Source organism: Thermobia domestica, chromosome 7 (assembly GCF_964235325.1).
Source record: "Thermobia domestica chromosome 7, izTheDome1.hap1.1, whole genome shotgun sequence".
Classification (NCBI taxonomy): Eukaryota; Metazoa; Arthropoda; class Insecta; order Zygentoma; family Lepismatidae; genus Thermobia; species Thermobia domestica.
Window position 1 is genome coordinate 203,693,008 of NC_137460.1, and position 72,089 is coordinate 203,765,096.

General features: G+C 36.7%; 3 protein-coding genes across 3 annotated transcripts; 2 read left to right on the forward strand and 1 right to left on the reverse strand.

Moving 5' to 3' along the window:
* The first annotated feature begins 11,590 nt into the window (after positions 1-11,590).
* LOC145690676 (uncharacterized) lies at positions 11,591-20,856 on the forward strand. Its single transcript, XM_081765815.1, has 3 exons — positions 11,591-11,732; positions 18,156-18,433; positions 19,892-20,856. Exons 2-3 carry the CDS (start codon positions 18,179-18,181, stop codon positions 20,153-20,155), a joined length of 519 nt encoding a protein of 172 aa, XP_081621941.1. The 5' UTR covers positions 11,591-11,732; positions 18,156-18,178; the 3' UTR covers positions 20,156-20,856.
* A 2,874-nt stretch (positions 20,857-23,730) lies between these two features.
* On the forward strand, positions 23,731-45,120 carry LOC145688990 (uncharacterized). The gene is made up of 3 exons (XM_081763141.1): positions 23,731-23,968; positions 28,529-28,818; positions 44,466-45,120. Exons 2-3 carry the CDS (start codon positions 28,552-28,554, stop codon positions 44,622-44,624), a joined length of 426 nt encoding a protein of 141 aa, XP_081619267.1. The 5' UTR covers positions 23,731-23,968; positions 28,529-28,551; the 3' UTR covers positions 44,625-45,120.
* Positions 45,121-47,622: 2,502 nt separating this feature from the next.
* LOC145689470 (uncharacterized) lies at positions 47,623-63,489 on the reverse strand. The gene is made up of 3 exons (XM_081763638.1): positions 63,447-63,489; positions 61,666-61,700; positions 47,623-51,696 (listed from the first exon to the last, which is right to left on the reverse strand). Exons 1-3 carry the CDS (start codon positions 63,487-63,489, stop codon positions 47,623-47,625), a joined length of 4,152 nt encoding a protein of 1,383 aa, XP_081619764.1.
* Between the last annotated feature and the right edge of the window lie 8,600 nt (positions 63,490-72,089).

Below are 72,089 nucleotides of genomic sequence, written 5' to 3' on the forward strand. Positions count from 1 at the left end.
TGAACAGAGGAAGGATGTAAATATTGTAAAATCTTTTTCAGCGCTTTTTTTTATTATTTTACTCCAGATTTCTCATAGTTTGTTATTAAAATACTTGTCAACATATCCTCATTTTATTGTCCTAACAAACCAATATATGTTGATAGTAAAGTAGTTTAGATTGATCCAGCTCCTGGGCATTCAGAATTTCATGTCACGCCCCTCCCCCCGTTACGAAATCCTGGCTGAACGAATCAATACATGTTCCGGAGGGCCGCGGTGGCTCAGTGGTAGAGCGTTCATCTCTGGTGCTTGGGCTCCCGGGTTCGATCCCAGCCCCCGCCAAGTGAACTTTGTGGTGGACAAACACCGTGTGCGTGGGTTTTCTCGGGGTTCTCCCGTTTCCTCCCACTTTCTTCATTCCACCATTTCGTTCATTACTCATCATCACCGTCTCCTTTAGCCTAACCGGCATAATTGTGGGACGTAAAACTCAAAAAATTCATTTCATTTTTTTTGATTATTTCATGTCACGGACCCCCCCTTCACGAAACCCTGGTTACGTGTCTGAAAGAGTGTTATGAAAATTAATAGAAAACTTCCTTGGGCTGGGTTTGAACCCACACCAAAAGTGATATCTCTTACTAGCATGTTACGCTAGCACGCTCGGTCCCGAAGGTCGACAGCAGCAAACGTTTGATTTCTGGTATATGTAAGCTACGTGCCAAGAAACGGATAACGCCAACCAATCAGAACCGTGTATTTAGTTTCTAATACCGGGAGTATTACTTTCCCGAGTGAGTCCTCAAAGTTGTTCAGAAGGCATATATTTTAATCACGCTTGACCCTAGCCATAGGAGCTAAATACATGGTTATGATAGGATGGAGTTATCCATTCCTCGCCACGTAACATATAACACAAATCAAATGTTTGTTGCTGACGGTTTTCGTAGCCGAGCTTGCTAGCGAATGGGCTGGTAATTAAAAGAGCTTTCGGCGTGGGTTCAAACCTGGTCCAAGGGAAGTTTTTCTTTATTCTTTTAAATTTTCATAATTATCACTAAAATAAGATGAAAATAATATTCATTTGTCCTTGTACGTAATATATAATGCATAAATTGTACTTTTTTCCATTATTTACCTAGAGATTTCCGATATAAATAATGACGTTATAAACCAAAAGAAGAATAAGAAGTGGGGCCCTCGTGAAGCGAGGGAATGTAGGGGAAAGTGGGGAGTTAGAAAGGGGGAAGGACTGGTGCTGTGAGCACCAGTAGGATAGGAGGAAAGGTAGACGTACGCTTCTTTGCCTTCCTTGACTTTCAGCGCTGATTGATTTTTTTTTTAAGTGATTTACTTTACGTTACGAAACATAGCTGAGCTAGCGTCATCGAGCGAAGGGGGTTAGAAGCCCCACAGGGCTAGTTTTATTCCATCTTTGCCCCCATGATAATACCACGTGACATTACATCACATTCAGGTGGTGTAACTTTGATGTAAATCTAACCTCATCGCCTCCTTTTGACCAACTTAAAAACAGTTGACTAGGTAGCGCATGAAGATATCTGCGTTCGGGAAGAATATGGATTAACGTTAATATTAATAATATACCCTACACGTTCTTTATTTTTCAATTAAATGACAAGTTGTCCTCCTCTCCAAGGAAAATATTAGTATGAGCTCTTCCTTGAATTCTCCTCTTTGAGCATTGGATTAGCCTAATAGGCTATGTCTTCGGAGTGAAACAACCATGGTTTGATTCCTGGTGGATGCTCATGTAGTTCAGATCCCATATCTCCCAATCCACTCTGCATTCACATCTCATATCGCTTTGGTGCTAAAGAAGAACGTTAAAATTCAAACCAACTAATCAAAATATTAGAATGTCTACTTGTTACTTATACCGGTAATCTTAGCCCTAAATGAAAATCCTAAAATTCACTTTAAAAACTAATTATAACTTGAAGTGACTCATTTGCTACATTGAGTCAATTCAGAATTAGGAAAAATTTCTTCCAACACATTTTAAGATCAATTGAACTACAGCGTAACTTTTGATATATGTTTTCCACAGATTAAAGAAAAAGAAATTTCTATTTAACATATATTGCAATGCTAAGCGAAATATTGGCAAACGAAAAGCATAATTCATGTGTAACTGACACTGGCTAACAAAAGAAAACATTTTGTGTGTCTCAAGCACTTCATCAGGTGAACGTAATATTATTTTCAGGGCTGATTTCAGATCTGTTTTGTTGTTGTTATTATTATTATTATTATTATTATTATTATTATTATTATTATTATTATTATTATTATTATTATTATTATTATTTATTCACAGAGACAGAGGAAAGAAATCTGTACTACAATTCATACAACGTACGCGTACAAGAAGGTGCTGTTGCAATATAAGCGTGTTTAAAACTTCTCTAAAATATTTTGCTATTAGTGATGAGTAAACGCAAAACCATGGTCTTTCACATTCAGTCTTGGTCTTGGTCTTGCACTGGAACCTTTGGTCTTCGTCTTGCACACCCAGACTTGGTATTGGTCTTGGTCTTGCACACCCAGTCTTGGTCTTGGTCTTGCACACCCAGTCTTGGTCTTGGTCTTGGTCTTGCACACCCAGTCTTGGTCTTGGTCTTGGTCTTGCTGCAAGAGTCTTTCAAGTCTTGCTTTTAAGAAATCTTATGCTTTTTAAACGTAAATTTTACTCTGGATAAATTCTACCTAGGTACAATGCGCCAATAGTAACGGAAATACAATGTATGTTTCTAAATAAAATATAGTTTACCTTCGTGTATGATGATAGTATACAACATAGGTGATAACCTTTATTTTTTTTTGAATGGGTCACCACGCTTCACTACTTATAAATTACACCGTTTGGTAATCTTTTTTATATTTTTTAACAGATTCAATATTCCATTGGTTCCCAAATTGGGGAGACGCATGAAAGAAAATCAAGATGGCACAGATTACTGAGATACCATAAATTGCTAAATTATTTTTACACTCTAAAGGCGCCAGATATTTTTTTTATTTTCAACCAAGATTACCTAATGTTTGTATTGAATGAACTTCCAATTAAATATTGAGATTTTATTTTGCTGATTCCAATATGTACTCTATGAAACAGAAACATCGACATTACGCATAAGTGATGAAAAAAATATTGGAGGCTTTCGCTAAAAGGAGAGAATTAGCTGAGTTGAACGGAAAACGAATGAGAAGGTGCTAGAAATAGTAGCAGTAGGCGAGAAGAGAAGAATTTTAGATGTAATTAAAAGGAGGAAAAGGAGCTGGTTGGGACATTGGCTGAGGAGGAGCTGTATTATGAGGGATCTGCTAGAGGATATGGTGGAAAGGGACGGAGGTGGCAAAGGTGACTGTAGTTGAAGTAAGGTATTAAAACAAAAAAAAAATTGCTACGTCAAGACGAAGAGAATAGCCGAGGACCACCGTATATCGAACCTTCTGAGTTGCAACAAGTGACCTGCCAATAATGGCAGAATAACTATGATGATGATATATTAGCAATATTGGCCAAAAAAGAGAGAGAAAAATTAAAATAATAACGATTATAGTCAAAACACTTAATATTTTAGTATAATTTGAGTAAAAAATGAAAACGCCTCAACTGTTCATGTCTTTTGTGTAAACTCAATTTACACAAATACTTTTGACCTATATTAGAAATACAAAAACACGGCATCAAACTCCAAGTTCTTTGAAATATCAGTACAAAATCACTCTCACTTGTGAATATGGATTATTTATTGTTAATGTTATATCGCTCAATCCTCGTGTGCCATATACCTGAGGAGGCTAAAAGTTATATTGATAAACAATTATTCAACGTATAAGCACCCGCCCATGAAAATCAAACTTGCGGTCACATACACAAGTTTTTGTCAATGTCATGAAAATATTATTTCGATATTAATTTTTTGAGCACACATTAAAACTTTCTAACGGATACTTGATCCTTGGAGCTAAGGCCATACCCTTGTACTCGGCACCTATGGTGTACGGAATTATCGATGTTCAATACTAGATTTCTGTTTAGTTTTAGAAGAAGAACACCACTAATATGTTTTGAAATGATGTAGTATCTAGTTTTACCTCTCACGATTATGCACCGAGGCTAAGAGACATGGTGGTGATGAGAAATGAATGAAATGATGGAATGAAGAAAGTAGGAGGAAACGTAAAAATCCCGAGAAATCCTATGCACACGGTCTCTATCCACCGAAAAAGCAGACATGGTGCAAACTGGGATCCAACCAGGGACCCCAATAACCACACATGACTGCTCTACCACAGAGGCGGTGCTTGTGCAAAACTCTTGCGCAAGAGTCTTGGTCTTGGTCTTGGTCTTGCATCGGAATTCTTGGTTTTGGTCTTGGTCTTGCATGCAAGACTTGCAAAAACTGCAAGACCAAGACTCTTGCGCTCATCGCTATTTGCTATATGATTTTTGCCTATTTCGCATCGAGAACATTCCTCTGTAAAATCTAGGTATAATCAGCTAATATGGAGGAGCTACATTTTCCTTGGTAATGTTTCTCCATTTACCCAATAGCCTGATGAAATCTCTTGTTACGCTCGTCATTCACAGCGCCAAGGTTTGGGGAGAAGAAGTCGAAGAGGTTTGGGGACTGCATTTATGTGTAAATCCAATAAATGCATTTAAAGCCTCTTGTAGGTACCCAATGTCTGATATGTCGTTAATAGGTCAGACACAACTTAGCAGAAACAACATATGATTATCCCTAAAATCTCTGCTGATTCTTGAAACATCAGTCTTTTTTTTTTTTTTTTTTTTTTTTTTTTTAAATCTTTGAACTACTCATCATCACGAAACAGTTCGCTGATGTGAGGACTCACAAATATACTGTATATACTCTCTAATTTTAGCATCATTAATATTTCTTACGTATTGAAAACCATGCTGGGTGTCATTTTGGGATGGCGATTCCAAACACGAGTCTGGCGCCTACACAATTTAAGGCTGAAGTATGTAATATGCATATGTATCAAATTTGTCGCCATTGATGACCAAGTATTTTAGTTTGGCGGTGAGTATTTGCGGAAGTATATTTGTAAATGTATTTGTGTATATTAAGATATATATATACAGGGTGACCGCAGTGTCCAACACAGTGCAAAACTCTCGTCCATTGGCAAAGTGTTCCACGTAGTTGCTAATAAAGGTTGTGTTCAACATGCTCCAAAAATTGCATTTTAAATATGTCCCATCAATATGGCCCATACTCTATATATATATATGCAGGGTGACCGCGTGACAATGTTACAAAATTTAAGGGATGATTCCTGACACGGAAACAAGAAAAAAAGTTCAAATAAACTTTTGTCCAACGTACATAATTTCGGAGCTACAAGATGCCGAAAGCGTGGGAAAATGACATTCAAAGCTCTATAGCTCGACTATGGTGAATGATAGAGCTAATGCGGCATGGTCACATCAAAGACACCGAAGCTGCTGTATTCAAAAATGCTTAGGTTGAGATCGTGCAATTCGTGCACAAGGGATTCCCCAAAGGAGCGTAGGGATTCCCGGATAATCTGTCAAGAAAGATGGGTCGAAAAGGATACGGATGAATAGCTGTCCCAACTGCTAGTAATAATGCGTCTGTACTAAGTCGATATCTCGCACAAGCACAAAATAGCGAACAGTTTTATACGTGTCATGTGTGGTTGCATAACGCGCACTAAATAAGAGTGGGAAACATGAAAGGAAAATATGAATAATTTGGTATAAATGGTAAATACATGATATTACGCTGTCCTATCATTGAACAGACGCTTTTAATAAAAGGTAATAGTCAAGAAACGTACTAAAATGTTGTAAAAGGATCACACTATTAAAGTCTTTCTTCCATGTATTGTTGTCATTGAAAACATTGAAAACAAAACTGAGCGAAACAACCATAATGCAAAAGAGGTTGTTTCCTAAAAACAAAAGTCACAAGAATGGGAATAATGTCTTCAATCAACATTTTACAGCAGGATTGAATGCAGCCAAGAACATCATCAATTACCTGTAAACGAGACAAATCTCTTAATTATCCTACAATAGGTGATGGACATGGCGTCCCTCTACTTCAACACAGGCGTTACAGTGTCGCAGTGTTCTGACGCATCCGCTGTAACAGCCCAGGAGCTGTTCTTATAGTATCACAGGCAGCGAGTATTCGTGCTAATAGTTCTTCTGCGTTGTCTATAGGCGTTTCATAGAAAATTGTTTTGACATGACCCCACAAGAAAAAATCAAGTGAAGGCAAATCTGGAGAACGTGCAGGCCAATTACAAGGACCGCCTCTTCCAATCCATCTGTCACGAAACGCTTGATTCAAATACTCTCGAACACTAGCTGAAAAGTGGGCTGGGGCGCCATCATGTTGAAACCACATCCGTTGACGAACACCGAGAGGGACATCCTCTAATAACTCTGGAAGTATGTCTTGCAGGAATCTCGTATACACTGGTGCAGTTAATCGTGATGGTAGTAAATATGGACCTATTATCTGATTACTGATAGTACCCGCCCACATATTTATGGCGAATCGGTCTTGGTGGCCCCTTTCCACAATTGCATAAGGATTTTCGTCTGCCCATACATGACTATTGTGACTATTAAATATCCCGTCTTTCGTAAAATAAGCTTCGTCGGTGAAAAGCACGTAGGAAGCAAACTGCGGATCAATTACAGAGCGTTGGAGAAACCACTCACAAAACCGAACGCGAGGTTGAAAGTCAGTTGGACGTAAGGCCTGAACCCTCTGCGGATGATAGGGGTGTAACTGTTGCTCGTGTACTGCTTTCCAAACAATATCTTGTGCTACTCCCCTTTCACGTGCTACTTTCCGGGTACTTATTGTTGGGTCTTGGGCGAAACGACCAAGCACTTGTTCTTCAAAGTCCGGAGTCCTTGTGGTTCTTCGTCTTCCTTGGTCGTAGTATTGAGGTTGTAAATTCCCCGTGTCTCGTAAGCGTTGAAAAAGTCTGGCAAACAGAATATGGACTGGATGTCTTCTTTGTGGATACTTCAGTCGATATAACCTATCAGCTTCTCGACTGTTGCCATTTGTTTGACCGTATACAAATATCATGTCCACAAGTTCTGCTATCGAATACTCCATTTGATCTCACATTCGAACAAGCAAAGCACAAACTGCACTAAGGAACTCGTACGCTACAAACAAACCACATGAGGAATGACTTTCCACCTTCCACAACGCCTTCTAGTAGGGTTGTCTTATACTTTCCTTACCTTCGATTGTTTTCTACGACAGAAGGAAGAACAAATGCTTGTGATCGAACCTGCAACCTATGGCGTACTTCAGGTGATAACACCGTCTGTGAAAACAAAATATCTTCTAAAGGATAACAATATGACGACATGTTAAGCATTCTAAACAAAATCTCGGAATCAGTCCTGCAAAACATCGGAAGCAGCGACTAAAACAAACGTCCTGATAAATTGTTTTTCCTTGTTCTTTTTCAATGTTCAGGTAACGCACATTACGGCTAATTATAAGAAACGGATATTTTACTGTTGTTCTCTGGCAGTGGTCACATTAACATGGGATGACGGAAAAATCCCCCTCTCGTAAAAAGTATCCTCGGCTCGTATCATCAAATAAAATAAGATTTCTGCCTGGAAGAAAGCATCCATATCCCCCGTTTTTTCCCCTTAGTTTTACTTGCTTTCAATGACAAAACTACATGGAAGAAAACAATGCTAGTGTGATGTTTGTACAACATTTTAGTACGTTTCATGATTATTCCCTTTATTAAACGCGTCTATATGTACAATGAACAGGACAGTACTATCATGTATTTACCATTTGTACCAAATTATTTACATTTTCCTTTCATGTTTCCCACTCTTATTTAGTGCGCGTTATGCAACCACACATGACACGTATAAAACTGTTCGCCATTTTGTGCTTGTGCGAGATATCGACTTAGTACAGACGCATTATTACTAGCAGTTGGGACAGCTATTCATCCGTATCCTTTTCGACCCATCTTTCTTGACAGATTATCCGGGAATCCCTACGCTCCTTTGGGGAATCCCTTGTGCACGAATTGCACGATCTCAACCTAAGCATTTTTGAATACAGCAGCTTCGGTGTCTTTGACGTGACCATGCCGCATTAGCTCTATCATTCACCATAGTCGAGCTATAGAGCTTTGAATGTCATTTTCCCACGCTTTCGGCATCTTGTAGCTCCGAAATTATGTACGTTGGACAAAAGTTTATTTGAACTTTTTTTCTTGTTTCCGTGTCAGGAATCATCCCTTAAATTTTGTAACATTGTCACGCGGTCACCCTGCATATATATATAGAGTATGGACCATATTGATGGGACATATTTAAAATGCAATTTTTGGAGCATGTTGAACACAACCTTTATTAGCAACTACGTGGAACACTTTGCCAATGGACGAGAGTTTTGCACTGTGTTGAACATTTGAAGATTACATCCCTTAGATGGACACCAGCTTGACGAGAGCATTCTTTGGCCCTTTCATGTTCACCATAGTTTGACGCAGGATTTCAGCAGGTATGGCTGCTATCTTCCTTCGGATGCTGTCGTTCAGTTCATTCATGGTTTTTCATTTCCAAAATGAGACTGCTTGGCCTAAGGGGCATTTGTATGCAGCATGATGGTGCCACCAATCATACCGGAGTAATGTCAATGGCAACTTTCGACGACACTTTCCGAGACATCTCATCTTCAGATTCCGCGATATACATTGACCGCCAAGATCTACCGATCTAACTCAACCAGCCTATTTTTTTTGGGGGGGGGTTATCTATAAAGCCTACTATCGAGACAACCCGAGTTCGATCCCAAGTAAGTTTGTAGTGGACAACATCGCCGTTTTCTCGGAGTACTCCCATGTCCTCCCACCTTCTCATTCCACTAATTATTTCATCAATATTCAGTTGTTTTAATCATCCTTAGCCCAAAGGGCATAATCGCGGGACGTTAAACTAGAAGATTTCATTACTTCTTTTCATTTTGTATTGCGTACAATTGACGATTTCCGGTAGTATTTATTTATTTATTTATTTATTTATTTATTTATTTATTTATTTTGTTTCAGATGTACCCCTTATTCTTCAGAATTATCTTTCTTTTCTTTTGGGGCTACCCTTGCGCCGTCCCTGCTTTCAATCCATTAATACAATAATGCAATTTCAGGTACATATCGTAATATAATATTGCCTTTAACCGGACCCTAATCCAACATTTCGTTCTCGAGTTATGGGTATTTTTGTTCTGTTAGGACAATTTTCGGTGGCCGAAAGATACCTAATAAATAAAAAAATCGTAAAAATTGCACTATAATTCGATTAAATTCAGTTTTGGTGCTATGTGTTGCGTTATCTGGCATATCTATGGTATTGAATAACACTCATGCTATGAGCATGAGTGAAATTATGATATTGAAGTTGAGTGAATATAGTTTACTGTTCCTTTTTAGTATCGAGAATGAGGCAAGACCTTTTGCTTAAAATGGATCTGAGTCATTAATCGGTTTGTATCAAATCAGGGACGTCATTTAGGACTTCGCTTGGGGGGGAAATTGCCCCCTCCTGCTCCCCAAATGACGCCCCTGTATCCAATGTTTAATTTTCTGGAGATAAACTTGGTAAATAATAATTACACATTGTCGATTGAACCCACGAACACATGCACAGAAAGTACGATTGTAAGATACTTAGCTACTAACAAGCACTTAGCCTACAATAATTTCAGAGCCAAGAGTAAAGTAAAGAAAAATAAGGAGGAAATTAGTGGAGGAAATAAGGTGTTACTGTTTATACATTTTTAATTTCACATATTGTTTTTGAGACCATCGAGACGAGATTGAGTTTTGACCATCAAGATTAAGATCGAGATAGGCATCTTTTGATCGAGACGAGATATAGACTAAGACGACGATTTTTGACTCGAGATTAGACTGAGACTGAGATCGTTGTTTGTCAACCGAGAGTATATGCAGTAGATCGTGATTTGATAAAGAACAGAATTCTTGGTTGTAAGACTCCAAATGATATTTCCAGGAACATCTGTCAAGAGGATGCAAAGTGGGGATATTATGCTAATATAATCCCATCAGGGGACATCCTTTCAAATTTCTCGCCTGCTTTTCTAAATTGTGACGACTTATTATTACAAAAATTGTGCCTATTGTGTTGCTCTGTGAGCTCCTTCGTGACTAAGCGGTTAGCGTACGCGCCTTTGACGTGGGAGACCTGGGTTCGATTCCCGGCTGGAGCTCATGTGGTTCGGATTCCACGTTAATCCGGTCGGTATCGGATTCGGTCCCGTTCCATATAGCCTCGCTGCTGAAAGGGATGTTAAACTCAAAATTAACCTGTGTTCTCCTGTAGATTTATTATTGTCCCCACAATGTTAATCGTAGCAAGTCAGCTTTAGAGGCTCAGTGGAGTTGAAAAAAAGCAGAATTTTTTACCACAGTCAGAGAAACAGGTGTTCCGTGGTAGAGCACTCACCTTTGGTGTTAAGGGTCTCTAGGTCGATCTGAGACCAAGCTAGTTTGTGATAGATAACATTGTGTCCGTAGGTTTTCTCGGGTTTCTCCCATTTCCTTCCACATTCTCATTTCACCAATTATTTCATTTCATTCACTTACATTAATCATCCATGTCGTTTAGCTAAAAGGGCATAATTTTGGAACATAAAACTAGGAATTTCATTTTCCTAATATGTGCTGACTGTAAGTCTGAATGACAATAAATTTGTCAATTTAAACGTATGTACATACATTAGCTCCCATTTCTTTTATTTTGAAACCTGTATGAATAGAATTCAATATTTCAGTTTAACGTCCCGCGATTATGTTCTTTAGGCTAAGAGAGACGATGATTAAGGTAAACAAATGATGATGGAAGAATTGGTGGAATGAGAAAGTGGGCGAAACGGGAGCACCCAGAGAAAACCCACGGATACGTTGTTGTCTACCACAAACTTACTTGAACGGGGATCGAATTAGGGATCTCATGCACCAGAGATAAGCGCTCTACCACTGAGCCACCCTATCGCCAACATGTATGAATAGTAGCACCTACTTCCTTTTCCTTCGTTTTTTTCCGCTGTAAATTTATTTCTGCAATGTGTGTTAAGTAGTTCCTGTATCAGAGAATTATGACTATTTACTCTTTAAATAGTCGAGGTACGGTAAGTCCCCTTTTCGCAGGATCCGGAAGCATGTACGTACTTACATGTAATTTATTATTTCTAATTTCATGGAACAATCAACATTTGAACTGTAAATCATGTTTTAAAAAAACAACAGCTTCCTATTCAAATGTCCTTGTGTTAACTCACTTATGTCTGCTGCTGTTGAATGCAAATAAACTGCATTGTCACGGTCATTATGTAAACATCACAAATTGAACGCTAGGATATACGTTCAAAGACATTATGACGTCAGAAGAACACAATAAGATTTCGTTTTCCCCGAGGTGGAGCCCCGAAGTCACTTCTAAGAAGTGAATTAACCTTTTGATTTAAAATCATGATCTACCTCAAAATCCCCTGGACTAATCAGTGTAATATCTCTGTATTTTCCTTAGAAAATTCTAATATAAAATGGTGCAGCATCAGGATTGATCACATAAGTAGGACATTAGCTATTAGCTTCTCGAGAGCATTCGAAGGATTCTGCATTATCCAGGGAAGGTAAGAAATGCATACCTACTTTTACCTGCTAGGTTCTAAAAATGTAGTCTTTTGGAATAACTCACACATTTCTTGAATTTTAGTTTTTATTTATTGATTTTCTTTGTCTTTCTTGCTTTGATTTTTCCATTGGTCCAAGTAGCAAGTCATGTGTACACCTCGTGAAGGAGTTTGGTTACTATAGCGATTTTTAAGTAGAGAGATTAGGGTGTCGATGAAATATATTCTTGGAACTGCCTCATTAATTTCAGAAATCCTCTTATTGTAATCTTTCTTACCGGTTTTACTTTATAGTAATCAACGTTAAAACCGGAAATGGTTTATTTCTATCACTCTCGGTTTGAATATCAGCTTCATCGAAGAAACTCGATTCCGAACTTTCGACCCTCTATATCCTGAAGTTCTTGAGATTTTTTGTGTCCCAGATGGAACACATACGGACAAATATAAAGTAGTTTTGATTAGTAAGCCAAACACTTCAAAAGACCAGTCGCAACAACAGTATATAGTACGCGATCTTCGGAATTCATCGAATCTTGACTAAACTTGGCATAAAGATTGACTTTGACCTATGTGTAGTAAGCATGTCAAATATTAATAAATAATAAAACTGTTATACATTAGCTTCAGATTAATCGTTAAGTAAGATTGGTTAAAATCAGTGGAGGAATACGTTAATTTGAGATTAATCGTTAAGTAAGATTGGTTAAAGTCAGTGGAGGAATACGTTAATTTGAGGTTAATCGTTAAGTAAGATTGGTTAAAGTCAGTGGAGAAATACGTTATTTTGAGGTTAATCGTTAAGTAAGATTGGTTAAAGTCAGTGGAGAAATACGTTATTTTGAGGTTAATCGTTAAGTAAGATTGGTTAAAGTCAGTGGAGAAAGTTTGTGCTACATTTATTTTCGTAGTTGAGCATACTCTAATTATGGAACTATCGCTGTGATAGCACTAACAATCCTACATTTAACTGTTTATTTTCACTTTCGTAGAAAGTCTATATTGTAACTGGTGTTCTAATGAGAGAAGAGAAAGAGGAAAAAGATAGTTAAGTACTTAACAATTAAAATAATTATTCTACTATCAACGGCGAGGTCACTTGCTGCAAAATAGAAGTTTCTATAAATTACATTTCACCACTAACCTATTTGTTTCGATTAAATAATCTCTCTAATCAAAATATTGTCTATAATTTTAGTTTTATTGTTTCCTTTTCTCTTTCACCTTCAATCACATGCAATGGCGGTTCGCAAGTGAAGTCAAATCGGTAAAACTTTCAATTTTATCGCTACAAGGTAAGAGAAGAAATCTTACTTAATGTCTTAAATGTTATAAACAATAACTAGGTCATTCGGTAAGTTTTCTTCCCTTACCTTGTAGCGATAAAAGTGTAATACATAAACGATAAGTACATTACTTTTATTCCTCTAACTTGTGAGGATAAAAGTTTAATATATACAATAACTAGCAGCGTTCACCCCGCTTCGCTGCGGTCACCCCGGAACGCAATAAACTTTGTTACTTAGATAATTTTTACTTTTTCGCTTTCAAGTGATATGATAAAAACCATAGAAGATTGCAGTAAATGTTAACATTATATCGCCTGTCATTTATGTTAACCCGCCCCGCTTCGCTGCGGTCACCCCCGAACGCAATAAACTTTGTTACTTAGATAATTTTTACTTTTTCGCTTTCAAGTGATATGATAAAAACCATTATAACGCCTGTCATTTATGTTAACCCGCCGAGTGACACGGTCATGCGGGTTGCATATAAATACGTTTATTTTTATACCTATAATGAACTAACAAAGGATTTGTGGACACCTGAATGGTCAATTATCTCAAGACACTGGTAATTGAAAATTAAAGTGATATGATAAAAACCATCTAGGGTCCAAATCCTAATAACCCCCCAAAAATGAAAGAAATTGGTTCAGCCGTATTAGCGTGATGAGCGGACAAAGGATTTGTACGTTCTCTTTTATATATATAGATTAATACATTAGGTAAATTTTCTTCCCTTAGTTTTCAACGGTAAAAATTTAATAATGCAAAAATGAAAATAGTAGGTAAGTTTTCTTCCCTTAGCTTATAACGATAAAATTTTAATACATACAACAATCCTACATTCGTTAAGTTTTCTTCCCTTAACTTATAACGATAAAATTTTAATACATACAACAATCCTACATTCGTTAAGTTTTCTTCCCTTAGCTTGTAGCATTAAAAGTTTAATACATAAAACTATTAGAATAATAGGTAAACTTTCTTCTCTTAGTTTGTGGCGATAAAATTTTAATACATATAACAATGAGTACATTAGATAATATTCTTCCCTCAATTAGCGCATTAGGTAAGTTTTCTTCCCTTAGCTTTTGTGAAAAAAAAGATAAACAACAATTAGGACATTAGGTGAATTCTTTTCCTTATCTTGTAGAGATAAAATTTTAATACATACAATATTTGGGACTTTAGGTAAGTTTCCTCCCCTGAACTTATAACAAATAAAATTGTATTTTCCCCGATGTAACTTCCCTTACGAGTAGCCACTAATCACATCCCTAACAAGAAAATCCGTTCTCGAATAATCTCTTAAGCAGTTTCTCTTCCTCCTTTTCAGCATTTTTTACATACTTTCTTTAACTTCCACAACCCATCATTTTTTCCATTCTTCTCGAGAGCCACATTTCGATTGCTTTCAGTCAATTTTGATTTTTCCTTCCGTTCGGTTCACGTTTCTTCCGTGTACAGCAAGTACTCCACACGAAACACTTTATGGCTTTATAAGTTCTACTTTTGAAAAAAAAAAAAAAGTAACGTGAAAATGCAAAAAGCAACCACCAAGGGAAAGAGCTCACTTGCTGCATATTAGTAGGCATACATATGAGCATGTTCTCTTGCGGACGGGATAGTGTTGTGAAGAATGATCTGTTGTGTGCGAGATAATCTTACGTGCGAGATAATCGTACTAATTCTATTAACATTCTTCAAATATTTCTTGAGCTCCCTCGTTGCTAAGCGGTTAGCGTACGCGCCTTTGGCGTGGGAGACCCGCGTTCGATTCCCGGCGGGAGCACATGTGGTTCGGATTCCACGTTAATCACTAGGTCCACGTCTCATATAGCCTCGCTGCTGAAAGGGACGCTGAACTAAAATCAACTCTACTCAAATATTTCCTATTCAAATAATTATCTTCCGCTAACCTCCTCCTCCTCACGTATGATTTTTCTGTTTTGATATCGTCCATTAATTGTAGTATCCCTCGCCCCTCCCCCTCTTTCCTGCCGCCATACACTCTAGCACGTCCTTAATGATACCGTTCCTTCTGAGCCAATGTCCCAATCAGTTTCTCTTCCCCTTCTTAATAATATCTAAAATTGTTCTCTCTTCCCCCACCATTTCTAACACTCTCTTATTTGTTCTTCGCTCGATCCAGCTAATTCACTTCATTCTCCACACCCACATTTTGAAAGCTTCCAGTCATTTTTGCGTAATGTCCATGTTTCTGACCATGTACTCCATACGAAGCATTTTATGAATCTTTTTCTCAAATCTTTATTCAAGGTTCCTCAAAATAGTATTTTCTTTCTCCTTAAAGCTTCTTTCGCCATTCTTATCCTTGCTTTTATTTCACATTCACACTTCATATCATTACTAATAATACTACCAAGGTATTGAAAGCTACTCACCCGTTCTATTTTCTCCCCTTCTACTTCTCCATTTGACATCGACCCCTTCGTTCCAATCACTATGACTTTTCTCTTTCTAACATTTATTTTCATCCCATATTCTTCTAATAATTATTTATTATTTGAAAAAGAATGGGCGGCGATTAGGGGGGCAAAGGGGGCAGTTGCCCCCACTTTTTTTAAGTTGCCCATTAAGAACCGTCAAATGGGGTGAATAGAAACATGGGGGTGAATAGAAACAAAACTCCCAGATTAGTTTTGGATTTATCTGGACGATAAATTAATCAAGAAAACTGAAATTTCTTAACATAGTCTTATACGGCTAAAGTGTCCAGGGCAGAGACAAAATGTTTTACTGAGTTGGGAACACTGAGGTAGACGGCAGTAGCATTAATGTGTTACTGAAATCTTACACGGTATTTTAGCGCTCCTTAAACTTTCTTGGTAAGTATGACATTTTCATATTTGTTGTATTTGAACATATGCCTATTTTGTAGTTTGTTGTTTCATTTACTGACGTTCATAGTAAAAGTTTTCCTTTTGTAAATTATTTTTAATCAAAATTTAACTTTACTGGGTTATTGTTATGATTTTTAATTAGTGGGGTGAATAGAAACACTTCTTGGGAAATTCTTGAAATTCCTCAAGGAGTGGAAAATTCTTGAGGAGCAGAAAAAAGGACCTGATAGGAATGTATCAACCATCTCTAAGAACAAATTTCCAAGTCTTCTGAAAAAAAAAAAAAGTGTGAAACTGAAGGAGGAAAATATCAGGGCTGGATTTGAAAAGTGTGGAATTTTTCCCCTTTGTCGAGACCAAATACTGAGGATACATTTTCATCAAATCACAACGAAACTCAACCTACCTTTGTATTGTCGGAAGAGGAGAAAGACAACACTCCAGAAGACAACATTCCAGACGATCACGAACTAGATGATGGTTTTCTAAAGCTGGTGATTTTGCTGTGGTAAAATGAGAAGCTAAAACTCGATGAGACTATTCAGCACCCAAGTGCGAAAATGGGAACATGATGCATATGTGGGAGTGTTTTATAAGAGAGCACATAAACAATGAAATTTTCAGAACGAAACTGTTGGGTTTTATTAGGAGTTTGTCAGCATGCTTTAAGTATATGATAACCTTCGGGCCCCTTCGTGGCTAAGCGGTTAGCATACGCGCCTTTGGCGTGGGAGACCCGGGTTCGATTCCCGGCGGGAGCTCATGTAGTTCTGATTCTACGTTAATCAGTAGGTCCACGTCTCATATAGCCTCGCTGCTGAACGGGACGTAAACCTCAAAATCAACTCAACTCATGATAAGTTTCCCTGATGATTTCAGTGGTTTAAATCTTATTCAAATATCATCAAAACTATATGGTCGTTTATACCTATATTGTGCATTGTATTGTTTTATAAGTTTGTAACTTATGTAATACTGGTCTTATTGAACTAATATCTTGCAGGTATCAAATAAATAGTTCGTTTCAACAAATACGCTGTTTCTTTTTTATCTTTCCAATAGTATAAAAGAAACAACAATGAAAATAAAGTAATTGTTTCTATTCATCCCATGGGTAGGGGTGAATAGAAACATTAAGAAAAATCAAGGTGAAGAAAAGTGGAGTTGATAAATTAATATGACGTTTACTGAAATTCATTAGCATATTAAGACCTTTCTTTTGGAATAATCTGATACGCGAAATCTTTAACATTACCAGACTTATATTCTCATATAGCCAAAAATGTGTTTCTATTCACCCCATTTGACGGTATATAGTTTCCTTTGGAAATGTAAAGTTTCTGTATGTATTATTGGTTCATAGAGAAAAATGGTGCCATATAATATTTGCCGTTGCGTGAGTATGTATTGGTTGTCTTCCCGTGGGGTTAATAAAAGCTACAGGAATTGCATTTTAATTGTCTCGAAAGATAGTCCAAAAATTAACCTGTTGGAGCACAACAATTCCAGCGTCCTTTCATTTCTTCTTACAAGGGCTCGATATATTAGTCAGCCACTTTGAAATTAATTGAGAGAACATTTCGCCGAAAGAGAAGTTATTCACAAGTTATTCTTCAATTACACAAAAATTGACAGTTCCTAAAAAATGTCTTTTCTTCTTTCTAATAGTAAGGAATATTGATTAAAAATAGAGTATAATAAGAAACAACTTCTACCTTTTCCATTGTTTTGCAATGTAATATACGAGTGACGTGATGTGTTTAGGGGTGTATGAGTGTACATACAATTAAATTTAGTGAACTCAACATAATTCTAGGTTTTAGGATTATTTTCTATAACTGGAATGTGAACTGATTCTAAGTATTGTTGTGTTTTGATGTGTTCCAAGAAAGTGAAAACTGCACCTAATAGAAATGACCATATTTCGGGAAGCTGCAAAAGTATTTCTTTAAATGTCGTAGCATATGCTTGTGGTATTTATAAGATTAATAAAATATGAAATACGATATACGGAATTTTAACTGAAAAAGATAATGTCCTATAAATTATACAACCTTTCGTCAAACAAAGTGTTAGAAACAACCAGAGAAACTTACATTGATATACAAATTTCATGTCTTGCCCCCCCCCCCCTTACTTTTAATGTCCAATCGCTGCCACTGCGAAAAAGTATACGAATTAATTATTATTCGGGATTATTCGAATCAGTCAAAATCATAAAAGATAAAATCCATCTTTGTGTGAATCATTAATTTACCTTCAATTTCTTGCAGGTTTTCCAAATAACAAGTGAGCAATGTTCACCTTACCCGTCAGCATCATTGTTGCAGTTTATTGCTGTACTACCATAGTATTAAGTCTACCATATCCTGAAGGATCATCTATTTATTCCGTTGATGGGAAGCCCATTGCAATTCCAGCCGTGATTCTTGTAGATCCTCTAGGCTCCGTCGACGGATTTGACCCTCAACAAGAAGAGTCCAGAGAACAGATAGATGATCAATTTGATGGAAACTTAGAAGAAAACATATATAAAGACGATGACGAAAAGGTAAGCAAAATAGATTTTAGACAGACATTTTTTTTAATTTTCTTTATTTTATTTGCTAGTGATGATAGGGGGGATAATGGTAATAGTGGAAAAAATCGAATACAAAATTCACGTTTGATGAACATCATATGTCGAGAAAGTGATTTTGGAATTACTGTCCGTTCTGATATCTACTATATACATATATTCATCTAAAACTCACAACACTCAACGTACAATTTTAAATTTAAGTTTTTACCAGATTTTCCCAAAATTTTATTTCTAATTTTCTTCCTACCTCCAAAAATAATAGTTGTTTATTGGAGGGTGAAAATAATAATAATAAATGCGAATTTCTCGAAAACGGTTCTAACAATTTTTGTTTATTTTTCGTTAACGGTGTAATATGAAACAAATAATTTTTCTTGGATAATCCAGAGAGGATAGTTCTTTTCTGGTAATTCTCTCAAAAATAGTTCGAGTGATATTGCTCATATTTCCTTAATAAATATACCATATTCTTTTTTTTTTTTTTTAAGTACCTACTTTCATAACTAATCCGAATGGGCGTAATTTTGATCCGAAACGTCCCTACTAAGAATCAAAGCTAGCACCATGTTTAAAGTTGAGTATGACTGTTATTCAATTTGGCGGGAGGGGGTTACTTAGAGCACAGGGGCGCAAAATATATAAATACGGGTTTGCTTTTAATACAGCCAGTAAACGAATTATGGGATTTTTTAAAATATAAAAGTATAACTTGCCCTCAAAGGAAATTATCACACAAGCCTTATATATTGAAATACACACCCATACAGCCACGTCCCCCAGCGATCTTTTGTTTCTTTACAGACAGGGATTTTCCATTGTACCCCCCAGTAATTCGAATACTAGGGTACAGTAGTTCGATATTAGTCTATATTTTGTCTACATTTATAAGTACTATACTTACTGTATGCTGCATTCAATTACCACATGAGCTGTAAGTAACGGAACTTTTGTGTAACGAACACCTTTCTCATTTGTGGATAATTATTCATGTCCCATTGTTGACCATTGTTAAGAGGTTTCACTGTAGTTGCTACAGAAATTTGTGGACCTCGGTGCAGTAGTGGTACAATCAATATCCACATTTCTAAGTCCACAACATAAATAATAATAATAATAATAATAATAATAATAATAATAATAATAATAATAATAATAATAATAATAATAATAATAATAATAATAATAATAATAATAATAATAATAAAACATTGCAGAATAAATCTGCAGTATACCATACAAGTTGAGAGTTTCGTTTTACTAGCTATCAAGTACAAACTCTGAAAATAATTTTGTGAATGGAAAAGGTAAAACCTGTGTTCCTCATTTATTGTTGATTAGACCACGGTTGGAAACAGGGCCACATTTATTTATCTTGAGTAGTCTAAAATAACTTTTCTAACTGTATCATTTTCTATGTCATTACTTTAGGACTCTGCAAATGAACAAAAGCGAAGAGTTGCACGAAGTCCAGCTGACGATCCTAAAACAACAATCAGAGTGGATGCTGTGAGATCAAAACCTTTTGGGACTGACGTAAGCGCCACAGCTGTTAGGAATTTGTGGAGCAGCAAGGATGGAAATACCAAAATTAACGCCTATGGACGCTGGAATCGAGTTTATGATCGGCCCTACGGGTTAGGAAATAGTAGACCAAATTGGGGTGCAGGCATTGGAATCAGCCATAGATGGTAGATAAACACTTGATACATAAACACGGACGAATTAGCAAGATTTATAAAAAGAGACTGGTAGTCTATTCTGTAAGAAACTGTTCTTGGTGTTCATGCACGTTGGTTTGTACCAATTAAGCACCTTGTTCCAGACTGAAATACTAAACAAATTATGAAGTATCATCATATTGAAATTATCATTGTTACATCGTAATTATCTGTATATTTGTATTTTTGAATGTCACTAGCAAAAAGTAATCAACTAAAAACACTCGATGTAATGATTATTCAATCTACAGCTAAATTACGTCATATTGTTTATAATAATACCAACAAGATTAGGTTTCCAATACCTTCCCAATGAGGGTATAACCCCTGAAAGGATTAGCGTTTTTGGAAGTCTTCCTGATGGCTTCTTCAGCTGCTATGATGTTTGCTTGGCGTAATTTCTTCAAAATATTCTAGTCTTTCCTACAATGCTTATGAAATATGATATAACATCGAAAATAAAAAGGTGTTTTCAGAAAAGACAGAAATGTGTGAATGAAACACCAAGAATTACGAATCATCCAAAGATTTTTTTAGAAAGCATATCTATTGTATTGTAATATACCTATACTTTTTTATATTTCAAGTTTTTAATTACAGTACTTCTATTATGTACATTTTGCATACAAATCTATTGTTTGTAATGATAAAATGGAATTAAATAAAAGATTAATTAAATTCCGAACAAATATATTTTATTTTTTTCTGAGAGTTACTAGTCAGTAATTAAAAATCTCATAGTAACATGTTATTGTTCGTGAAGAAGAAAAGATGATAACCTGATGGGACGAAGTCTGAGGAGTAGGGTGAACATGGTAAACGGTTTACCAAAAAGAACGCCTCAGAACTTCGAAATCGTGTTCTGGCAACACTGACTATAGCGGAGAGATTAAACTGTGACACCTATTATCATGGCTTGATACACAATTCAACAACATATTGAAATTATTCAAATTTATCATCAAAATACAGTAAGTATTCAGTTCGACAGATGTTTCTTGCATTGCGAAGAATGTATTATGTTCCTTCTATAACAGAAAGTCACTGTGTGGTGTGATTTTTGGGTCGATGGTGTGATGGACACATAGCAATCACATTACTGTCAACGGGAAGCGATATAGGAATATGGTAATGCATTTTTTTGGGCCTCAATTGTCAATCATAATATAAACAGTATCTCTTCCAACAAGGCGATCCAATTTGCCAGATTCTTGACTTACTGCACTGAAATTTCCTCGGGCCCCTATGTCCAGAAATGATGACGTGAACTGCCCACCTAGACAGCACTGTAATTTACAGTTGTTTTTTTTTTTCTGGGAGCGCAAGTATTAATTTCTGATATACCACTATCCCCAGAAAAATATGAATTTGGACCCCTAGAAAAGTATGAAATATGAAATTTGGGTCTCCCTAATTTAAAATCTTATTAAACATGTTTATTACTTCTAGGGGCCACAGTTGGCGTTTTATTGAAGTAGGGCCCAGACTACATTTATAATTCATCTTAGGGAAATTATTCTGTTCAGACAATGGGCAAGCAACAGTACTTTAAATTCTTTTCAGTTGTTTTGGAAATGGTCTAGTGGAGTATATTGTGTAATGTCTTGCGTATCTTTGTAAAAGTTGATACACCATGTCCATTAGGTTCGTACCATTACTTTATCATTTTTTAGTTTTTATATTATGAATATGTAACACTTAAACAGTGAACTAGTGACTTACGTTAACTAGTGCTGCCCACAAGATTCTAGGCACTTCTCATCTCGTCTCGAATTTGAAAATATATTTCTCGTCTTAGAGACGAAGCAAGAAATCTCTCGTCTAAATTACTAGTTGACAGACATATGGGTATAGCCGTTTCTATAAGACTTTCATTGCTTATGATTATCATATTTTGGAATTCTAGAACTAAAATTTTCTCCCTTGAATTTCTTATTTTCCCCTAAAGCTATCTGTTGGCTGAGAGTTTGATTTCAATGAATTTTCCACATTCTAACTGCGAACACACACTTGATCACCTCTCTCTTGATCTTGAAACATTTCGACAACTTGGAAGCTTTATTGTTTCATGTTTTCAGAAGTTTACGTTCGGAAAGCAGCTCCACGAATCGTGCAAAATTCTTCCGATTAGCAAAGCAGTTCTATGATCTATGATTGGTGTTGAGCCCAAGCTTCACGAGTCGTCGCGATCACTGTAGTGATAGGCAGCCAACTGATATTTCCAAAAACTATAAAACGCGCTTGTGCATTGTTAAGCGCTGACTGACAGTTTAGATTTTTTTAAATCTAAATTTCAAATATGTCACCTTTCTTACTCCATCGTGTATTTTGTGTTTGCACGGTATTTAATTTAACGCCTCGTTGTTACAACTTTGCTAATGTTTGTACTTGTCAGTGGCGGATCCAGGGGGCGATAGGGCAATTGCCCCCCCCCCCCTCAGTAGAGGAAACTTTCTTATTTTATTTATAAATAAAACAGAGTTTGGAGCTCTTAAAAGTAGCTCTAAGTAGCAGTATTACAACCCACTGCCCCCCCAGAAGTCCATCCTGGATCCGCCCCTGCTACTTGTAAGTTAAATAATCCTCAGAAACAGTGCAATTATGTAGCTATGTAAGTTAAATAATCCTAAGAAACAGCGTAATTATGTAGCTATATACAGGGGTAAAAGTGGATCCGAAAAGGTAGGGGGACGGTAGGTAGCGGCATGTTGTCACGCTATCCCCCTGCCTATATTTGACCATTGTAACTTTTTTAGGATCTGAGGACACCGTACATATTTCTTGGAGGTGGGGGACGGCGTTCCACCTCACTTTTACCCCTGGCTATATATTTTTAAATCTTTCTAAATCAGTTATAAATGGTTTAAATGTCACTTTCAAATACTTTAATTTCACTACTTCCAATACTATTTCAATTCTTCCAAGAACCCTTCCACATTTTTTAAAAGTCGAGACATTGTTAACGAAAAGCTTAAAACGAAGAGTTATGAGTAATGTAAAAAGAGAGCAATATTTATTATTTTGTAGTCAAAAATGAAGCATTTGAGAAGTTTGCTAGAGCTTAATCGTAAATGCTGATTTATTTATAATTTCATACTTTATTTCTGGCATTAGCTTTTGTTTCACCCTTGCTCGCTATTTACGTCCCCAATGTTGGGAACCATTGATATAAACGAATAGAACTGTTTTCGTTCCAGGAATGAAACGTCGGATTACCAGCATTACATGTACTAATTTTTGAAAACTATGCTAAATATGTTAAATATTTCCCGTGTGGTTAAGTCACAGACTTATCAATGTTTACTATTGAAAGAGTTGAGATTACTCCACTTTTGGCAGGCTATATTACATTTGTTATTGCTAATTTTCTAGAATAATAAACACTTAAACTGGGAGGAACTGTACATCTTAATGATAATAACTTCCTGTTTTCAGATGGCCTTGTGTTGACTCACTGACATCTGCTGCTGTTGAATGCAAATAAACCGCATGCCGCGGTCAGGATGTAAACATCACAACACAACACTAAAACATGCGTTAAAAGACAGATTACGTGAAAGAAATACTATAAGATTTTGATTTCTTCGAGGTGGAATCTCGACTCTAGCCATTTAAGAAGCATTTTGTTTTAAAATCATGATCTACTAAACGTACCATTGATTTACCAGTGAAATATCTTTGTATTTTTTTTCTTAGGAAACCCTATTATTATAAATAGTGCAGCATCAGGATGACAAACTATCAATTTCTTCACTACGTACGAAATATTTTGCATTAACCAGACAAGGTAAGAACTCCATATCAAGATTTTTTTTCTGTAAAGGTCTGTCCACACTAGGTGATAAGTCGAGCGAACTGTGTCTAGTGACAAATTCGAGCGAGAAGTCGGAAAACAAATCTAGGAAAGAGATAAAAATGAAGTAGTCCAACTTAGGTTGAAAAACTTGTGGTTTGTCCCACAACAAGAGCTAGTGTAGATGTGTTGCTAGAAAACAAAAGGTCACTGTCAACTGTTGAAGTAGGGATGTTTTTTCTAAATTTGGTTGCTCCTTCATAATTTTTCCTCAAACCACCTGCGACAATTCTTCAAAATCGGTTAGAGCGAGACGGATAAAATCCTCGATCCCCATATTGCCATTAATTTTTAGTGTTAGGAGAAGACTGTTTCCAAAGCGGGGACCGGTAGCTGAAGTTACCGTGTCCACCAACTGTTGCGAATACGCTTCTTTATTATTATTATTATTATTATTATTATTATTATTATTATTATTATTATTATTATTATTATTATTATTATTATTATTATTATTATTATTTCCATTGAAAATAATTATGGCACAAGCCACGATCCTACATGTTGCTAAATCACTTGCTGTATATCTATGTTTGCCATTTGTGCTGGAAAATCCGGGACCGTCACGGAATTGAGATCTGCGTCCCGGCGTTCTGAAAATATTTCTCGGGACGCTTAAATGTCCCGGATTTCAGCAAAGAAGAAAGGAAGAGAATATTATAGTTTGGGTTTTACACAGGATTAGTTATATAATTATCCTCTTCAACTTCTGAATAATGCAATTCAAAAGTAAAAAAAAAAAGAAAGAAAGAAAGAAAGAAAAAGAAAAAACTTTAATACATATAACACAGATTTAATTAACTTCACGATTTAAATACTTTGACACTGCATCTTGCTTATGAAATATTTTAATCAATAATCCCCCACCAATATTTTTTGTAATTTTCCGCTGATCATACAAGATATATATATATATATATATATATATATATATATATATATATATATATATATATATATATATATATATATATCTAAGAGACTTTGAAAGCTACAAAACAACAGATTCTGAGAAATTTAAAAAAAAAATGTTTACCGGGACGGAGGGGGTAAATCATCTGCTTACGTTTGCTTAACTAGGGAGGAGCAGGTCTCCTAAATTGATTAAAAATGTGATTACGTAATACTTGAATAACTCTATCTAATGGAAGAAAGTAAATTAATATATAACACTTCTTTTCATTTTAAGCATTTCAAAGATTCTCATAATTCAGTAGCGTCCCGGATTTTCAAATTTTTGAAATATTGCAACGCTATGTACAGGATGACCCGAAAGTAGGTATACAGTACCGTACTGATCAGCTCATTGCATTTTTATCATTTCTTATTGTTATCCATCAGGTAGACTTAGTTTCTTTATTATTTGTTCTTAATGTGTTTTTACTTATATCTTAAGCTCGAAATAGCCGAAGCAAATAGATCCATAAACTAGAATGTTATACTTGATCAATGCAGGGCTATATACCTATTTTTGGGCCACCCTGTATATTCTAAGATTGAACTCTAGTATGGATGCACGAGTTAACCAGTGGTTTTTTTTTTCTCGACTAATAACACAATATTTTGCTCGACTTTCTAAAATTCTAGCGAGTTTATCCTCTACTGTGGAGAGACCACTAGACACTATTTCAGCCTTGAACAGCTTGCAATGTATTGGAATAGTGTTCGTATAAATACTTGGGTGATGATCATTTTGTTTGCTATTATTAAAATTTTTCGTTGAGTTGGAGAGCTACATCATTAAGCCCGCATAGGGTTAACTTTGAAAAGGACATATTTAGGTTTCACATTAGAAAAAAAAAAGGACATTTTCAGATTTCACACACACACACACACAAAAAAAAAACATGTACATTGTCTTAGCAGGAAAACATAATCTATACAACCAAACTTAGAACATTACAGACATTGCACATAGTATCTTTCTTTACAGCTGGGTGTGTTATATTTCTTAGTAGGGGGCAGTGTGGCTCAGTGGCAAAGCGCTATCTCTGGTGTGTGGGTTTCCTGGTTCGATCACGGCCAAGTAAACTGGAGGTGGACAACTTTATGTCCAAGGGTTTTCTCCCACTTTCTCATTCCAATTCTTCCTTCATCAATCAGTGCTTTAATCATCGTCTTCCTTAACCAAAAGGGCATAGCTGTGGTGCGTTAACCTGAAAGATGTACTTCTTGAAAATTGAATATTGTAATTTGTTACGAATTTTAAAGTTGAAGCGTACACCTGAAAAAGAAGGTGCTCACGTCCCCTTATAATCCCTATCAATTAATCAATTTCACCTTTGTTCGTTTAACAAATTCCTATACAACCCTACGAGCGGAATTTACACTTAAATCGTTAACAATCTACAGTAAGAACAGCAACGGAAAAGGAATTGGAACTAACTTGGACAACTTTAAGAGCACCATGCAGGACAGAGCTAAGGAAATCATGGTAACTTTAGGTTAAACGGCTACCGGATTCGAATCGAGGATATTCCAATTGCGAAGCAAGAAATCTAACCACTTGTTAGGTAATCTTTGCTAAGAAGGCAAGGCGTTCTCGCATGCCAAATTCGTACAAGATCGGAGGAGTCTGAAAAGTGGTAACGAGTTATATTGTTTCTGTAATTCTTTTTTTCTGGTGAATAGACCAATTAAAGGTCAAAAAAGTTAAATACTCATAATTACTACTATTAATGTTTCCCCATTTCGAAAAAAATAATATTAGTTCTTTCATTGGCTTTAGCAAATCTTTATGGTAACAAGTACACACTGCATTTATTTATGTCTAACAGATTACTGTTTGAATTCAAATTAAGGTTTGATTCATATACTTTCCTCTACTTCTCCTTCTCCTCAACTTCGATGGCCAATAACTCTTAAACTATCAAAACTCTGGGCGGAAAAATATTTCTCATGCGTACTAAGCAACAGCGTAGCCAGGTCGGAAAAGCAAAATATCTGAAAATCTACCTTAAAATACTTGTAGAAATTCATAAATTCATATTTTTATTAATATATATATATATATATATATATATATATATATATATATATATATATATATATATATATATATATATATATATATATGTGTGTGTGTGTGTGTGTGTAATAATTTTACACTTATTTCACATGTCGTCCAATTCTTCAACAAAGTAGAACTATTTAATAGATAATATCGAAACGGAACAAATGAAAAAAAAAATCGTTTGTACCATTCGGAGGTATCACGCAGTGACGTAACTAGGGGGAAGACAGGGTTTGTGCCACGGGCGTCGGACTGGGAGGGCGCAAATTTGGGCAAATATATGGGGGAGCGCTAAGGTTTAATTGGTCGGGGGGAAGGGCACTAAGGGGAGTTCTTGCCCGGGCGCCAACTAGCGTAATTACGTCGCTAATATTACGCGTAAAAATCGGTGTACTTTTTCTATAAGACAGAAAATTCAAGGATAGGATGACCCTAAACTTTAGAAAGTCTTGAAGGTGACCAGTTACTGACAAAGCAGAAGAGACAGAAAGAGCGAAAGAGGATTGGAAACAGAAAGGCAGAGTGGAAGATTCGATAGCTTGGTGTTAAAGAAACGTACTATCTACAAACAATTGTTTTTCTGAGATACTAACATTTCTGACATTATCAAAGCTCGAACGTTTCTTTTTGTGAAATGATTATAAGTCAAACTTCCTTGTAAAAATAGTTGATCAAATAAAAAGCATTTTGGATTATCAAAAACTAAACTCAAATGCGAAAAAACAATTCTGGAGAACTAACTTTTTGTAGATACGTTCCTATGACACTAAGCCGTCGAATCGTTCTGTAACGTATCTCTAGCTCAACGTATCGTCTTTTTTAGCAACAACCAACTGTTCAAACAACAGGTTTTGAAATGAGAAAGTATTTTTAAAAAAGCTTGTTTCTTATTTTAGCAATGGGTATATTGGAACTTTAAAATGTGTATTGAAGGAAGAATTTTTCAATAGAAAAAAAATGAAATGAAATCTTTAAGTTTCACGTCCCACGATTATGCCGGTTAAGCTAAAGGAGACGGTGATGATGAGAGATGAGTGAAATGGTGGAATGAAGAAAGCGGGAGGAAACGGGAGAACCCCGAGAAAACCCACGAGCGCGGTGTTTGTGCACCACAAAGTTCACTTGGCGGGGGCTGGGATCGAACCCGGGATCCCAAGCACCAGAGGTGAACGCTCTACCACTGAGCCACCGCGCCCCCAATTTTTCAATAGAGAACGTTGTACATCATACTAAAATTTCTTGTTTTGAATATTGCTATGAATAATCTTATAGATTTCCAGATAAATCTAGACCTTGCAACGCTTCTAAGCAAGTCAATATCTACGTCTACGCCAAATTTCATCTGTAGATCGATTGCAATACATCCTCCTCTTCTAACGATTTTTTTTTAAAGCAGAAAATTCTCATCTGTTTTATGTAAGGTCACAAACAAAAATTATCTGTGAAATGATTATTACTAATTTGTATTTAATTTCTTACAGGTACTTCGAATAAAAATTAAATAATGTTTACACTACCAATCAACATCATTATTACAGTTTGTTGCAGTGTTACCATAGTACTAAGTTCTCCACATTCTGGAAGATCATTGATTTATTGCCTTGATGAGAAGTCCATTGCAATCCCAGCTGTAATTCATGCAGATACTCTAGAGTTTGTCGACGTAATTGATCCACAAGCAGCAAAAGATGTCATCACAGAACAGACGGACGAACAAGTTAATAATGAAACAACAAAAGAAAATATAGGCCTACATACTGATGACGGAAAGGTAAATAGAATGGGCCTTATGCAGAGTTGTTCTGACGCGTGATTAGTGCCATACTAAAGAGTTCGACTAATATATATTTCCTGCATGCAGTAGTCAGGCCTTTAGTATGACGCCAATCATACATCAAAACGACTCTGCATAAGGCCTAAGATGTTTATAAAATTTAGCATGGAATTCTTTCGAAATTTCCTCCAAGCTTCAAAAATAAAGGTTGATTAATAGAGAATGAAAAAATGAAATGAAATATTTGAGTTTTACGTCCCATGGTTATGCCGGTTAGGCTAAAGGAAACGGTGATGATGAGTAATGAATGAAATGGTGGAATGAAGAAAGTGGGAGGAAACGGGAGACCCCCGAGGAAATCCACGCACACGGTGTTTTAATAGAGAATGAAAATCAGTAATTGCAAATTTGTTGAAAACGATTTGATTCTACAATATTTATTATATTTCAGAAATCAATATATTACTAACAACCAGGAGGCACACCTACTGAGTCTACCGGTCCAGATCTTCCTACACTTCCTAACTCAACATACATTTTGTACACTTTCTCAATAAAACTCTACGGGCCTTATGCAGAGTTGTTTTGACGTCTGATTAAAGCCATACTACGGTGTTGACTAACGGACGGTTATCAAAATTTTATTCAGAGACTCTGATTAGGACGTAATATTTGAAGAAGTTAATCACATGTGACTAATTAATCTAAAGCAGAGGCTAATCTTTTACCCACGGTTTAGCGTGCGACACAACATTTCGTATTTCATGTGTTTTCATTTTTAGAGACTACGCATGTGCTAATCTACTTTTCCGTAGATGCCACATTTATTTTTCTCACACGATGCATTGGGGTTATATAAGTTAATCATGCCCAAATTAACTTTTTAGTTGTACTCAAAGTAGACTCTGAATACCAAAAAGTGCACCTTCCTTAGTTAAAAGTTAGTATGCTACTAACTAGGCTGTGACTAGCACTCGATTAACGAATTCTCTCATACCGCCCTACTTGTTTAACAGGTAAATGATTGATATATCATGGAAATTTGATCTTTCACTTCATTTGTACTTTTTCCCATATATATATATATATATATATATATATATATATATATATATATATATATATATATATATATATATATATATATATATATATATATAAACAATCTAATTCTATAATGCTTTTTCTGAAAATATAGGAGGAAGTATTTTACAATTACTTATTCACTTTTCGGGTGCAGAATAATACTCGTTGAACACTACAAAGTTGTAGGGCTTGTAGTGTTGGACCCCTCCCAACAAAAATTTCTGAGTGAGCGCCTAACAACTATATATGTAATATCATTTTTCTGGAAAAAAAGTACGGAAGAAGTACTTTACTCTTAGAGGTTAAGTTCTTTTCAGCTAATTGTCTCAAAACGACTGAAATAGTTTTGGTTATATTTCATAAATAAACGTTTCATTATCAACTCTACAATATTTCGTAAGCATTTCTTCTGAAAAGTCCACACAATATAGTTTACCCTTGTAGATAAACTTTTATTTATTTATTTATTTATGTTCTCTAAAACGACCGAAGCGATTGTTTATACAGAGTGTTTCACAAAACAACACGAACAACTTTTGGGAGGTGGTTCCAGACACCAAGATAAAACAAAAAGTATAGACCAACCTGGGTGCACAAATGATTCCTTTCGGAGTTATATATAGGCTACCGAAAACATGAAAAAATGAACTTTAAAGGTCCATAGCTCCAAAACTATAGGACCTTTCGTAGTCGGGTCAAGACTTCACTTAGGGACTAATGTGTGCTATCCAAATACATGTTTCATAATCCTGCGGTACTAACGCAAAATTTTTATAGAGGGAGTTTGGCTACAGGAACATAATTTGAAGTACTCACCAACTACCTCTATAAAAATTGTTGCGGAAGTACCACAGGATTCTGAAACATGGATATTTGGATAGGAAACGTACTAATTTGTAAGTGAAGTCTTTACCCGACTACGGTTGGTCCTACAGTATTGGAGCTATGAACCATTAAATTTTATGTTTTTCGGCAACCTATAACTCCGAAAGGAAGCATTTGTGTACCCAGTTTGGCCTATACTTTTTGTCTTACCTTGGTGTCAGGAATCACCTCCCAAACGTTGTCGGTGTTGTTTTGAAACACCTTGTATATCATAAATTCTAGGATATGATTAGCGTCTAACGGAGAAACTTTGTGCAAACATGAGACAGACATACAGTATTTCAATCAATAGAGCGTAGGCTACTAAAGAAAATAAGAAGATAAATTCTCATGTATGATTTTTGATACATTCGGGAAAAATGGATTTTTATGACACTAAAAAGTATATATTCCCAATACAATATACTGGAGCATATTATTTATTAGGCGTTCCGAGTAGTAAGGGTGATCTCAAAATGTTGATTGATGTTGAGTTCGTCTTCTAATATAGTGACTAGGAACAGACGTACAGTTTAAGTAATGTATGTTCAGATTGGAAACGGATTAGACAAGAATAAAACAAAAATACTACCATATACGTAATAAATATATTTATGCGTATATTTAAAGAAATTTTATACATGGATACACATACCCGTAAAGTATGAATGTACTCAAGGAAATATCTGAGAAAAGCTAAGAATACATGTTTCACAATATAAACTACTTAGCACAACGAGTGCAAGAGATTTTATTACATTATTCTGTTGAATGAAATCATGTCATTACATTCTTCAATAACATGTTCAAAATTTATATTCATAGAAATAGAATTTACAACAGAAAGCAACATAGCCAAACACAGAAAAAATAGATATTCACAAACTGAATTAATTGTTGTTGAAGACCGGTGTTTAATGTTGGTACACCTGCATCCATTGCATCCATTGTAAGACCGCCTATGATAGTGACACATGTAGTTTTAACAGTGAGACACATACTAATTATAAATATTATAGCTCAGCAATAGCATGGCAAGATTTAATTTAAGAAACAGGAGCGAGAAACTTTAGTGAAATGGCCCATACCTTTATTTATTTATTTAGTAGCGGCTCCCAAAAGTAAAAGATGGCTTTATCTTCGTTATCTTGCTCATTGTGGTATTTTTATCATCTTTTTTCTAATACTCTGTATTCTAACTAGAGATGCAAGGGCTCGGAAAAAAACCGGCTTTTTTGAAAAAAACTCGGTTTTTTCTGCTTCGCTTTTTTTGCTTGGGAAATTTTGGGCTTTTTTGAAAATTTTGCTTTAAACTGATAATGCAGACTTTGTTTCGCTTCTCTACAACAACAAAGCTCATTTAATTAGTGGTTGATGCATATAATAATATGAAACCTCGAAAATAAACCATGAATTTCAAAAATATTTTTTTAAAATTCTTAACACATTTACATTATGAATTCCAAAGGATTAACCAATATATGTAATAATATTTTAACCTCTTATAGGCTATACAATAAGTACTTTAAAAGTGATGCACAAATAACTAGCAAAATTGTATGTAGTATTTTTACTTCAAAATATCACACACCCTCTTTTTGAAGCAAAATAAAGAAAAAACATGAGAGAAATCTGGACATCAAGAACTTCGTTTCGGAAGGTTCTGTACATTCTTGAAATTTTTCAGTTAAGTTTTAACTTTCATATACATTGTATGAATATTTCGAACAAATTTTTCACTGATTGATCACATACGTAATAGTCTGTTACCACCTATCAGGTGCTTCGGATCTGCAAAATCGGTAAAGCTCCAAATTCTGTAATGCACTGACTGTTTCTTAAGCTTGCTCAGAATCGGGAAAGTATCGAATTTTCTGTTCATGGATCATATACGTAATAGACGGTTCATCTGAGCGTATGGTTTCCTAGGCTGTAGAATATATAACCACCATCACGGTTTACCCAGTCCTGAAGGTTTCTGAATTTTTAACAAGAAAATTCAACATATCGTTTTGGAATACATTTTAAAAGAGTGGAAGAATCAATTACTGTTCCAATTCACAAGAAAGACGACAAAATTGATTGTAATAATTATCGAGGCATTTCTCTTAACATTCCATTAATAAGATTGACCCCATACGCAGATGAAATTATTGGAGATTATCAGTGTGGATTTAGTCTAAATAGACCAGATATTTACAATTCGATAAATACTCGAAAAGAAATGGGAATATATTACCCAGTACATCAACTGTTTATTGATTTTAGAAAGGCTTACAACTCGGTTAGGAGGGAAACATTGTACAACATTCTTAGAGAATTTGGAATACCGAAAAAGCTAGATTTATTAAGTGTTTAAATGAATCCCAGAGTAAAGTCCAAGTAGAAAAATCGAGCTTCCACGTCTAGATTCTGAAAAGGAGATTCTGTGTGAAACAAGGATATACGTTATGGCCGTTATTATTCAGCTTTGTTCCGGAGTACGCTATAAGAAAAATCAAAGATAGGAACCAGGACCTAGAGTTGAATGGTATTCACCAGGTTATGGTATATGCTGATGATGTAAATCTAATAGGAGAATAATCAAAAGAAATACAGAGGCCTTATTAAACGCTTGCAGGGACAGAGTAAATGCAGAGAAATCTAAATACAAGGAAATTCACAAGGATCGTAATACGACAAATTATGAATGCGTTAAAATATCAATTAATACTTTCGACACAGTGGATACTTTCAAATATCTTGAATCAGTATTACCAGACCAAAACCATACCCACAAAGATATTTAATGTCGACTAAAATCAGGAAATTCTTGTTATCCTTCAGTTCAAAATATTTTGTCATCGCGAATTCTGTCAAGGAATTTAAAGCTTAAAATATATAAAATGATAATCATGCCTGTTATGCTTTATGGTTGTGAAATATGGTTGCTTACGGTGAGGGAAGAACGTAGACTGAAATTATTTGAGAATAAAATTCTGAGACGAATATTTGGACCCAAGAGGAACGGGAATGGGGAATGGTGGAAACTTCATAAGGAGGAACTACATAATGTATATGGTTTACCAAACATCGTTAGAGTCATCAAGTCTAGGAGGCTCAGGTGGGTAGGTCATGTAGCCAGAATGGGAGAAAGTAGGAACGCTTTCAAAGTTTTAACTGGAAATCCAATCGCGAAACGTCCATTAGGAAAACTTAGGCCCAGATGGGAGAACAGTATTAAGATGGATATAGCAGAAATAGGAATGCAGAGTAGAAACTGGATTGAATTGGATAAGGACAGAAGTCAATGGAGAGCTTTTGTGGCCATAGAGAAAAAAAAAGAGAGCGAGAGAGAGAGAGAGAATATATTTAAGTTAAGCACAATAAACATGAGTGAGTGGTTAGCTTTCACGCTTCTATCGTGAAGTTCGGGATTCAACCTCGCATTCGACTATTTTCACAAAAGTTTTCTTAATTCCATCTGTGAATATAGAGATAGTGCGTGTACTGTGTGTCCTGGCCGACTTCCTTTCTAATCGTTTTTAAATCTTTGTTATTACTAATTACCAGCAGTGATGGATTTGCGAAGAGGGTTAGGGTGGGGATGTCTTTTGGATTGAAGCCTCTATCCCGAAATACGGAATTTCTAAAACAAACTAAATATTAGTTTTGCCTTTACTCATAAACTTCAAGCTGTCCTCAAATAAAGAAATTAGGAATTTTTAGAAAACTAAGCATTAATAAGAAAAGCCCCTCCCAAAATACTTTTCTAAATCCGCCACTGATTATCAGTATACGTAAAATGGTCTTCAAGGTTGTATCTGGAGATTATAGCTGAATATACAAACGAAACGAAATATTTGTTATGCCTGTAATCATAAACTTAGACTTCTCTTAAATAAAAGTTAGGAATTTTTAGAAAAAAAAAACAAACATTATTCATAAAAAACCCTCCCAAATATTTTTCTAAATCCGATACTGATTATTTCTATCAGATGGTATTCAAGATTGTGTCCGGAAGATTATTGTTAAATCATTGCACAGATACAGTATAACGGAAATGTAGAAGTACGCTCTGATGGATATATTGAAAAACATAAGTTTAATTATGTGCTAGAAGCTAGAGTACTAAGCTATAAGAAATGAAACACGGATGACTAAAAAGAAATGGACTAGAGAAGAAAAAAATGTCGATAATTCAGAAGTTAAAATAAAGTTAAATAGCTATTAAAATTGCCCTCAAATACTACGTACTTTATGTTTACTTTAATTCATAAACCATGTGCTCCATCCATCATGATGGTGAATTCCAGAGCGAAATATGGCATTTAGGTCATGAAACCTTATTTAACTTTAGAGTATACTATAAGAAAGCTATTTAAACAGTAAAATCATGAAAATGAAAAAAGCCAAAATTTCCAAAATTCTCGTTTTTTTTCCAAAAAAGCCGGCTTTTTATGTGCAAAAAACCATCGATTCAAAAAAGCCGGCTTTTTTGCATCTCTAATTCTAACACGGGAGGGTCCCACAAGTTATCTCCAAAATCTGATTGCTGCATAGCACATCTTATAGAGCATCATGAGAAATGAACATGAACAAAATTTAAGGTGTTATGGACCAGAAGGATAGGAGCTACGGGGCTTCAAAATTTGAATATCCAAAAAATTATATTATGAAATTATGTACGTTTAAAGTAAATATCTTGAAAACCGTTAAAGCAATCAAAACAAGAGTTGCACAATATAATAAGAACAAAATGCTCTATCGAAAACCATGAACAGTGTTACCAGAGGTGAAGCAGTGTTGCCACCTCAGCATAAAATATTTTGTTTGAAATAGCATCACATACAAGTGTGCACAGATTTAAAATGCACTATTATCACTAAACATAACAGTAAAGTGTAGTGATACAGTGTTGCACACTGTATCATGCATACAATAACATATCGTCGTCGGCAATTCAAAACCTGCTATGTGCATTTTTATAATTTTTTCAGGAGAAACGAAAAACAGTATCCTGGTTAGATTTTTCGCTTTATAAAAGTGATGTTATAAGTAATATTTGATGCTGAACGTATCTTGATACCTTCTCAAGTAATAATAAATTAGAGAGTCTAAAAGAATCTAAAAGCTGCACCAGATAGTACTATTATTTCGAAATATCCGAAAATGTCACATAGGAGGTTTTGAATTGCCGACGACGAATGTAAATGACTAGGCATTTAATTCATGCATATAATTATTTTGCTTAATTTGCGTATGAGATGTTTGTATTGCATATGAATATTTTAGTATAGATTTAGGTAGTTAGGTAAAGGATTAGTTGTGGAAGCAATAATGTAGATTTAAGTTCATTTTACGTGTATTATTATTAGTGTTTTGTATCATCTTTATTTTAGTGAAGGATGTAAATAAGGTAGAATTTTATTAATATTGATTTCAATTAATATATAATTTCACTGCAAAGCGTTAGAAATATTCTATATAGAAAACATGAAATTGTAGAACTCAGCTCATTTGAAGCGCAGCACAGAGACAAAAAGTTTAAAGACAAGAGTCTTTGTCTACATGAAGAGAACACACTTAAGGTGAAGCATATGGTGCATCGTTGCTAACCCAATTAATCAGAGTATAGGTGTACATGGCTGTACTTCATGTATCTAAAGTCATACAAAAGGCATAATCGACAATTTTATTGCAGTTGGAGACATCGTACACAGGAGACACGATGTCGAGAACAGCCATTCTTAAAAACACTTACTGGAGTTGAGAGGTACATGTGAAAATCAGGAATACAAAGAGGTGTAAGAAAATGCGAAGTTGTCCGTTTCTCACACCTATTTCCCAGAAAGCTTGGTTCGCAACGAACTTTTCCGCCAGCTCAGAGCCTATCTAGAATTTTGAACTTCTCCGGCGCTTGGAGGAGAAAAACCAAAGAGCGAGCATTCCTTGTAGAAACCTTCACCCCTGTTTGTAATTATGCTTTCGCAAATAATTCTTTATTGATATAAAAATGTTCTTGAAGTTTTCGATATCGTAGTATGTAGGATAAGTTAGTCGTATTCTTGTATGGTTTAGAGATTGATAAAAGAAAGGCTTTTTTTTGGTTCAGGATAGCAAGTGCAACAGTTTAAACCTGGGGAGGAGATATGATAGATGGAATATCGACAAAATTCTTGTCGAAGCAGATGACGTCCTGGGAGAAAATTATCATCAACGTCAAACAAAATCATGTTATACTAAGTAATGATGAAATGACAGCATGTCATATGTTTACAGTATGTGTATTTATACGTATGGTTACTTATTTTAATGTGTTGTGTATTAATAAATAGTGAATTCACAGAAAAACATTGAAAATCGGGTGGATAACTCAGTTGCGACAACCCCTCATACAGGTGAAATGCCTACGAGAAATCCCGACAGGTAGCAGCACGACCTAAACAGAATGTGAAGATGAGAAGAACTCAAATTCAAAGTATGTACATAGTGTTTATAGCTAATTTGTGTGTTTATTGTTGTTATTTCCATTAAGCGTTGCATATCAAAAGAAAGCCTGATCCTTGCAGACTTCAGTGCAAGTGGCAGAATTTAAATATTGGTTACCAGTTTTATGTAATCACAGTGAGAAGTAGGTAAAGTGTACTAATGAGATCAGGAAGGACAACGACCTGTGGTGGAAACCCCCTCTCGCCGAAACACCCCCGTCATAATAAGAATTGCGGTAGGTGGGAAGCGAGCCCAAACATTTGCAACCACAGATGGATTGTTAAAAGAGAATAGCAGAGGAGAGACTAGGTACTTCGTGTCTTGACTTCGTAGAAGGAGTATTGCTCTTCGCGCTCTTCTTGTATAGGAGATTCGTGACTTGTACATCGAGAATGAAAGTGCTGTCGGCGCTTTGCTCGTAATAGTGCTTGGTGTTATAAGCAAAGAAACTGATGTTTAGACATTTTAAGAGCATAGGAGTCTTGGTCATGCTCTAGACTATTCGACGCTTAAAAGTTAAAAGTTCCTCGTATCCAGATATGTACATTGTTACCAGGCCGGTAGCCAGCCCAAAAATGTAGGGGAGCCCGGCTGAAGTTTGGGGAGGCCGAACCAATAATATTATAATTCATCATTATACTATAGTTCATTTGCAAGCCTACCGTGAAAATTTTAGGGGGGCCAGAAAAACTTTAGTTGGGCCGGCCCCCCTAGAACCCCCTGGATACGGGCCTGATTGTTACAGAACAATAATAGTTTTTTTTAAACGTAAAACCTTTACAATGAGTTTTGAAGCAAAACTTTGAAAACGGAAACTACGAACAATCGTTGTATCAAGTGATCCAAAGTCAGTGTCATCTTCCCTTTAGTATTAGGGTGATGAAAGTTAGCTAGTCGCTCAATAGCCATTTAACGGGCTGAATCGCGCTAGTTAGGCGAAACGAGCATTTATCACGCAAGCAAACTACTACGTGCACCGTGAGAATGGGAAACGTCAATTTATTCCCTAAAAGACTAGCTTCTTACTGCAAGAAGGACTAGTCATAGCAGTAAGAACGCTACAGTCCTTTCTAGAGCGGTCAACGATGCGAAACATCAGTGTTGTAGAAAGCCTCGTTTAATGAGAAGAGAAACGGGGCCTACGGTGGACATACGTCTCACTAAAACGGAAGATAGTGAGGCCAACGCGGGAACCAAAGGACATGGAATCCACAGGAACTGCCAGGAACCAGGATCAAGAAGTGTGATGTAACGTGCACGAACTCTTATCACATTCAAAGAAAGGCCTATATCAATATAAAAAAAAAACTTTTCTGTGAAACTAACCTCGAAATTCACAATCGAAAGTATTTTTTTCTCGTTTTTGTAAATTAGTGTACAGTGTTTTAACGTGTGCCTACAGCGTATTAAAATCGTTAATTACCATGAAATCGCAGTGCATCATTTCTTCAGCAGGAGGTGTATTAAGGTATGTAGAATTGTGTCAATATCTTTTGTCTTTTTCAGCTGACCTGGAGTTGTTCTAGTCCAGCACCACATCGTTGAGCAGCACACTTATGTTGTTGTGTGAGTGGGAGATAGTATTGTCTCGTTACACCTGAAGTAAAACCACGTTTATAGCCCTGTAAATTAGAATATCATTTTTTCTCAAAATTTTAAAGTAATAATAATTCATTTTGTTCACGTAATATATTTATCAGTTTCAATATCATTACCTGTCTGCTAACGGTGCTAACAGGGATCTATTCTTTTATTAACTTCGACTCGAAGAGATCAACTATTCGTACTTTTATTTAAAAAGATCGATAATCTATTATTATTATTATTATTATTATTATTATTATTATTATTATTATTATTATTATTATTATTATTATTATTATTATTATTATTATTATTATTGAAAATAAATTGTTTATCTGTTATGGAGCGTTTACACTTGGTCGATTTAGTCGCACGGCTAAATCGACTCGCTGCATTTGCGACTAAATCGAAGCAACTAGGCCGAATCAGATCGATGGATGTGTTCAATTGTTTCAACCGAAATTGAATGCTGCTTGTCGACTCGCTCTCCTCTGGTCGATTCGAAATCGACTGGCAATTTTAAAGATGTCCAAGCAAAAAGTAATTGGTACAATTTGCGATGTTATAGCAGAAGAAAATAGAATCGACCACAGAAAATAGAACGTCTTTCAATTCAGTTGCTAGTCGATTAGTCGCTTTCGATCAACAAGCGATTAAGTTGAAGTCCTGTTTACACGGTCGATTAAGTTGAAAGTGACGTCAATTCAACTGAATCAAACGCAAATCGACTAAGTATAAACGCCCCATTAGGAAATTTGTTAAATTTTGACTTTTATGTAATATGTGTGCGGATGAGATAGCAAACACTGACATTGCAGATTTATGTTACGAAAATTGTTTCTTTACATACACATGTATATGTAGACAGTCTGATTTCTATATTGCAAGATTTCACTCTGAAAGTACAATGTTTGTTTTGATGCAAGCTAAACACTTAGGGTCTTATGCAGAATCGTTTTGACGCGGTATTAGTGTCATACTAAAGAGTTCGACTAACATGTTTCGTGCAGTAGTCAGACTTTTAGTCTGACGCTAATCATACGTCAAAACGACTCTGCGTAAGGCGGTTAGTATTTACTATATTTATTCGCGTAATTCAAGCGCCTGAATTTTTAAAATGAGATTTTAAGAAAATAAAATTTAACTAGATTTTTCAAGGTCTGGAGAAAGAATTTTCAGTATCGTAATGTGCTAAGTTGAACTCTGTCTTAACACATCTGAGAAGGACTGAGATGAAAACAGATCTGGCAGTTTCCCTGGCGGTCTTACATCAATGTTCGACGTTGAAATGTTTCCGCAAAGAAGTTATTAAATACAACATGAGATAGTTGTGTGCAAGTGGATAACTGAAAGTGGGGACAGTTTGACACCAACTGGACAAATAAAGGGACCGTTCCACACCAGGTTTCGCAAAAAATTGCGGAGATTAACGCAACGTAACATATGCAAAATTTAAATACTATCCTGATAATCGTAAACTAAAACACAAAATTTGCGTTGTGTTGATGCAAATTGCAACGAAATATGGCCGTAGGATATCCGTCGATCGAACATATGATCCTGAATATGACGGATTGAGACATGTAGGATAAACGTGTATTTGTTATTCTCTTTTTTCACGACTGGAATACAGCGCTGGACGTAAATAAGGAGGATGCTTTGGGGCAGCAGACAGAAGAAAATATGCGTAAATCAGAAGAGAACTATAATTCTAAGGAAGGGAACAATCATGGAAAATGGACCACTGTAAGTTTCACTCATATGAATAAACAATCATTTTCTCATTAATTATCATATTTTAGTTTCATTTTAAACCTATGTTAAATCGTTGTTTTGCATAAACCTCGCACCTAGTTTCAGATTTTAAAATGTTGATCAAAAAAGTTCGTGAATTACGCGAGTAAATAATACGTTTTCATATAAAACCCTCTGGTCAGAAACCCAAACAATTAGATCTAATGAGTTCTGAGAAGTCATGTCTCTACGAATATCAGGAGTTAGAAGGGCCATAGGTCGAGCCCCGACATACGTCTGAAGAGCACATACTATTATTCATTTTCTACAAAGTATATCTAACAGTTAATAGTGGACCTGTAGCAGGCTTGAAAGCTATGTGATAATAATTAGAAAAAAATGAAGAAAAACAAACTGACCAATAATGTCAGCAAGCAAGTTGATGACAGCTTGTCAAACCATAAGAATGACATTCTCAGCAAAAGGAACGTGTACACAGTTCAGTGTTATTCTTCGTCTAACATGCCATATTGCCTACAACTCATACACACAGAGATACAATATGCTACTCTACGGTAAATATCATTAGTAAACATATCAAAATTGGAGCTTGTTTCCTAAATAACTTTCTTTTTACGTGTATAACTAGTCAGAATATTACCGAGGGCCAACCTGTAATTGTGGACTCCGTTAGTAGTACAACGTTTCACATTTGAGTATGTTTCATTCATAAAGAAATATGTAAAATATCGCGTAACTATTAAAGAACTCTGAATATACATTGCTATTGTGAGCTATTTTAATGAATGACTACCTACAGACAACAAAATATGCAGAGGTCTTATTAAACACTTGCAAGCACATGGGTTTAGAAGTAAATGGAGAGAAAACTAAATACATGGAAGTGCGTCTGAACCGTAATACGGCAAATTATGAATGCGTTAAAATATCAAATAATATTTTTGATAAAGTGGATACTTTCAAATATCCAGAATCAATATTAACAGACGAAAACCATATTCACGAAGAAATTAAATGTCGACGAACAGCAGGGAATTCGTGTTATTATTCAGTTCAAAATCTTGTCATCGCGAACTCTGTCGAGGAATGTGAAGCTTAAAATACATAAAACAATAATAATGCATGTTGTAGCGTATAGTTGCGAAACATGATTGCTTGCTCTGAGGGAAGAACATAGACTGAAAGTATTTGAAAACAAGATCCTGAGACGAATATTTGGACCCAAGAGGATAGTGAATGAGGAATGACGGAAACTTCATAACTAGGAACTACATAATTTATACCGATTACCAAACATTGTTAGTCATCAAGTCTACGAAGCTCAGATGGGTAGGTCATGTATCCAGAATGAAAGAAAGTACAACGCTTTCAAATTTTTAACTGGAAGACCAACCAAAAACGATCATTAAGAAGACCTAGGTGCAGATGGGAGTACAATATTAAGATGGATCTCGCAGAAATAGGAGTACAAAGTAGAAACTGGATCCAGTTGGCTAAAGAAAGAATTCAGTGAAGAGCTTTTCAGAAAGCGGCATTGAACCTTAGGTAGGGATGGGCACAAGCGAGTTCTCGCGAGTTTTCATGGAAACTCGACCCGACTTGAAACAGACATCTTTTAGCTCGACTCGAGAACTTGGCTCGAAAAATTTCCTCCAACTCGACTCGAATTTGATTCGAGTTTCGAGTCGAGTCGAGCCAAATACTGTGTGTAGTTTCAAGTACTTTCTTCAAGTATCCTATATAGACAATATAATTATTATCAATGATACTTACTACTACTACAACTTATTATTATTATTATTATTATTATTATTATTATTATTATTATTATTATTATTATTATTATTATTATAACAACAACAGCGTGTATAAACATGAAAGATAGGCGGTTTGTATCTGAATATTAAAAACTAGTTGACTGCTGACCTAGTCGTGAAGTCTAGGAGGGAAGGAAATCGTTCACGAGGTTACGGGTTTGAGTTCCGGAGAAGCAGGTATCTGGGCTCGAACAAAAAATTGTTAAAAGTTAAAGGACGCCCGTCAAACATGTTCAAAACTACTCTGTCCGGGTTTAAGGTTCTCAAGACTCGAACGGCTTGGCTCACAGCTCATTCAATATCGAGCCAAACCAACAGCTCACCCAACGGAGCCAATGGCTCACCTGAGCCGAGTCGGTGCCTCATCTCAACCGAGCCGGCTCAAGCTGTTCGCTTAGTTGAACCGAGTTGAGCCGATTAACATCACTACCCGGGTTGGACTTCTGCTCGGGCTCAAAACTTCAACCGTGCAGGTCTCAGCCTTGGTGCCTATGGCTAAAAAGAACTATAGTAGGGTCTATATACTTATATTGGTGGTCATGACATTTGAGGCTGTCTCGTTATAAAAATCCATTGTCGTCTTGTTACTCGAGATGAGACGAGATAAGAGCAGTCTCCCATCTCGTGAGCAACACTAAAATTTTTCCACATTTCTGTTTACATTTCTCATAGCTTTTGCTTTCCAGTCTAATCAGGCCATGATTTCAAAACAAGTTAAAACGAGCTGAACGAGCAAGCCATTTATCAAACTCGACTCGACTCGAAAATCGACCTCAACACAGTGACTCGGCTCGGAACCCGACTTGAGAAAATTACCTTTTACTCGACTCGAATTAGCTTTGAGTTTCGAGTCGAGTCAAGTTTTAGCTCAGCTCGTGTCCATCCTTAACCTCCGGGTTCCATAGGCCATAGAGTTAGTTAGTTAATGAGTACATAAAAGATTCGTCTGTTAGCTAAATAGGGCTCTTTTCTAGCGAGTTACGAACAGTCGGGTCCAAATATTTTTTAACGATGGGAAGTCAAAATCGAAATGTGATGGTGTACTGGGACAGTGTTTACTAAAAGGCATGCCCTGCGCAAAAGTGACATGAAATCGCAATTTACGTTTTTCTTTGCTTCGTTGGCGAGGAGTGGTTGATTACTCCTGGTGTGTTGTATCCCTAGTTTGATCCTAGCTCACACCAACTAGGTTTTGTTTTGAACTAACACCGCCTGTGTAGTTTATCGGGGTTCTCCCGCTTCGTCCCACTTTCTTCATTCCACAAATTCATTCGTTGCCATAACAGTCTCTTTTAGACTCGGAGCATAAACATGAGACGTTAAACTTGAAGAAAAGTTTTATTCATATTTTATTCCACTGCTAAAAAAATCTTATGATCATTGAAGATAGCAAATTTGTTTTCGAAACTCGATTTTCCATCTCTGTCATTGAGAAATGTTTACTTTTTTAAATTTAAATTTTCTTGTCACAACATATCAGTGCATAATGTGTACTCTTGCAGTGCCGTGCAGCCGAGAACCGAGCGGTTCGACGGCTCCTGCCGCAAACGCAAGGGGGCGCAAAATTCGGGAGGAAAAAGGACAGAGAAAGAGAAAGGAAAAACGTTACTCACTTTAGAAAAATGCATGTGCATATACGTATATAAAATGGAAGGATAAAGTAATAGAAAGTGCTCAAAATCAAGGAAAAACGGGGTTTATTTTTAAAAATTATCTTACGCTTCGTGCCAACCATGAGGCACTTCGCGGCTTGTTTGTCGATCTCACTCATTACGGACGCGCCGTCGTATACTCTCGTCCCGGGAACTGTTTTTCTACGGCATGGCACTGTAGGCCTACTCTTGTTATGTTGGTTTACATACGATGATTTGGAAGATCTTGGCAATATTTTAGATGTTAACCCTTGTCATTTAAATTTTGTGAAGTTTCTACATTCTTCTATTAACAATTGGATTTTCATATTTACGTAGTAAATTGTATATGTTTTCTTAACATTGTATTGACTGTAACATTTCTTCGTATCTGTATCTGATCTAAATTTCTTATCTTTTTTTGTCATCATTTTAGGAGTTTGCTAATGAATTAAAGAAACGAGTTACACGAAGGGCAGGAGTTCGTCCTAAAACAACCACCAGAACATGGCGTATACTCTTCTTATGTTTGGTTATATACTACACTGCGAAGAGAAAACGTTCTGAGTCTGACATTAAGCGCCATAACTGTTAGGAGGCTATGGACCAGCAAGGATAGGCAAATCAAAATTAACATTTAAGGACGTTGAAATGGAGTTTATGGTTGGTCTTACGATTTGGAAAATAGTAAACCATATTTCGGAAACTCAGGCATTGTATATAGCCATAGAAGGTAGATTAATGTTTAGTATGTAAACACAGAAGAACAAGGTATATATAAAAATAAATATTCTTTGTATGTAGTTCTTCTTGGCGTTTGTACATGCTGTTTTATACCAATTAGCTTGTTGTAGTGCTGAAATACTACACAAACTACAAACTATAGTCACATTGAAATTATCAGTGTTATATTGTGAATATCTATAGATTTACTGTATGTTTTTAAATTACAATAGCGAAAGGTCATCGATTACAAGCATGCGATGTAATGATAAAAATATTCTATCTATAGTTAAATTACTTAATAGTGTTTATAATAACAACAATAAAAGATGGAGTTTCCAATACTTTTCCAATAAAGAGATCTCACAATTGAATAGATTACCGTGTTTGGAAGCCTTCCTGGTGAAATCTTCAGCTGTAATGTCTGCCTGATGTAATTTCTTCAAAATATTGATCTTTCATAAACTATCTATGAAATATGAAACATAGATGAAAATAATAACTATTTTCAGAAAGATAGGGGAACGTGAAAGAAGCAATGAAGTTTATATATATCATGCAAAGATTGGTCATTGTTTATTATTATTATTATTATTATTATTATTATTATTATTATTATTATTATTATTATTATTATTATTATTATTATTATTATTTCTGAGATATGTGAAACCTTTATTTATAACTATATGAAGTCGGAAGTAATAAAACTTAAAAGCTTTAGCATAAGAATATACATGCCAAATAAATAGCTTCTATAGCTTAGTCTCAACTCAACTGTGAAAAGGCACGGCGCCAGGATCGCATATGGATGCCATATATTTTAATCACACTGGACCCTAGCCATAGGAGCTAAATACACGGGTCTGATTTGTTGGAGTTATCCGTTTTTCGCCACATAGCATACATTAGGCACAAATCAAACACAAGACGCTGTCGATTCTCGAAGCTGAGCATGTTAGCGAGCGGGCTAGTAATGAAAATCGCTTTTGGCTTGGGTTCAAACCCGGCCCAAAGGATATTTTTGATATATTTTTAAAATTTTATAACAGTTTTTTATTAAAATGAGATGAAAATAATACTCATTTACCCTTGTACGTAATATATAATTTATAAATTGTGCTTTTTCCATCATTTACCTAGAGATTTCTGATAGCTCTTATAAATAAGGACGTTATAAACCAACAGAACAGTAAGAAGTGGGGCCCTCGTGAAGCGAGGGGTTGTAGGAGAAAGTGGGGGAGATAGAGGGGGATGTGCCGGAGGTACCAGGAGGGAGAAGGACTTTGCACACAAAAAATGTATTCATAAAAAAAGTGATTTACTTACGTTACGAAACATAGCTGAGCAAGCGTCAACGAGCGAAAGAGGTTAGAAGCTCCGCAGGGCTAGTTTTATTCCATCTTTGCCCCCATGATAATACCACGTGGCATTACATCACATTCAGGTGGTGCAACTTCGATGTAAATCTAACCTCACTCGCTTCCTTGTGACCAACAGTTGATTAGAGTAGCGCGTGAAAAAATTTATGCTTCTGAATGGGAGGGCAATGAAAATGAGAACTGGATTGCGTAGACATTTTTGGCCAATAATACAGTTATGTAGTAAATTCAGGAGAGACAAAGAGGGCTTCTTTAAATGGCTACCTCTTCTCCTTCCAGAGTCCTTCTTTCATTGCAGGTGTACGGTACATATGAATATCTAATATAAATAAAATGAAGAGTTTATTTGTCTGTGTGTCTGTCTGTCTGTGTGCGGCCTGGGGACCAGACGAGTGGACCGAGAGTTACCAGATTTTGGGTCACGGGTTCCTTGGTTCAGGCCCCAGACCAAGACGAAGAGTTTTTTTTTTAATTTCGAACCAGGGGCACTCATAGGAGACGTTTACCGGGACATGGAAAAGAAGTAGAAAATGACTGACATTACTGTCGAACTCATAGTTTTCGCGGTCACCGAGATCAATAGTGAAGCTCTGATCGCATTAACTTCAAAAGTCACAGATTGGCTACGGGCCGGGGTGAACCGGGGGAATACGGAGACGTAGAAATAATGCAAAATGACCGATATTTGTGTCAATGCCATAGTCTTCGCAGTCACTGAGATGAATGGTAATACTCCAACAGGCGTTGACTTCCAAATACAGTCCCATGCGAAGAATGGGTATTTCAGCTAGTATAGAAATAAAAGAAGGTTCAAACATTACAGCCTGATAGATGATAGTCTAACTTTCGTTAGTAAATTAAACTACAAAATAAGAGTAAATTAAAATTACAGTACAAAAATAGGCTATTGCAAACACTTTTATCATTGAGCTATTTTATTACAAAAAAAAGTTGTACAATATGAATGTATATATTTGTAACTTCACTCAAGTACAATGACAATGCTAAAAACAATGTTCATAGTAGTGGACTGTAAGGCTTGATTCGTACACCACATGAATGCAACCAAATATAAATTCACTGTATTTAATGATTACAACTTCAATTTGCACACAATAATAATACACAAGAATAAACATGTTCACAAGGTCCTTAGTTGTAAATGATTTTGATAGGATGGCTTATTGTTTATGTTATGTTATATGATTTTCGACCATGATATATGGTCCACCAAAACTTCATGTTCTTGCTGCCTCCACACTCACACACACCAAACAATCGAAAAGCGTTAAGCAACTTGAACACTGTTGCCAGCTAAAGGCACACACACTGTTAAATACACAAATAATCCCAAACATACTCCCCCCTGTTGGTCAGCTAAGGTCTGACCAAATAAAACAAAATTATACATATAAAAAACGAAACGAACACAAAACCTGAAGCAATATTACAACTGTACTTATTTTTTTTATTACACAAATCTCAATTCTAATCCTTGTTACATGGTAATGCAACTAGTTTCTTGATGGAACGTTTATATGTTCCAGTTGTAGTACGAACTGTCACTACACGAACTAAGAAATCCTTTCCTGGGAACACCCTTTCAATGATGCCCAATTTCCACTGCAATGCAGGAATGTTGTCTTCAATCAGCAAAACTACATCTCCGACCTTGAGATTGTGTTGCGGTGAAGTTGTCTTAGAGCGTTGTTGAAGACCATGTAAATAATCTCGGGACCATCTCTTCCAAATGTGTTGTTTTAGTTGTTGTATCTTCTGCCAACGAGATAAGCGGTTGTGTGGTAGATCGGTGAGGTTAGGCTCTGGTAAAGCTGTAAGTGCTTCTCCAATTAAAAAATGTCCAGGGGTGAGAACACTGATGTCGTTAGGTTCACTTGATAGCACTGTAAGTGGTCGAGAGTTGAGACAGGCCTCAATCTGTGTCAGTAATGTTGCAAACTCTTCATATGTTAACACTGCACCCTTTGTAATACGAACTAGATGGTATTTCATTGATTTTATACCGGCTTCCCATAGTCCTCCAAAATGCGGCGAATTTGGTGGTATGAAGCGCCACTGAATTCCTTCGGTCGATGTAAAATCATGAACTTGAGAACTAAAAGGATCTGATGAAAACAGCTGATACAATTCTTTCAATTCGTTGTTGGCTCCAACGAAATTTGTGCCATTGTCGCTGTATAGATTGAGACATCTTCCTCGTCTGGCTATGAATCTGCGTAAAGCTGCTATGAATGACTGCGCACTAAGATCTGTTACCAATTCCAGATGTATTGCCTTGGTGGATAAACAAACAAATAATGCAACATATGCCTTACGTACAGATCTATTTCTAACTGCTCCTGATTTTATGTAAAACGCTCCCGCGTAGTCCACGCCTACGTTTAGGAATGGTCTGGCTTGCTGCACACGAGCTGCTGGCAACTGTCCCATAAGTTGTTTTGAACCACTGGCCTTTAACTTGAAACACGTGAAGCAATGATGGATCACTTGTTTTACTACCTGTTTGCACCTGATGATCCAATATTTCTGGCGTAGTGATGATATTAATAATTGGGGCCCAGCATGAAGTAATCTTAAGTGTTCTGCTTCAACTATAAGTTTTGTCAAGTGTTGGTTTGAAGGCAGAACTATTTGATGTTTGGCGTCAAATGGAAGCTGACTATTCTCCAATCTTCCTCCAACTCGGATCATGCCTTCACTATCTAAAAATGGATGTAAATTGTTCAACTTACTTCTTGACGGAACAATGTTTCCATTACGAAGATGCTGCAATTCGCTGTGAAACCCAATTTCTTGTGTCCATTTGATGCAAACATGGAGCGCTGTGTGGAGTTCTTGTACTGAAAGACCTTCTGTTAGTTTGTTTTGCTTGTGACTGATGTTATGAACAAAACGTCTACAATATGCTATTGTCCTAACTAACCTTGACAATTTTGAGAATCTTGTTATGGTTTTATTGCACCAATTGTCTAAAGTGACTGTCAATGTTATGGTTCCCTTACTCTCTGGAACTTGATCTGGTAGCAATGAATCCTTACTTGTGACTGACCAATTAGATTCTAAACTAGAAAGCCATTGTGGACCGTGCCACCATAATGAATTGTCCTTTATGGAAACTGCATCTATTCCTCTTGAAATCAAATCTCCAGGGTTGTCTGAAGAAGTTACATGTTTCCAACAGCTAACGTCAGTTAAGTCTTGAATTTGAGCTACTCTGTTGGCCACGAAAGGTTTCCATTTGTTGCACGGAGAAGCTAGCCATGCCAACACGATTTGGGAGTCAGTCCATAGATGGACGCTTCTTATGTTCAATTTTAAAATTGGTAAAATCTTGTGAACTAACTTTGCCAAAACAACTGCTGCGCATAACTTCAGACGTGGGAGAGTGATTTTCTTGACTGGGGCCACACGTGATTTAGCACATAATAACTTAACTGATATTTCTCCTTGTTGATTGATCGATCGCATATAAATGCAGGCTCCATATGCTCTTTGAGAAGCATCTGAAAAACCATGGATCTGAATCTCCGCTATGTTTCCTTCAACGAGTACATATCTGTCGAATTTAATCTGATTGATTAGTGGAAGTTGCTTGTACAATTTAGTCCATTTCTTTGCTAATTCCATCGGTACACTGTCGTCCCATTGAACCATTTGCCGCCACAATTCTTGCAAAAATATTTTGTATGAAATGACAACTGGTGAAATTATTCCTAATGGATCGAATATAGTGGCAATGATGGAAGCAATCTGGCGTTTAGTAATGCACTCTTGAACCTTCATTGTTGACGTCTTGCTTTCAACGAGAAATATATCCTTGTCTGGATGCCATGACAATCCTAATGCCTTGACGCCTTGGCCCTCATGGAACTGGATTGGACGCTGCACTTCTCGAAGCTCTGGCGAGATGGATTCCAATAACCTTGGATCATTCGAACTCCATTTCCTAAGTGTAAAACCTCCCTTTCCCAGTAACTCTATCAATTGCTTCTGGACCTCTAGAGCTTGCTGTATGTTGCTCATGCCACTACAAACATCGTCAATATAGAAATCTCGACGTAATATTTCTGCTGCTACAGGGTAATTATGCTCTTCTTCGTCTGCTAATTGCTGTAGGCATCTTGTGGCCACAAATGAAGCACATACCGTACCATACGTTAGTGTTTTCAACTCAAAAACTTGAATCGGTTCATTTCTAGATCTTCTCCACAATATACGTTGTAATGGCGTGTCTTCTGGATGAACATTGACCATGCGATACATCTTAGCGATATCTGCAGTGAATACTATCGAATGAGTTCTAAAGCGCAAAATGATAGAAAACAAATCTTGCTGTATTGTAGGACCAACTAAGAGAATGTCGTTGAGGCCTTTTCCGCTGTCAGATTTTGCTGAAGCATCAAACACCACACGGAGCTTCGTTGTAGAGCTTGTAGGCTTAAAAACTGCATGATGTGGCAAATAGTATGTAACGCTGACGTCCTCCTTTTTACGCTCATCTATCCTTACCATGTGACCAAGATCTTCAAAGTCTTGCATGAATTCTGTATATTTAGCTTCAAAATCCGGGTGTTGATCGAATCTTCTTTCCAATTGCTTTAATCTAATCAATGCCTGCTGATAAGAATCGCCTAAAACTGTACGGTCTTCAAGCAAAGGCAATCGTACAATGAAACGCCCTGTATGATCTCTTGTTGTATTCTGAACGAAATGTCGCTCACATGCAAGCTCTTCGCTTGATCTAGGTGTAACAGTAATTTCTTCTAGTTCCCAGAATTTTTGAAGTTGTTGCTGTAGATCTATATTTGTCTTCACAAAACATGTTGTTAATGGAATATAGGGGTCACGTTCTTGAGGAATGCGTCCTGCCACGATCCATCCCAATTCTGTCTCCTGAAGCACTGGAAAATCACCTGGCCGTGTTTTGTGCCCTGACTTCATAATTATGTAGAATACTTCCGCACCTAACAGAATATCTATGTCTCCAGGCGTATTAAAAGTAGGATCTGCTAGAACAGTGTCCTTGGGAATGTTCCAATCGACACAATTAATTCTTTCTTCCGGTAGTTTACTTGTAATGTGAGGGAGAACTGAACAACTTATATTCAATGAAAATGTGTTAACACATGAATGGACACAAATATCTACAGAGTACTTTGTATTAGATATCGCTTGATTTATACCTTGAATTGGAGTATACTGTCTATACCGTTTGATGTTCAATTGTTGCACCAAATTCTCTGTTACGAAATTGGTCTGACTAGCACTGTCTAGAAGCGCGCGACAAGGAACCAAATTTCCCTTATTATCCCTTACTTTTACTATTGCAGTAGATAACAACACTCTTGCGTTGGGCCTAGCCTTTAATGCACAATATGACACTTGCCCTAAATTTTCACTGGAATCTGAGTTGTTGCTACGCTCTTGCACCGCAGCACTGTTTACACTTGGAAACCGCACTGATTTGTCCTTTGTTACGTCTACATGCAATAATGTATTGTGCTTTTTGGAGCACTTTTTACAACCTCTCGATTTACAATTCTTCAAAAAATGATTACTTTTCAAACAATTCATGCATAATTTATTTTTACGAATGCACTCTAATTTTTGGCTGTGTGCCGCATTCACAAAAGACGAACAAGAATATAAGGGATGCTGGCTATTACAAAATTCGCATGCATTTGAAAATGTTGATAAATAAGTCTTTGATGACTGAATACTTTTTACTTGCTTGTTTTGTACGCTACTACCCTGCTTCACACCATCAATACTAGTTCTCATGTTTTCAAGCACCTGACAACGTTTCTCGAGAAACGAAAAGAATTCTGATAAAGCAGGAAAATTAGAATTCGTATTTTGAAGCTCCCATGACTTTCTAGTAGTTGCGTCTAATTTTGATACAAAGTGTTGGGTCAAAATTACGTCTGTGAGGTTTATGTTTGGCTCAAGTGCTTGTAGCGCATTTATATTGCTAGTAGCTGTATTTATAAAAGCGCGAAGTTCACTTACATTTTCTTTATACACTGGCTTGATTTGTAGTATTTCGTGAATGTAAGAAGAAGCAATTAGCTTTTTATTTGAATACCTGTCAACGAGTAATTGCCATGCTACTGAATAATTTGTTTCGGTAATTGGTAAATTTTCAATTAGGTTTAACGCTTCGCCCTTAAGAGAAGTTCGGAGGTACTGAAACTTCTGTACTGTGGAAATGTCTTTATTCTCGTGAATAAGAGATGTAAAGGTGTCCTTATATGATAACCAATGTTTACAATTCCCGTCAAATGCAGGCAACTGTATGACCGGTAATTTAACTTGTGCGCTACTGCTAGTGCTATTATTAACAGCTGATTCTTTATTTCGATGCTTTAAAACAAGTGCTTGCATTTGAGCCTCTAAAGAAAAATACACATTTTCAATTTCTGCACGAACGTTTAATGCTTCCGCTTCGGGTTCGATTTGATCAATTTCAATAGTATCTTGCACCTCCTGCAACTTTGACCAGACGTTATTTAGATGTTTTAAGCGTGCATGTATTTCTTCTATATTGCCTTCATTTGGATCAAAGGCCTGAACAAAAGTGTTTATTCTTGTTAACTGGCCTCTGTATGCAGATCTTTGCCTTAAAAGACGCTGGTGTGATTCACTCATGATTAAATGCTACGCAGAAATATGAAGAATAAAAAACTACTGACCTGATGATGATGTTTTTTGTTTTCTTTTACCTATGAAATATACTCCAGAAGCGTGGTCCTGGTACAACAGCTGTCCGCCTACACAGAAAACGTGCTGATTGTCCAACGTACGTGATAGCACCACATACAGGCCGACACAAACACATTTCTCTTCATAACAGCACAGAACAATTCTCACAATTGTCAAAGCTTTGCACTCATCCGGCCCGGAGGACCAATTGTACAATATGAATGTATATATTTGTAACTTCACTCAAGTACAATGACAATGCTAAAAACAATGTTCATAGTAGTGGACTGTAAGGCTTGATTCGTACACCACATGAATGCAACCAAATATAAATTCACTGTATTTAATGATTACAACTTCAATTTGCACACAATAATAATACACAAGAATAAACATGTTCACAAGGTCCTTAGTTGTAAATGATTTTGATAGGATGGCTTATTGTTTGTTATGTTATATGATTTTCGACCATGATATATGGTCCACCAAAACTTCATGTTCTTGCTGCCTCCACACTCACACACACCAAACAATCGAAAAGCGTTAAGCAACTTGAACACTGTTGCCAGCTAAAGGCACACACACTGTTAAATACACAAATAATCCCAAACAAAAGTAAACCTTATTTTTATATTTTTCATGCACAATAAAAAGTGTCTGTGTTAGTTCAACACAATGCCTCTGTGTTACCCAAGTTGTGTTAAATTTTGACACAAAGCTGGTGTTACTTCATCGTATTTTGGAGTAGAATATTAAAGTGGAAGTCGTTAAATCAACTACCTGACACGATAAAAAATCATTTTAGTAACACACCATTGGTGTTGTTTTATATGCAAAACAACTTCTTTTACAAAAATACATTTTCTAATTAAATGGACATGAATCTTATGAGAAATAATAGTGTGACATAAATTAGTTATAAGTGGTTACAAGAAAAGAAATATAGTCGGCGATTAAGAGAAACATTGTGAATATCGGAACGGTAGGTAGCAGTTCTTTTATTCATCTAAATGTTGTCAGAAATTTCATACGCTTTCAAAAATATTTTCAACAGAGAATATAATACTTGTTCTTTACTTAGTATAAATGACAAGTACACCGAGTAAATCTTTGCTCACAGCAAAAAGTATAAACTAATACGAATTCTTAATTTTAATTACTAGATATTTATGATATGCTCGGAAGGCAACGTATATGCTTAAAAATACAGTAGGTGTATCTAACTAATACACAGGAGTTGAGGCACCAATGATACCTAGTTATTGTTCTTATCAAATGACAGGTTTCGCTAATCACTGACGAATAATTCATTTATTAAGAAGTGGTGTATATGTAAAGATTACATTTTCTCTCTCCTTCGTTCATTACTGTATCATCGCTTTAGCGTAATTTTCACTCCGCTTAACACCGTGTCTGTGAAAATGAAATGAAATCTTTGAATTTTACGTCTCACGGTCATGCCGGTTAGGCTAAAGGAGACGGTGATGATGAGAAATGAGTGAAATGGTGGAATGAAGAAAGTCGGAGGAAACGAAAAAAACGAGGAAACCCACGCACACGGTGTTTGTCCACCATACAGTTCACTTGGCGCGAGCTGGGATCGAACCAGGGATCCCAAGCACCAGAGGTGAACGCTGTACCACTGAGCCACCGCGGCCCGCCGTCTCTGTGTATAACACCAGAACTGTGTTAACTGCAACACATTATATTCGGTTTTGAAATAACACGCTAAAGAGACAATCATGCTGGAACCACTGACCTCTGGAGTAGTTTTTACATCATCATATATTGCTGCATATTCTTGATTTGATTCATTGGATTTTTCGAAATAATCTTCATGTTTGAAAGGAAATTTTGACAATATGGAGTGAAAGCATTAAGATCTTAAAAGTATACATAGAAATATTTGAAACTATGAAAACAACTATAAACCGGTTTGGTTTTTGAGTTAAACGTCCTGTTCAACAGCGAGGCTGTATGAGACGTGGACCTATTGATTAACGTGGAATCCGAACCACATGAGCTCCCGCCAGGAATCGAACCCGGGTCTCCCACGCGCCAGGCGCGTATGCTAACCGCTTAGCCACCAAGGAGCTTTCATTGGATAGAAAAGTATCAGCAATAAGGAAATTACATAACTGGTACATACAGAACCACAACATACGTATTTTAGAATATTAAGTTTTGATCACATGTGAAATAAGACGAATAAACTTACAATCAACTTTTACAACTGCGGTTTAATGAAGACCAATACATCGATTTTTGGACCCGGTATCGAATGCGTTTACCACATCCACTAAGGAAATATTAATTACAATTTTTCTTTCTACTGAAAGGAAACGAAGATCGCTTAGGTGACTGCTATTAGATTTCTTAGATATGTTTTAACTTTTAAGTCATGAGAAAGAAGGCTAAAAGGGAACTAGAATATATTCATTTTTTAAACACTCTATCAATTACAGAAACAAACATTATTTTAAATGGGATATTCAAATATTGAGATTTTAAATCTTTCTCAATAGATATTTGCTCCGTCATAATATACTAATTTAATTGATGGAGCAGTAATCATGCTCTTGACATTGTACACCGTAGAGATCCATTATTTTCTGCAATAGTCAAGGACTCGTCCGAAACAGTCTGGAACTTTTCAGTTGTGTTTCGAACAGAACTCAATCCAATACACCTTTCGAAGTTAAAATAGCACCAGCTAATGTGTTTCGCTTGCTTTATAAGTAATTTGAGAATCTTTTCAACTTTTCAAGAAAAAGTTCGAGAAAATTGACTTGGTACACTGACTGAATTTAACTTTACTCAACACCAGTGCCTGATCTACAAACCGCAAGACCCCGCGGTGCGGGGGTGCCTGAACCCTAAGGGACCTAAGGGCTTTTAAAGATTTCCCTGCACCTTGCCTGTAAATACTAATTTTTAAAACACTTTAAAAAGAATGATATTTTCACAATAGTTTAATTTCTTGAATCAAGTAATGAGCTACCAGAACTGGCAACGACGCACGAGATATCTGTTACTTTCGAAGGGTTTTAAAATAAGCTTATCCGCACATTGTACCTCTTACATTCTGATATTAGCAATAGATTATAATTCACGTTTTAAAATCGATTTTTCATGAAGCTCAAACGGTGACAATGACTTTGGAAAGTGAAAATTTTGATCCAACAAAGTTGTTGCAAGATCTGATTAATCTCATAGCTCTGGTGACCAGAAGGGTGATGATTCCAGCAACTAAAATGAATTCTTTAAAAGATGATTTTGATTCACATCTTGACTCAACAGCCGTATTTAGAATACGAACTTGAAGATATGTTGAGTTAATCAAACCTGAATATCGAGTGTGAGAATAACTTGCCTTTGTATTTCATTGTGAAATTATCTAAAGAACTGTTTACATTGTAATCTGGACATCCCACTAAAATGTCAATGTATTTTGTAAATGAATGTATTAGGCTTGTTTTAGACGGAAGCATTTATCGTAGCAAAAATCGTATCATCGGTATCCTACCCTGTAAAGTACCAAATGCTATAGCATTTCCTATGGCATTTCTTGTCGATAGAACCTGCTCTATTTCGTAGCATTTTCTCCAGCATTTCTTGTCCGATTGCAGCGCCATGGCACAACAAATTGTAACAACAAAAATACAATTATCGATGAGAAAGCAAGCTGCAGTGCTAGTACTGATACAGAAACGAAGAGGTTTGTTTTAGATGACGACTGACTGGTAAAAGCTACTTAGTATTGCTTATGATGGTATAAGCCGGCGATTAGCTAAAGTTCCTGTGAGAAGACGACAATTTAGGACGGTATAGAGCATAGATGTTCATTTTACTTCGACCTCACTCACCCTCGCCCTCGCGAATGGAATTGTCCATCGCCCTCGCGCGCCCTCACCCTCGCTGTCGAAACTTGTCCTCGCCCTCGCGCACCCTCGCCCTCGCCGTCAAAGCTTGTCCTCGCCCTCGCGCACCCTCGCCCTCGCGGCCAAAACTTGTCCTCGCCCTCGCGCACCCTCACCCTCGCCATCGAAACTTGTCCTCGCCCTCGCGCACCCTCGCCCTCGCGGCCAAAACTTGTCCTCGCCCTCGCCCTCGAAGCTTGTCTTCGCCCTCGCGTACCCTCATTCTCGCCATCGAAGCTTGTCCTCGCCCTCGCGCACCCTCGCCCTCGCGATAGGAGTTGTCCATTATCCTCGCTCGCCCTCGCCTTCGTGCTCAAAACTTTTCCTTGCCCTCGCGCACCCTCGCCCTCATATCATTGAGGGCGAGGGTAATTGAGGGTGAGGAGGCCTCGAGAGGGCCTCCTTCGTGAGGATCTGAGCATCAATTATTCAACCTATTTGTTGAATTATTTCCTTATCGTCAGTGGCGGATCCAGGGGGGCGATCGGGGCGATCGCTCCCCCCCAGAAGAGGAAACTTCTTTATTTTATATATACAAATAAAACGCATCCCAGAGTTTGGAGCTCTTAAAAGTAGCTCTAAGTAGCAGTATTACAACCCAGCACCCCACCAGAAATCCGTCCTGGATCCGCCCTTGCTTAACATACGTCCTAAAGAAAGGAAACTAAACATATAATCGTATAACTTACTGCGGAACTCCTAAAATGGAACAACTGTTACAATGGAGATCTCGGTCGATAGTGACGTTTGCATTTATCAACAGTATCCAATGCCTTTACTTCAAAATGTTCCTTGAACTACGATGCAAGCATAAGTATTCAGCCACACAAGGGCGGCTCTCATGAGGGTGAGGGTGAAATCAAGGTTTGATGAGTGGCGGTAGAGTGACTGCCGCGGACTATCTGTCAGAATTTGACAGTCAACACGTTGGCCATCCCTGATGTATGTAGCGTAACTGAGGAATTTGAACAAATTCAAAGGAAAAGATCTAAAGAGCTTAATTTTGAAACTCCGTCAGCAAACAAATAAAATACTTCAGAACACTATTGTTGAATTATCACTCGGAAATATATACCCACTCTAACCTATAACATGAATGACTTCATTGATTTGAATGTGAATCTAAGCTAATTGGTATTTTAAAATATAAACTGAAATGTGTCAATGTGCTTGTAAGGTTAATTTCGATGCTCAAATATTGTTAATATTCACCACTAATAGAGATACATTTGTCCTACCTTAACAATGTTAAAATTTTTAATTTTTTTCAATAATTGCCATAAATATGAAACTTTGTCTTAAGAAACTACCCTAGGGGCCAATTTGTGCACTTTATCATTTTGGTCTTGGTTCATTTTTGGCAGCTATCATTGTTGGAAAGTTTATTTTCAGTAATTCCCACAATTATGAAATGATATCTTTCAAACGTTGTCTCAAGGATTCCTTACACTACAAACACTTAAAGGCAAATGAGGCAATGAAATCTTTAGTTTAAGATCCCACGATTATGCAAGCTAAATGCTAAAGGAGACAGAAGTGAATGATTGATGAAAGAAATAGTTGAATGAGAATGTGGTAGGAAACTGGAGAATCCCCAGAAAACCCACGAACACGATGTCCTCCACCACGAACTTACTTGGACGGGAATCGAACATGCGACCCTTCAAACAAAGGTAATTTCTCTATCGCTGAGCCACCGTTCCTCCCTAAATGGCACGCTCAGAGCTTAGCGCCTCCAGGGGCCTTGGAAAGATTATCGAGTCTAAAAGATTTAGCACTGACTTTTATAAATCCACCAATTCAACAATTAATAATGTCGTGCAAACTTTAATACGTGCAAACTTTAAGATTGTAGTAATGAAAGAAAAGATGAAATCTTTACTTTAGCGCCCCAGAGTTATGTAACTGCTAAAGGAGATGGATGAAATTGCAAGTGAATGATGATGAAAGAAATGGTGGAACGGGAAAGTAAGAGAACAAACCTTTATTTTCTTTAGCACAAATAATTAAATGTGTAGATTAATTGATTTCCAGAAATTTTATTATAATTAGCAATTAAAAACTGAAAGGGCGATCACAAACTTTTCTTGCCCAGGACCTCGCAACAATTTGTTACACGCTGCCATACATCATTAAAACAGGAGTAGAGTGACTGAATTATTTTGCTCTGTGGTTGAAAAGTAATAATGCAAAACAGACAATTATTGACTTGAAGAGATAGGATAGTTTAAAAATTCTGACTGGGGAATAAAATCTTCATTTTTACGTCCTACGATTATCGCAGTCTTGTAGCCAACCTGGAACGAAAGAGATTCAGCCCACTGAAGATTCTTTGCGAATATTCTTTCAATGTGAATTTCGAACAAAGATCTAAGCTTACTTTCATGCTTACGTTACGTCAAACAACTAACATATAAGATGGAAATTATTCAACTTTTTTCATGAGATGTAATCCAGCTGACTAATTAAAATTTTATAAGCTTTATATGTTATATGTTGATTGATTAAATGTTGCACCTGATAATATGTAGTCGTTACTGCTTGTTACATAGTATTAGCGTGTGTAATGGTTGTATGGGGGAGAGAAGTATTTAAACGCTAATATTCTAAAGTGAAATATTTACATAAAAATTAGGATAATTAAACATTTTCAATAACTCCCTCTTAGACTTAGACTCTGGTTATAGGTCGATTACCGGTGATTACTGAAAGTTAATGATATTGAAATATACAAAGGAAGTTAGTATAGTGTCTAGCAAGCATGTCTGCTTTGCAGCAAGTCTCAGGTTCGATACCCTTGAGTGAAGTTTGAACGCATTATGGTGGTTCGGATCCTACCATAAACTATAGATTCACGTACCATTTAGCATCGGCATCGGTGATGAATTATAAAGGGACATTAACTGTAATACGTCAGAATACAGACAGATCGACTGATTCCCAGATATTCATAAGTAAAACTTATATTTTCCAAAACAGCAAATTACGTTAGTAGAGTGCTATTTTTTTCTAAATATAGATCATGAACGGTTTGAAATTATGTTTATTCTGTTGTGTGAGAACGTTTCTCTATAGTTAGAATTGAGGACATCTTCGAAAGTTCCCCTTCGGGAGGATGAACACTAAGAATCATGAAATTATAGGTGTAAATCTGAATGCAGTTTTACCCACTTATCTCAATAGTAATCTATGTAAATGTAAGGTCACTTGACAGGTCCAAATGTAAGGTCACTTGACCAAAGGCTTAGATAATGTCCCCACAACCTCCACGATGCGGGGCCACCAACTCCAGGGATATAAAATATATAGAAAATGTTTAGAAAGTAGAGGCGAATAACTAGGGGCTGCAGCGGGCAGGGGCTGTGTTGCAATAATAGACTATCAAAAACTTTCTGCTCAAGTCCTAAAATTTCACACGGCGTACACCATAGTCTTAAAATTTTCACAGAGTATACGCTAGTCTTAAAAATTTCACAGGTTATATATGCCAGTTTTGAATATAGTACTACACGCCTTGAAGCAGAAAGTATGCGCAAATGACTAAGATTGAGCAATACACCTTCGTATACTCTCGACTACACCCCTGAATATATGCTTTTATTTTCTTAGTTTGCTTACATACGTGTGACGAAAATCTGTGAGGAACGCGATCACCCAAGCCCCTCGTTACGACGCCCATGATTAGATGAACCATAGCCGAATACTTCAGATAGTTTTGCTTCTTTATTTCTAAGTTTTCCTATGCTTTGCTGACTAAATATCAGTTGTCAGGGAGCTTTAAAACTTGCGATATAGAACCAAATCATTCTATTTTAATATCCTATTTAGCGAAAAAATAATAATAATAAAAACGTCGATAATGAAGGGTAACAGATCACAGAAAGAAGCCTACTGGACGCCCAAAATAGTCTCCCTTTTCAAGACTGTGCGCTGCATATTCTTACACTATATTAAAAACGCTTTCAAAGATACCAATCTTTAAAAAAATAAATAAATAAAATAAAGTAAAATAAATAAATCTTTAGTTTAACATCCAACGGTTATGCCATCGATGGCTGATGGAATTGCAAGTGAATGATGATGAAAGAATAGGTGGAATGAGAAAACGGGAGGAAACGGGAAAATCCCGAGTCCCTCGCTCCCGCAGTAACACTTGGCTCTCACCCTCGTTCACCCTCGCCCTCTTTGTCGAAGCTTTTCCTCGCCCTCACGCACCCTCACCCCCGCCATCGAAGCTTGTCCTCGCCCTCGCCATCGAAGCTTGTTCTCGCCCTCGCGCACCATTGCCCTCGCTGCCGAAACTTGTCCTCGCCCTCGCGCACCCTCACCCTCTTCGTCGAAGCTTTTCCTCGCCCTCGCGCACCCTCACCCTCTCCATCGAAGCTTGTCCTCGCCCTCGCGCACCCTCGCCCTCGCTGCCGAAACTTGTCCTCGCCCTCGCGCACCCTCACCCTCTTCGTCGAAGCTTTTCCTCGCCCTCACACACCCTCACCCTCGCCATCGAAGCTTGTCCTCGCCTTCGCGCACCCTCGCCCTCGCGGCCAAAACTTGTCCTCGCCCTCGCGCTCCCTCGCCCTCGGGTCACTGTGGGCGAGGGAACTTGAGGGTGAGGATGCCCTCGTGAGGACCACCCTCGCGAGGGTGAACATCTCTGGTATAGAGTTCGCTTCTTATATGTAGTCTATCTGTGAAGGAATAGTCAATTTAAGATGGTATAGAGTTAATCACTGTGGGCCTTATGCAGAGACGTTCTGATGCGTCATTACTGCCATATGAAAGAGTTCACCAGTGTGCGAATTAGATAATTTATATTGGGGGGATAAAATTAGGCCAACAGGACGTAGAGTCTGCAGGTACAATAGTTCAAAATGAGACAATAATGCCTTACCTCCTCCCCAAAATCACATAAATATGATATGACATCTGTAATAAACAAGAGATTTATTAATTCAATAAATCTACTGACAGTAACTATGTATATAGCTTCTTCGTGACTGAGGGGTTAGCGTTTGCGCCTTTGACGTAAGAGACCAGGGTTCGATTCCCGGCGTGAGCTCATGTGGTGCGAATTCCACGTTAATCAATAGCTCCCGTCTCATATAGCCTTGCTGCTGAAAGAGACGTTAAACTCAGTCAACTCAAGTCAATAACTATGTATATATTGTTTGACATTCACACACTACACCTAACCTTTGTGAAGGTGTTTAAATGCTGTACTCACTCTTGTGCTCGTAGCTTTCTAAGGTTTATTTACTTAATAATTCGGCCCAAGTGATAGCCATGATTACAAGCATATGATAATTTTTCCGCTCATATTGAAATCTACACATAGCCTTGCGAAAGAAAACCTACTTCAGTATTATGAAAGCCACTAAAATTATCAATTAAACCGGACTTACTTTTTAAAAAATGCTTATTAGCCTATCATACGAAAAATGGATTGTTGCTGTTCTCGATTTCCGGCATCAAGGTCAAACCGAAAGCCAAATGGATTTTCCGATGGCGTCAAGCCCATCAAACATATCTCGCCACTCACTCCTATTCCAATTTCCTGGTATATCAACAAACCCAAACCACCATGACCCGCATTCTTCAACAAACCCGTCGTAATGCCTGGAGACAATTTTGTTTAACCCTAAGTTATGGTGCCTCTTTATCCTCCATTTGGAAATTTTACCGGTCCCTTCGCAACAAGACGTGTAGTCATCCCTCTGGTGAATCTATTTCCTCTCCCTGGCTCCGTCAATTCCATTCCCAATTAGCCTCACCCACGTGCCTCTTCCCTCCTCTCTGGCTCTCTCCTCCTTATTCTCCAGAATCATCCACCCCTATCCATCTTCCTTTCACCATGTCTGAACTCTTTCTCATCTTATCCCGTCTACCCAACTCTTCATCTGGCAAAGACGGCATACATCGTCTTAGACTCTTCTTTACGTTGGACCCCCATTATCAACTTCTACATCAAAAAATATCATCCTTCTTACGTTTAATTCACTCTATTTCCATTTCTACTTGATCTACAGATTTCCGCGTCCTCCTCCTGTTATATAAACAGATTTACTTACCGATTTTAACGTATGTTTTTTTTTCTACCTGCTTCTCTTTCTAGGGTCTTTCAAAACTTTGAATCCATTCAATATATTACTCTGCCGTACTCTAAGCCTTCCTTCCACCACTGCTGCTACTGCGCTTTATTCTGAGATCCGAGTTCCACCCTTAGCAATTCAGTTGAAACACCTCTCAGACAAATTCTATCTTCAACGTTTCCAATTCACCCGATCATCTCTCCTCTCTAAACTCACTCTGCTCCGACACCTTCACACAGGCCGCAAACGTTCTCCATATCTTCCATCTCTCCCTTTCATATACACCAGTTACTTAGATCTTGCACCACATCTGTTACACATCCAGCGCACGTATACACTCTCTTGCTACTTGCATGACTATCCAGTTTTTAAAAATCTTTTTCTGTCATTTTTCGCCAATACCCTCCCGCCCAACTTTTCACTCCCGTCCCTTACCAACATTGTTTCTCCTTATACATTCCTCTTCTCCCTCAGCACACCGTGCACTTGTACTGCGACGGTTCTAGCCAGGGCTTGCATTTGGGATCAGCCTTTTACGATTCCTATCTTCAGCAATGTTTCAGCTTTAAAGTGCCCTACCTACCTTTCTCATTGACGCTTATGCCGTGTTTGCGACTCTTCTTCATTCTCTTTAGTATCAGTATCCAACTATTTGTATCGCCACTGATTTTAAATCTCTCCTACAATCTCTACAATCTTCCCCCTGGACTTCGAAATCCTCGTGGATTCTTTATGAAATTCGTTTTCTTCTACACCATCGGACTTCCCTCAACTATACTACTTGCTCAATTTGATCCAAAGGTCATGTAGGCATCCTCGGGTATTCTCTAGCTGATGCCGCAACCCGTTTCGGAGCCCTGCACGGCACTCCCATAGATCTTTCAGTTTCGCTATTGATCTTTTTCCACGACTTCCAACACTTCATTATCAGCGCTGGACTGTTTATAATGCCTCATGTACAAAGGCACGTTGGTACTGGCACCATCCTTGTTCTCTCCGCTCTCCATCTTGATTCATTCAACATACTTTCTCTCCCTCCTACCCCCATTTTCTGCTCTGTAACAGACTTCACATTCTGTATACTCCCCAACGGTTATATCTTCTTGGAAAACGCACTACTCCACTTTGTAACTGTGGTCTCGATACAGCCTCCATCAATCATCTCATTTTCTCTTGTCCTCTATACCAAGAATATCGCCAGTCATTTCTCTCTATTCTTCATAAATATCACGGTTATGGTCCATTTAATGTAGATTCGTTAATTTTCACCTTATCCCCATCTGTTCTTACTGCCTATTATCTTTACTTACAAAGATCTACGTTATTTCGCATCTTATAAGCATCTCTAAGGATTCATATCATATCATCATGTTTCTTTTGAAAACACCGTCTATAATTGCCGGGAGAGCGTTCTTCGCTAAGGCAAGTTTAGGTTCAGGTTCAGGTTCAAGGTATTTTCCTTCCTTCTCTTTGGAAGTTTGGTTCCTGGAAAAAATAAAAAAGACTTCAGAAGAAGAAGAAGAATTATGTTTGCTGCGAAGATTTTATATCAATGTAATTATAGAAGTTACAAAATAAGTGTGCAGAAGTTGAACTGTTACTACAAGTTTGATAATTTTATCTTGTTCGTTAAGTTTAAACATGTTGCTAGAAATAAATATTCGGAAATCAAAGTTCTATCTAGAATCATAAATTATAACTGTCTGGTACAGATGAATTAGGAGCGGAACAATATGAAGTTAGCAGTGTTGGTTAAGAATCTTGAACCGTGGACGTGTAAAATTCACAGGAAAAATATGGGTTTTGAGTGACAATACTACATCATAAAAGTGGTAATTTTATGATTAAAATTAGTAATTCCCTATGAAAGGGCTGTCTAGGATATTCGACTCTTGGGCATTACTGCTCTATCGCCGGACCAATTTGAAAATCGAAAAAAGTACCTGTACCGAATGTACTGCATTCTTTTATATTTGGTAGGACTACATTAAGATACGTTAGATTACGTTATTAGACATGTAGTTTTACCATACGGATCTATAGTATAAGTAGTAGTCGTAGTGGGAGTAGTACAGTAGTAGTAATAGTGGAAGTAGTAGTAGTAGGAACGAGCTAGAAGCCCGCAGGGGTTCGTTGGGTTCTGTTCTCGACATGAAATGGGGAAATTAAAGACTTGCCCAAAATTTTTCTAGGTGCATTTACAGTCTATGGATCCATATAGTAAAGTGTACCTCTCCGCGAAATAGTCCATCCACATACAGTGCCGCTTACAACATCAAAAACAATCAGCAAGTACAAGCACTTTCTTAACTTTTACTATTCTTCTTACCTGACTTTAACTCATTCTGGCATTGCTCGAGCAGACGACTCTACCAAATTTTCACACATTTATTGCATTTTCCGATTTCTTCTTGCAGAGTATGCACTAAATGAGGAGCTAATGCATAAACAACATACCAACTTGTGCTAGGTGGCCACTAAAAGGACGAATGCTATCTCACCGAGTTAGGGCTGGAGCGCAGGAGGGGGGGGGCGTGCGGAGTGAAAGGTACGTCCGTAGGGAGCGGGCGCGTTAGTGACTGGACGCATACGCATAAACAAGGATAGTGGAAAAATATGTAAAATATCCGCAATGATTATCACCTTTAAAAACACTTAAATAATCGTAGTAACTCTTAGTTTCGAAATGGCTTCACTGGTTTCCCGGGTACAAATGGGCCGCTGCGAGGAGAAATTCGTCTGTTTTGAAATTTTATTTCTTTTCCACATTTCACATAGTTGATTTTACATTTGAATATACCATGACGCTGCAAAAACTTTATAATATGATGCTCTTTATCATACAATTCTTTGTAATAAAATCGTATGTTTGCATTATATCCATTGCAAATGTCCATTGCTAACACGAATAGAACATTCCCGCCGTTTCCACCTTTTTCGCTTTCTTGTATTCTTCCGCTTCAGTAAATAGTTACACTTAGAATACGTTCACTCCCATTCAAAATGCATTTCAATATGATATCTAATGACAGATATTACTTATATTGGGTTAAATTCCAAAGTTGAGCGTCCGTTTCCAGTGAAACTTTTAAAATTTACAGGAAAGATATGGATAATTTGATCGTTTGTGTGGTTGATAATATATAAGAGTCTCGAAAAATCTGTTTATTTGTTATATATAAGTGGTTATAAACATGGGATTATACGGCGAGCGGAGGGAACTACTTGGCGCAAGGTAACCGAACAGTTGCATTGTGGGAAAGAAACGAGCATTTATGTTGTCAACATGGCGAATGTACAAGGGTTATGAACTAGCAGTCTTAACATTTGTGAAGCAATACGTTGATAACGAGCAAAATCTTTTAAAAAGTTTGTGAAGAGCACGGATTAATGAACCTAATAACAAATTGCAGAAAGTGTGGAAAGGAGTTAACAGCGAAAAAACTTGACGAAAGTGGACGCCCAACTTCGGAATAAATGCCCTTATATTCACACTTTACTTCTTTTACGAAAAGTGTTTGACATCGTATTTTACCTTTAAATTTTGTTTTTGGAACCCCTCATTCTTCTTCAAAACTTACATAAATTCTCCAATTGACCCGGTAAATTTTCTAAACTTAGTCCGGCGATACAGCAGTTAACCCTTAAAATGAGAGTGCATATATATATAAAACTACTGTAACCAGGAGTGTCATTTGGAGGGGGTATGGGGGCAATTTCCCCATCGTGCTATCCCTTTTATGTGGCATAATTATATTCATGAAAAGTGAACTTCTACCACTCATACTGCTTTATATATATATATATATATATATATATAAGGAAGAGTTCCATTAATAGGTGCAGATTCACTTTAGGAGGTTAGCGTGTAAAACATTAACCAGTTCTATCTAATTGAGTCAGGCAGAAGCGTTGCAGGTGACCGAATGGCAGTGAGGGGATGCATTTAGGGAGCAGGCACGTCAGCGATGGTGTGTATGTGTTAAACTACTTATGACAACAAACTAACGTTCCAATGGAATTTACACTAATCTGTATTTCGGTTTAAATGACGCAGAGTATCTAGAGATGGAAAAACGTAAAATGTACAAGAAAGAGAACGTGGTTACTTCTTTTATGAAATTCATGCTAACAAAAGAAGTGTAATTTGTTATTTTCAAGTTAAAAGCTGGGTGTCACCCGATGGCAGAACTTCCTTTGTCTTTCTGCGATCAACTTTTGTAAGTCAAAAATTTTCTGCAGCAATTCCAAAATAAAAAAATCAAGATGATACTATCATATTTTTATTACAGCGTTACATGGCAATTATTCTGCACAGGCGCGGCATATTTTCTGCGATCACATCGCAGATTGCGGCATGTTCTGCTATGGGGATGTGTTGTTGGTGCTATTTTGAGTGGAGTGGAGGAACGAGTCGGACACATTTTGGATGTCTTTCCGATATTTATGGATCATAACTTACAGCACTGCATATTATTGCTTCCATGTTTAACAGTACATTCTTATGTGCTTATTTTGTATTAGATATTCTCACGTTGATCCCCTTCGTGACTAAGTGGTTAGCCTACGCGTCTTTGACGAGGGAATCTCGGATTCGATTCCCGACAGAAGCTCATGTGGTTCGAATTCCACGTCTCATAGCCTCGCTGCTGAAAGGGATGTTAAACTCAAGATCAACTTAACTATTATTATGTTTTACGTATGGTACAATCCGCGGCAAAAAAACCTGCAACTTGAGCATATAAGTTTATTGTGAAATGACGAAGTCTTTTCCTCCAAAATAAGTGTGCACGGGAGGAGGCCGAGGTTCATCCTGACGTGATTCGTTCCACTTAGACGTTATGTTCATTCTCTGTGCTGTTAGGCGTAGTTTCACAATAAACTTACATCCTCATGTTGCAGGTTTTTTGCCGCGGATTGTACAAGTAAGATCAACATAAATTCGGATTGTATATTCCTCTTTCAGAATCATATTTCGTGTTCTGTAATTTTACAAAATCTTGACCCCATACAATGGGATTGAGAAAAACATACTTTCTAATAAATAGAGTACTAATTAAGTTGAAACTCATTTGTGGGTAGACCATCTGCACCCTTATTTCATTGGCGCATGCCCAAATAATTACATACAACTTGACAATATGAATGTAAAGTGATATGACCCTTTACGGATATAACTGCTCCTACGGACGAATGCCATAAAAATTATTGTGCAAAAAATACTAACCAATTTGTGCTAGGTTGCCAATACAAATTTTTTTGCATTTTTTATTTTTATTTTTCTTACTTTAAACGGTGTATGAAAAACGGGAAGGCAAAGTGAGGTAAAATAAAAACAAAAAAAATCCTAAAAATAATCCCTTTTGGCCAATTTTGCGTCTTCCACAGCCCGGCCCGGTTACAGGTATCCGAATATAATCCACTTTGTAAAATAGTACGTTCTGTATGTAATATGTGTCAAGTTTAACTGCAATATTTAGAATAGGTACGAGAAAAATAACATTTTCCAATCTCTTAAACGATATTAAATTTCATATATAAATAGGAAAAAAGTACGATGCAAACAGTAAAACTTTCCAAACACAGTACTATTTATCCGAGTATCATGGCCCATACTTCATCTTCTTGAGAATGAAAGAAGCTTTCAAATGGTACCATATACCTGTGTTCACAATATACACAAAAAGAAAAAGAAATAGTAATTTTTCTCCAAAAATTTCTTTTTTGAAATTGGCGTATCCTGGAGCTGTTCAGGGTTTAGATACCCAAATATAATCTACCTTTAAGAAAATACTGACCTACTTTATACGTGATGCTTATATGTCACGTTCGCTGCAATATCTAGAATAGTTACAAGGGTAATATACTTTTCGATCGTGATTAACAATATAAATTAGATACAGCTCACAGATGACGAGAAGAACCCTAGCAGAAGTAGTGTGACGTAGGTGTGGGCTCGCCCACTTTTCGCACGGGGGTTTCAAATGACACCACTGAATAGCACACATATAATTTTACCCGGAGTAGCAGACGACATCTAAGTTTAGACCACACCTCAAAAACCGAAAATGGACTTGACCGTGTCGTTGACCTTTCCCCGTTTCCCCTGTTTTAGGGTTCTTCTCGTCATCTGTGTGCTGTACTATCGGAGGGTCGAATCTAAGCAACACTGTTATCTTCGCTTTTTGTCTCAAATTATAGTTGAATACCGTTACAGCGAATTTGATCAAACGAGAGCTAAATTCGTTATGCTTTTTTTTTGCATGCATTAGGATAGGGCGGAGACAGAGCAGAAGATGGTAGAGCAACGTAGAAGACACTAAGGACCTATTCGATTGCAAGGTTGTAAACAGACTGTGGGGGAGATGGCTGAAATTCAGTTCAAATGTAGATTCTATATTCCAAAAGAAAATTGTTCTAAAATGGATGGAACATAGTCAAAATGCACGAAACGTAACATTGAAGGTAATGAAAAATCAATGAAAAAATTAAGTTGTGCAAATATCTCAAAAACTATAATAAGGAAATGGCTCATTGAAAGCTTATTGCAAAGACCTAATGGAGAGCTTAAAAACGAAATACAGCAAGTAAGGTAAATATGGATAAATAACATTGTCAAAAGTCAAGTTGAGTAAAATCAATAATGCATTTTGTTCGAATTACCGAGCACGCCTTACGCGGATGTTACTTGCTTGAAATATCTCACATCTGGATTTGGAATCCCGAGACTCGATTTAGCACGCAACGTGACTTTTGACCTGATCACGTGACAGAGTCTTGTTTTTATGACAAACCGGATAGACCCTTAAGCTAATAGGATGAAGGCGTTCACTACTAGCTTTAGAGCTAGACATGATAGACCGTAATCCTAAAGGCAAATGAATAAATACTAAAAGAATTAAATACCAGTTCATCCGCTATTAGACAAATGAAATTCATATTTCCTTTAACAAAGTTGGCAGCAGCTATAAGAAATTATAGGGAAATTGCAACTAATATCTAATTCTCCTTATCTCACCCACTTGAACAATGTTCGATGCAAATCTAAGTTCAAGTTACATATACGGATCTAAGTCTCGCTGGTTTAAATAATTCCTATCATCCACGCGAGACTAAATCTCTCTCTATCTCCCAAATCCTAGTTAACAGTCCTGTTGAAGAGAATTCAAACAGTTGTGTGTGGCTTGAGTTGTGACCTATGATGATGGAGCAGGAATGCGTGACGTCGGGTCCATGCTAACACACCATGGAAGATTCCAAAGTCAGGCTTCAGCGTTACCAGGGGTGCCCTAGATGACTTTGTCCAAACCAAAAACGGAGATAAAGTTGCAGTTCGTGGCATGTAGCAGGATACGGCCACATACCATCCTTAGAGATGGAATTTGGGAGTCAAGAAAATTACTTGGACAGTGGAAAGATATATCCTTTCAAATTGATATGTCGGCTTCTTGATGGTGAAATACAGCAGTCCCTCTAATAAATACACTAGCCACACTCGGAATTGTCACAACTCAAGCAGAAAACAATTCAATACAGAATAATGGACGTTGTAAATAAAAGTAAAGCAGAATTTTCCATGACACACGTAGGATGAAGGAAAGCTACTAGCCTAAGGTTTATTTCCATTAATTTACGAAGAAGGAATTTGCTTTTGTTAAACTTAAAAAACATTTTTTAAAAAAACTTAATTGGAGTGTCATTTCTAAAACTCTAGGATAGTGACGTATAAGTAGCCAATTAATGTAAAGGTACTGGAAGAATCTGTGGCCAACATCTTGGTTATTGGTGACTACAAGTGAGAAACTGGGAATGTTTTTCAACTAGCAAACGAGGGTCCTCTTGTTCTAGGTTCCGAGGATAAACATGCAACATTCTGTTCTGGAGATCTCTTTTTGATAAGTACGTATTTAAAGCCAATTCAGAAATTAGGCATGTACTGAGAGACACGATTGAGGGAACTAATTATCACATTAAAGTTATTTCAATGCAAGTTTTGAAATGCATTTTGAAGGATTTTTTTTTTTTTTTTTAATTTGGGGTGGGAGTATTGTAAGGTTTTTTTTTTATGTGGGTTTTGCTTAGGCTGTGGATAATTGCAACAACTCTGGCTGCAGCAGCCTTCAACTCACGTAAATTAGCTACAGTCGTCTGAAGTCATCAGTGTTTTTCATTTATAAAATTGTATTAACCTTGTTTGTATTTTTAGAATACTGAAGAAGTTCCTATATTTCACATAAATTAGTCAACTATCCTTTCTCAAGACTCACGTTAGCTTAATGTATATTATAATGTATATGCTTCAGCATCAGTGGCAAATCATTCAATAGTGTAAATAAGAAGTAACATATTTTAACGCAGAAACATATATATTGAATCTAGTATGAACTTAGAAACGGAATAATTGATTACCGTTAATTTATCCGAAATATAAGAACTACTTTAGTTTTCTAGGAATACAAAGAAGGAATAGAAAGAACATCTTTAATCAGTTTAACAGTTTGAGGTGAATGATTGAACGATTTAATGAGTGTCCAGAAGAACTTCTGCTATACTCTACATGTTTCCAGTCTACATGAAGGAACATGTATATTTTCTTTAGCTTCTGTATTATGACTATGTACAGTTAGATTTTTTCACATTTCGTGATTTTCTTTTACTTACACTACATAGTTTAGTATGTAAAGCCATGATAGAATTAACACATTTGATTTTCTAAATAATGGTTCACAGTGAGTTTTTCGATTATTTTGTGTGATAGTTCTGATAATTTTCTTTTGTAGTTTGAAGACTTCGCGTGATCTTCTAATATTACCCCAATAACATAATTTCATATCTTATGTGAGATTTCACATACACATAACATAATGTTATAATTGCACGCATTGGTATTATTATTATTATTATTATTATTATTATTATTATTATTATTATTATTATTATTATTATTATTATTAAGTATTCTGCTTTTCAGCAGGTCCTGGGACTAATGAGTGTTTATTATTATTATTATTTTTATTATTATTATTATTATTATTATTATTATTATTATTATTATTATTATTATTATTATTATTATTATTATTATTATTATTATTATTATTATTATAGTTTTAGATTTGGGCCTGAAAATATTTTTTCTAGTTTCTTGATCTTCAGCTTCCTCTTTTAACTCCCAATATATTCTTCTATTTTTCAAACCATCGATCAGTTGTGTTGTTCTTTGTAT

What these genes read in the sequence shown, in the direction of transcription:
- LOC145690676 (XM_081765815.1), top strand. Translation starts at nt 18,179, where the DNA reads ATGTTCACCTTACCCGTCAGCATCATTGTTGCAGTTTATTGCTGTACT. An exon ending in ATAAAGACGATGACGAAAAG is followed by an intron (nt 18,434 to 19,891) that starts GTAAGCAAAATA and finishes TCATTACTTTAG; the next exon opens with GACTCTGCAAATGAACAAAA.
- LOC145688990 (XM_081763141.1), top strand. Translation starts at nt 28,552, where the DNA reads ATGTTTACACTACCAATCAACATCATTATTACAGTTTGTTGCAGTGTT. An exon ending in TACATACTGATGACGGAAAG is followed by an intron (nt 28,819 to 44,465) that starts GTAAATAGAATG and finishes TCATCATTTTAG; the next exon opens with GAGTTTGCTAATGAATTAAA.
- LOC145689470 (XM_081763638.1), bottom strand. Translation starts at nt 63,489, where the DNA reads ATGAAGAAGAGTCGCAAACACGGCATAAGCGTCAATGAGAAAG. An exon ending in CATAAGCGTCAATGAGAAAG is followed by an intron (nt 61,701 to 63,446) that starts GTAGGTAGGGCA and finishes TGTTTATTACAG; the next exon opens with ATGTCATATCATATTTATGT. An exon ending in TATGTGATTTTGGGGAGGAG is followed by an intron (nt 51,697 to 61,665) that starts GTAAGGCATTAT and finishes CATTTTTTGAAG; the next exon opens with AATTGTAAATCGAGAGGTTG.